General features: G+C 42.1%; 1 long non-coding RNA gene across 4 annotated transcripts; it reads right to left on the reverse strand.

Moving 5' to 3' along the window:
- Positions 1–5,179: 5,179 nt before the first annotated feature.
- On the reverse strand, positions 5,180–50,527 carry LOC106017789 (uncharacterized). 4 transcript variants are annotated; one of them, XR_011809365.1, is made up of 5 exons: positions 49,513–50,525; positions 41,880–41,958; positions 33,172–33,276; positions 24,661–24,806; positions 21,642–23,834 (listed from the first exon to the last, which is right to left on the reverse strand). It is a non-coding gene; the product is annotated as an uncharacterized lncRNA (long non-coding RNA). The 4 variants fall into 4 exon arrangements; XR_011809366.1 differs by lacking the exons at positions 21,642–23,834; positions 24,661–24,806 and adding an exon at positions 27,818–28,504 and having other exon boundaries at positions 33,106–33,276; positions 49,513–50,527; XR_003497752.3 differs by lacking the exons at positions 21,642–23,834; positions 24,661–24,806 and adding an exon at positions 27,818–28,504 and having other exon boundaries at positions 49,513–50,521.
- Between the last annotated feature and the right edge of the window lie 21,562 nt (positions 50,528–72,089).

The raw sequence follows: 72,089 nt of genomic DNA on the forward strand, positions 1-72,089 counted from the left end.
GCACACCGTTCGAGTGCTATGCGAGCAGTTGCTCGCAAGCAGCTCAACTCTCCCCCCTCCAGTCTGCCAAACACCACAGAGAGGACTGTGCCAGCTGCCCTTCAGTACGTGCCCAGAGGCAGACTGGATATCTTTACCAAAACAGTCCAGACAATGTATTAGTACACCCATGCACTGCCACGTTACCTGTCATCACTAACTGCCAGGCAGGACAGCTCCAGACCAAACACGTACACACACACAGGCACGCCACAAACACTACAAACAAAACACACAACACAAGGCACAAGAAAAAGTGGCCCCCAAAAAGAAAGCCCTACAGCAACAGCACGTCAGAACAGGTGCTCTGCACCAGACCCCAGGAGAGACTCAAATGTCACAACATGCAACTGGAAGCAACTGCCAGAACTGGGATGACGGAGGCCTAAAAAGCCTGCCTTCAAGACAAGAGACCAGAAGGATGGGGACTGAAAACCCCCTAAGAAGACACTTAGGAAATCAATTCCCAAGCAAGAGCTCCTGATGCGGCCCAGATGACTTCTGCAAGAGTGAGGATGGAAACAGACGCGATCTCAAACCGAATATGATGCACAAGACCTGAAACAGATCTGCACCCGTGCTTTTGCCACATTTTTTTTTTTTAACATTAAAAGGACAATACTTGCTGGGTCGTAACTGGAACATTCCTAACTGGAATTGGCTCAAACTTTTATTTACAATGAATGAAAGATCTAGGAGCAAAACAGACTATACACCAAAACAATCAATTCCATTCCACCCCCAGGAAAAAATCACATACTCTCATCCCCTCCTGTACCTCAGCCGATTGCCTGCCCCACGTGGCACATGCTTCCATCTCTTCTCTTTACCCACTTATAGCACCTCTAAAAGGCAAACTGGAATTTTACTCTATTGGATGTAGGAAAATAACTGCAGTGACAACCACACCCCCAAAATTAACAGCTACCTCTGCTCATCACGCACCAGAGTCACTGCAGAGGCAGCTGGTTGACACATCCTGCACTGCACACTGCATTTCAGCCTAATGAAAGGCAAAACACAGGCAGAAGATAAACATTCAGCGGCCAGCAGTAGCACCCATCCCTCAACAACATAAGCGACCCCAGCTTTACTTTTATCCTTTCAAAACAGCACTCCACTTGCCTCTGGACCTGCAAATTAGGTCCAAGCTTGAAAGGAGCGGCCAGCATCATCCACACCACCGGGGAACACAAAAGGACTAAACAACCACTGTGCTTGCAAGCACCCACCTGCCACGCTGCTCCTCTATCCCAAACAGACTCACCTCGGACCCTCTGAGGGAAACACCTGAGTGTCTTCCCTTCGCTTCAGATAAGGGATGACCAGGCTGACAACACTCACCTTCTCTCACTGCTCCGCGACACGAGGATTTCCCTTTCCTGTCCACGACCGCACAAAGCACCTGCAAAAAAACAACAAAACAAAACAAAAAAAGAGACAGAAAAGCACACCCTGAGGCACCTCACAGCCACAGCGTACCTGCTGCAAGACCTCTCTCTTCCCAGCTCTGGTACTTCAGCTGCTCACCAGCTCTAACTGAGATTCTTCGCCCACTGCACCACAGCAAACTCTGCCCGGGCCACACAACACACACTACACAAGCTACATTGCTTAAGACACACAAAAGCTGGAACGTTCCAGCCCAACAATTAGTCACGTCGCACAGGAAGGATGCCGCATACTCCTAGAAACCAAACCTTCCAGTCCTGAGCAGCTCCCCACCTCCTCATTCTAACCACGCTCAGCAAACACACTGTTTGACCCTCAAAAAAAAAAAAAAAAAAAAAAAAAAAGAACATGCACACACACAAAGAAAAACAACTGAGCTCCACAAATGCCAAAAAGACACGCACACACGCAAGCCTCGGCAGGGGTAATCAAACTTACCCTTTGCAGATGAAAGAGGTGACTCTGATACAACTCTGCTCAGTCTCTTGGTAATGCTGCATCTACGCTGCCAAGCCACATGTAGCATTCAATCAAGCTGGTTTTAGTCCTCTGGAGAGTTACACAAGTGGGTTTATACATCTAGAGACTAAAATATAGCTCAAAAACAGAAGAGTATCCCACCATCCCCCAAAAAAACAGTGAGCCAGCAGCCCCTACTAAACATCCCGCTACTGAGTGAATTCCAAGCACTTAAAATCCAGAAATCCATAGGCTCCAGTCTGCCTAGAGAACCCTGCAACTGACTGAAGGAAAAACAAAGCACTTACCCCAAAGAGCAGCCCAAGCAGAAGGAGCTCTCTGATAGCATGCCTGGGGCTCATATAGCATTCGGCCCCGCCCAGCACCCAAACCCAATCACCTGGGAAAGGGGAGGGGCAAAGCACAAGAAAGTAGGAAGAGAGCAAAAGAAGCAGCTGTGTTTCTTTTTTTCCTTTGTTTTTTAAAATCTGGTTTATCTCAAAAACATTCCGAGAGCAGACAAGAGACCTGTGGTGTTTCTAGAAGCAAAACTCCCCTTTTGCTTTTGCTGCAGCTTTTAATGTTGAACTGATAATGTCACCAAGCAAGTAACTGAAACTTCTTCAACTGGAATTAGTTTACACACGCTCACCGTCATCTGCAAACACAGAGAACCAGCATTCACTAGCCCTAACCCTAACCTCAACCCTCACCCTAAACTCTAACCCTAGCCCCAGCCCTAGTCCCTAACCCCAACCCTAGTCCCCGAGAACTGCATTTCCCGGTATGCTCTGGGTGCTCTGCATGGCCTCCCGGAAGTTCGGAGTCCCAGAACTACATTTCCCGGTATGCTCTGGGCACCCAACATGGCCTCCCGGAAGTCCGGAGTCCCAGAACTACAGTTCCCGGCATGCTCTGGGCACGCAACGCGGCCTACCGCAAGCCTTGTGCCGGAAAACTACACCTACCAGCATTCCCTGCACAGCCGGCACGGCCAATCAGAGGCCGAGTTGTCGAGAACTCCATTTAACAGCACTCCCTCGAACCCTAGCCCTTACCGCCCTTACACAAAAAAGCCGCAAGCCCTAACCCCAAAAATCCTCCAAACCCCTACAGACCTAACCCAAACTATCCACCACACTAAACCCCTGAAGTCCTATGCCTAAAAGCCCTAACCCAAACACTTAAGACGCTCACAGCGCCCAAGCCCACAAAATTAAGATGCTCAAATCCCAAACCCAAAAAAATAGGACGCCCAAACCCCCTTCCGAAAAAGAAAATAAGAAAAATAAATCAAACAAAACAAAAACAACTAAAGGGGTAGACCTGGTGGCATCTGCCCTATAACCCTGCAAAAATCATGAGGGACATAGAACAACAAAGCAAACACACAAAATAACATTGACATCCAATCCATAAAAGTGCTATAACAATTAATCACCTCCAAAGAGCTTCATGCAATAAATGCACGTAAGACTAGATTGGTTTCCTCTAAAATATCGTACAAGACTCTGACCCACGAAAAGAACCCTGCATGTAGCTAACAGAAGAATAAACAAAGCACCGACCCCAAAGAGCAGCCCACGCAGAAGGAGCTCTCTGATAGCATGCCTGGGACTCATATACCATTTGGCCCCGCCCAGCAGCCAAACCCCATCACCTGGGAAAGAGAAGGGGGCAAAAAACAAGAAAGAGAGCAGGAGCAGCAGCTGTGTTCTTTTATTTTTTTATTTTTTTTCACCTATCCCTAGTTTACAGCATGCGGAGTGCAGACAAAAGAACTGCGGTGTTTCTAGAAGCAAAATTTACCGTATTTTTGCCTCAGCTTTGAACATAGAAAGGACAATACAACCAAGAAAGTAAATGAAATATTTTCAACGGGAATTAGCACGAACCTTTCATTTACATATGAAGAAAAATCTAGGAGCGTAGGAAATTACACATCAAAAAAAAAACAAAACGTAATAAGCAATGCACATGCGCGGCCGCCGGCCGCCTGCAGTACTCGCTTTCCACCAGCAGGTGGCGGCAGAGGTCGCATGCGGGGAAAGCACAAAAAGGCAAAAAGAGGAGGAGCAGCAGCTCTGGTTTATTTACTTATTTATAAGGCTTAGCTCAACAGCATGCAGAGTGCAGACAGGAGACCTGGGGTGTTTCTGGAAGCAAAACTCCCCTTTTGCTTTTGCTGCAGCTTTTAATGTTGAACTGATAATGTCACCAAGCAAGTAACTGAAACTTCTTCAACTGGAATTAGTTTACACACGCTCACCGTCATCTGCAAACACAGAGAACCAGCATTCACTAGCCCTAACCCCAACCCCAACCCTCACCCTAAACTCTAACCCTAGCCCCAGCCCTAGTCCCTAACCCCAACCCTAGTCCCCGAGAACTGCATTTCCCGGTATGCTCTGGGCACCCAACATGGCCTCCCGGAAGTTCGGAGTCCCAGAACTACATTTCCCGGTATGCTCTGGGCACCCAACATGGCCTCCCGGAAGTCCGGAGTCCCAGAACTACATTTCCCGGCATGCTCTGGGCGCGCAACGCGGCCTACCGCAAGCCTTGTGCCGGAAAACTACACCTACCAGCATTCCCTGCACAGCCGGCACGGCCAATCAGAGGCCGAGTTGTCGAGAACTCCATTTAACAGCACTCCCTCGAACCCTAGCCCTTACCGCCCTTACACAAAAAAGCCGCAAGCCCTAACCCCAAAAATCCTCCAAACCCCTACAGACCTAACCCAAACTATCCACCACACTAAACCCCTGAAGACCTATGCCTAAAAGCCCTAACCCAAACACTTAAGACGCTCACAGCGCCCAAGCCCACAAAATTAAGACGCTCAAATCCCAAACCCAACCCAAAATATTAAGACGCTCAAAACCCTAACCCAGGAGAACCTAACCTGAAAAAAAAATAAGATCTTAAAACCCTAACCGTAAATAACTGACCAAAAATAAAACCCAAAGAACCTAACCCTAAAAAAACTATCAACACTACAACCCAAAAAACTCTAAAACCCTGACACGCTAACCCTGAAACCCTTAAAACCCTAACCCTCAAATCCCTAAAATCCTAACCGTTAAAACGCCAACCCTAAAACTAAAAACCTTGAAATCCTAAACATAAACCCCGAGAACGCTTACCCTGAAACCCAACCCTAGGGCCCTATCCCTGAAACCTTAAAACCGTGAATCAATCATTGGTGATTCAAAGATCGAAGCCGAAATTCCTTTAAGTGGTATATTCTTTATTGCAGCGCTGGATGCACGGGGGATCTCTCCACCTATCGTGCATACCCAAAGCGGAAAGCAGTCTTGAATTTATACAATCAATCTATCAATATTCTACAAGCGCCTATACATATGCATTACCTATCCCCGCCTTCCCTCGCTTCTCATGCTAATTAGCCTTTTGGCACCTTGCGCCTGCGTAGAGCCTCCCAAGAATTGTGGGCAGGGGTCTTTGGGACGTGGGCAGGGGTCTTTGGGAGGAAGACCCCGAGTCTTCCTCACAGTGTACTTTTCACCTTTGGTCAGGAATCTGCTGAATTGGCACGTTTCTTAATTGCGAGAGCTGGTTGTTGCCAATTCTTCCGTTTGTTGTATCTTTATTATGAATTCCAATGTCCAATTTTGAGATTTATAGTCCTTCCATTTGTTTCTCTGTCCGTCTGCCGCTTCCTTATCATGAGTTCCAGTGTCTTGTTTCGAGATATACAGTCCATGTCTGGGGATTGTCCTTGCCTCCCCAATGCCTCCCCAATACCTCCTTAATCAATCCCCCCTTTTCTTTTCCCATGCAAATTCTTTTGCATCAGATACTTTCATTATTTACAGTAACAAAACAAAGCAGGCATCTAAACAGCATGCACACAAATATTCCTAACACTACTAATGTGATTAGAGCAATGAACACTTGTTCCCACCATTGGAAGTTGGGCAACCAGGCGGTTAACTTATTCCATATTTCACTAAAACTCCATGAAAGATCATCTTTACTGATCTCATGTAGGACCCTTGTCTGCTTCCATATTTCTTCCAGGTCGGTAGAGATCCTTCCACTCTGATCTACATACATACAACAACTTGTATTTATTACTGTACAGACTCCCCCTTGAGCGGCCAGTAACAAGTCTAGGGCCATCCGATTTTGTAATACTACCTGTGATAAACTAGATATCTCTTCTTGTTGATCCTTTATAGCATCCAGAGTTTTGTTTTCTAACTTCTCTATAATTGCAGAAATATTAACTATCGCCTTTTCCAATTCATTCACTCCTAACCATGGGATAAACCATCTAACAAAACTATGAAAAGCGGTGTGTCTCTCTATCAATGGATTGTTAATTTTTCGTCTAATTCTCCAGATATGATTTCTCAAGTAACCTCGAGGCACTACATCATGTACTGTCATACTGGGGACTACTGCTCCAAGAGTGCAAGTTCCCTTCCAGTTCTCGGGCAAGACCTTACGGGCTGTATCATTGCATAGCCAATACCACCCTTTTCCTTCTGGAACTGGCCAGCTGGTTGAATTTGCCCAACTGCTAGTTGCACTAATATCAATTGTTTGATTACAAGATGTCTGATTTCCCACATAAGTAGTACCCGTATTTATACAATCCTGTTTTCCCATACCCTTAGGCGGGTTACACCTTTGTACATATACATAGTAAGATTCCAATGGCACGAAGCTACTAACTTCTAGTTCCAAAACTTCTTCATATTTTTGACCCCAAGATGTGTTTTCCCACAAATTAGTCCAAGGTAAGTTTGCAGGCAAGGGAATCCTGATTAACGATACACCCTTATTCCCATGCTGTGGCAGATGGGTGCATACCCAACAGTTCGTCTTATTAATTACTTGAGAAATTGTTTGTATCAGGGACAGGTTCTCATCCCAAACTGCCCACCCCGAATATGAGAACCACACCCCTGCAATCATTAGGATCTGGAAAACCATAATTTTGTTGGTCCAATTGGAGTGGTGGTCCATATCCTTGCCAGGGCCTTCTTCACCCTCGAATCGTGGATCCAAGCTGCTTGCTCCTTAATCTTAATGGCGGTGTGTGTTGTCAGTAATACCTGGTATGGTCCCGTCCACTTTCCTTCCGTTTTTCCTCTAGGGGTTGTCCTGAAAAAGTCTTTATATATATAATCCCTGAGCTTAAAAGGGTGGATTGGTTGATCCAACCGTCTAGCCCAGGTCCTGAGAACAAATTTATGTACTTTATTTAATTATTTCTGAAGTTCAGTTATATATGCATATAAATATTCTAATCCTAACTGCGTTCGATCCTCTCCACTAAATAGAAATGGATACGGCCTTCCATATAAGATTTCAAAGGGACTCAAATTCCCTTTTATTCTAGGTTTAACTCAAATTCTAAGTAATGCTAAAGGGAGGGATTGAGGTCATGACAAATTAGATTCTTGTCCGATTTTAGCTATTTGTTGTTTAATTAAATGTTTCATTTTTTCTACCTGTCCACTTGCCTGCGGTCTATAAAGAGTATGCAGTTGTCTTTAGAATATCTTTAGAATCTTACTTATCTGTTGTACCACTTGCACACAAAAATGTGAAACTCTATCAGAAGACATTGCTACTAGAATCCCAAAGCATGGTATTATTTCATTTAACAAGACTTTAACCACTTCTTCTTGCTTTGTTTGTTCGACAGTGAAAGGCTTCAGGCCTTCCTGAAATCATGTCAGTCAGAACCAGTAAATAACAATACCCCCCTTTTCTAGGGAGTTCTGAAAAATCAATTTGCCACAGTTGCCCCGAATAATTTCCTTTACTGATTATTCCAAATTTTATTCTATTCTTGGTATTGGGGTTATTGTGTAAGCAAATGCTACATTGTTGAGTTACTTGTTTTATTGTTGTATATAAATTTTGTTCCACTAATGTCTGACTCAGGCTCTTATGCAATGTGTCAGCTCCCCAATGTGTTTTATTGTGTTCTGTAAGAACTATGGGCCATATCAAATTAGAGGGTATTATTACACAGTTATCTTTTAAATATACTCATCTATCTGGTTTCATGTTACCTTTCAAATCTTCAATTCTTTTGTATAATTTGGCTTTTTGGTTCATATATATAGTTTGGATTTTACCGTCTGGTATTAAAGACAATGCCTTCACCTCAGTTATTTCAGCTGCCTGTTTAGCCTCCTGATCTGCCAATCGATTTCCAATTTCAAAATCAGAGTTTCCCTTTTGGTGTCCTTGGCAATGCATCATAGCTACCTTTTCTGATTGTTTTACAGCCTGTAACAATTTTAAAATTTCTTCAGCATGTTTTCTTTTTGTTTTCCCTGAGCAGTCAGCAATCCACGTTCTTTCCATATCGCTCCATGAGCATGTACCACGCCGAATGTATATTTAGAATCTGTCCAAATACTTATTTTCCTTCCTGCTGCTAGTTCCAGTGCTCGTGTAAGAGCAATTATCTCTGCTTTCTGGGCGGATGTCCCAGGGGGTAATGGTTTAGACTCGATTACCTGTTGAGCAGTTGTAACAGCATATCCTGCCTTACGTTGTCCTTGTTTTACAAAGCTGCTCCCATCAGTATACCAAGATTCGTCAGCATCTTCTAAAGGTTCTTCCTTAAGATTGGGTCGACTAGAATACACAGTCTCTATTGTTTCTATACAATCATGAGTTATAGGTTCATCCAGATTTCCGCTAAGGAAAGAAGCTGGATTTACGACGTTAGTGACCACAATTTCCACATCATCTAGTTCTACTAATATTGCTTGATATTTTAAAATCATCAATTCTTGTTTAAAGACTTTTTGTGCTTCTCCAGTCCAGACTAACTTTGACTGGTTAATCTTTATCAATTCACATAGAGGCTTTACCAATCGTCCATAATTATAAATCCAAAGGCGACACCAACCTGTCATTCCTAAAAAGGTTTGTAGCTCCTTTACCGTTTGAGGTTCTGGAGTCCGGCAAATGACTTCCTTATGTTCAGCTCCTAGTTCTCGTTGTCCTCCCGAAATTTCAAATCCCAGATAGGTCACACTTTGTTGAGCCAGCTGGACTTTCTGTCAAGAGACTTGATATCCATTTTAAACCCAGAAAATTAAGAAAACTTATAGTCCATTGAATACAGCTCCCTTTAGTCTCGGTAGCTATTAAGAGATCATCTACATATTGTAACAAAGCACCTTCAGTGTCCGGAGGCATCCATGTTTCGAGTTCCCTTGCTAATTGGTTTCCAAAAATAGTGGGGCTATTCTTGAATCCTTGAGGTAGTAATGTCCACGTAAGCTGCGTCTTTTCTGCCTGAATTGGGATTTTCCCATTCAAAGGCAAATAGGTTTTGGCTTTCTGTGGCTAAGCCTAGGCAGAAGAAGGCGTCTTTTAAATCCAGTACGGTAAACCAGACTTGACTATTCTTTAATTTAGTCGGCAAAGTATAAGGGTTTGCCACTACTGGATGTATATCCTCAGTGATCTTATTTATGGCCCTCAGATCCTGAACTAGCCTATATCTTTTCCCATCTGCCTTTTTAATTGGCAATATGGGTGTATTGTATTCTGATTCGCATTCAATCAATAATCCATACTGTATAAATCTATCAATTATCTCTTTAATTCCTTTCCTATCTTCTATCCTCAAAGGATATTACTTAACCTTAACGGGTTTCTCTCCTGGCTTTAATTTAATAATTATTAAGGTCACATTTTTGCTCTTCCAGGGACTTCGGTAGCCCAAACTCCTGGACATATTGATCTGTGATCTCTAAAGGTATTTCACTTTTAGGGTCAGTTTGTATTAGTGCCAAGCTTAACACATTTATTAGTTGTTCTCCTCCTATTCTTAATTTCATTTTCCCTTTTTCAACGACAATTTCTGCTCCTAATTGCTCTAATAAATCTCTACCTAAGAGTGCCCATGAGGAGTTAGGCGTATATAAAAGTCTGTGTATGCCCCATTGTTTCCCTAACTTGTACTTCAAAGGTTCACAAAAATAAGCCTTTTCGGTTACACCTTGTCCTGGTTTCAGTTAGAATAGAGTTAATTTTCTTCCTAGTAGCTGGTATTATTATTATGTCTTATTAAACTGTCTTTATCTCAACTCACGGGCTTCACTTTCCATTTCTCTCCCCCGTCTCAGAGAGGGAGGGGGAGGGTGAGCGAACGGCTGTGTGGTGTTTAGCTGCCAGCCGGGTTAAACCACAACACACCTTTTACCCTAACATAATAATTCTGTGAAGGCATTAATGCTTGATTTAGAACTGAATACGTTGCCCCATATCAATAAGAAATTTCACTTCCATTCCTCCCCTAGCTTCATTATAATCAGTGGAGGATCCACTAGGGTAGATTCCCCAGGTTCCCGTTATTCCTGTTGAAATCAGGGACCAATGATTACCCTAGAAAAAGGCTAGTCAATTTGTCCTCCGAAGCCAGGTCCAAACCGTTTTGTTTTATTTATTTATTTATTTTCATTACATTTCAGAGTTGGTCCAAAAATTCCATTGGGGTTTCTTTTAGACCTTGTTGGAAGCATATTCTCAATTCCCAATTCATCCAGATTTTAGTATTTACTTAGCCGTTCATAATTTTAGGGATGATTAGGGTCTCAGTGGGGTCGGTCAGGGGAATGCAGTTGTCCACAGTTCCCTGAGCGGTCCCATCGGTAATCTGAGCTCGCACATGAACTCAGGTTGTTTTAAGAGTTAACTGTTTTTCTGTTTCCATAACAACTCTCTCTCGGACCCATCATGATCCATTTGCCCCAAAGGGCTAACACCCATGATTTTAAGATCTCTGCCTAGAGCAGAGGCAGAACTATTAACATTCCTACATCCTCTTTCCCTGCTCATTCAACTTCAAACACCTTTAACACTTTCAACAACCCTTTTAACACTTCCTTTATCTTTCTCCAGCCTGTACTTCTCTAATGCCAACATCAAAGGCTCAGTCAGGGGCCAACTTAATTCCGTACCTTTTCCCACCAAGATGCTGAAACAACATCAGTATACAACATTTCATCCTATTCTCCTTCTCAAAACCAACATTAACTGTAGCAAAACATTAGAGTTTAAAGTTCCATTTAGGGGCCACTTTTCTCCACATTCCAGCTTATAAAGCGGCCACCATTGATTACAATATTTTATCAATGTTTTCCTGTTCACACTTCCACCGGCAGATCCTCCAATATCCTTCCAGTGACTCAAAACACATCCTAACGCACTTTTCTTAGGAATTTCACTGCTTACTCGCCCCCCCATTTTCCAGTTTACACTTTCAGAATACACGTGTTACTTACAAAAGCGTATCACAAAAACGTATCACTCACAAAATTACAGGCACGCAATATCTTTCAGTAGCGATGTCACAAAGCTACTATTACCAGCAATATTGCTAAAATCACAATAACAATAGTCAGAGTCAAATTCCACATGCGATAAGTCAGAAAACCGAACTGTGTAACACCGTAACGATATCTCTCTTATAACAATGCCACGAACCTACTATTACCACCAGAAAAATAGCCAAAATCACAGTAACAATAACCAAAGTTAACTACCATACTCCATGAGTCAGAAAACCGAAATAGACAACACAATTCCAGATGGACCTTAAAGCGAGCTCTTTCCTTAAGGTCCCCAAATATACTTATGGTGCTTACCACAAAGTATATACCAAACACTGCCTCGCAGAAGATCACCTTCTGACTTACAGGCAGTTCCAGATACAGATGGACCTCAAGGTCCCCAGATATACTTGTGGTACTAACCACAAAGTATATACCAAATACTGTCCTGCAGAAGTCACCTTCCGACTTACTGGACAGTCCCAGATGACCGGTCTACCAGAAAACCAAACCAGAATAAAGAATATACTCACTTACAATGATGGGGTCCTTGTCTGCCTCCGCAGTGATCCGGTGAGTCGAGGAGTCCCTCCGGGAAATCCCGGGGGTACCCTAGGGAGTCCTGTCCCCAGCGGGTCCTGCGGACCGGCAGAGAGGTTGTCCCATCTGGGGTGCCAGATTGATTCAAAGATCGAAGCCGAAATTCCTTTAAGTGGTATATTCTTTATTGCAGCGCTGGATGCACGGGGGATCTCTCCACCTATCGTGCATACCCAAAGCGGAAAGCAGTCTTGAATTTATACAATCAATCTATCAATATTCTACAAGCGCCTATACATATGCATTACCTATCCCCGCCTTCCCTCGCTTCTCATGCTAATTAGCCTTTTGGCACCTTGCGCCTGCGTAGAGCCTCCCAAGAATTGTGGGCAGGGGTCTCTGGGACGTGGGCAGGGGTCTTTGGGAGGAAGACCCCGAGTCTTCCTCACAGTGTACTTTTCACCTTTGGTCAGGAATCTGCTGAATTGGCACGTTTCTTAATTGCGAGAGCTGGTTGTTGCCAATTCTTCCGTTTGTTGTATCTTTATTATGAATTCCAATGTCCAATTTTGAGATTTATAGTCCTTCCATTTGTTTCTCTGTCCGTCTGCCGCTTCCTTATCATGAGTTCCAGTGTCTTGTTTCGAGATATACAGTCCATGTCTGGGGATTGTCCTTGCCTCCCCAATGCCTCCCCAATACCTCCTTAATCATTGGGAAATAACATAGGCTCAGGAGAGGATCTCAGTACAGTAGCATTTTTATTTGAGATTACAATGGCGGGTGTCCCGCGAGCAGGAGGGCACCTACCGATTCCATACACAGTTTATATACTTTTTTTTTTTTTTTCCCCTCCCAAGGACCAGGACCCTCCCGTTTCCCCATTAACTGTGCAATCCAGGTTCATACTCTACCTGGTGCTTCACCGAAAACACACAGCTGCTGGCCTGTTACAAGTCACATTTCTTTTGAGGCTTTTACTCTTTGAGGTGGTAACGTTTCTTACACCGTGATTTCCACTTAATTGTTGTAAGGATTCTGGTTGTCTGCATTTTACAAGGTTGTCTGTTGTAATAAATGACTAAGTCCCAAATAGGATTACAATCAAAGTTTACAATTTTTTAAATGAATAGAGGTAAGCAAACAGCACTGGGTGCGCCGGGAGTCTCTGCTCCACCGAGACGCACACAAGTCACAGCAGGCGGCTGGTTTTTATGCTCCTAGGCTAATACATATTCATTACTACTTCTAGAAAAGGCAGGGTTATTATAACTAGTTCCTGGAATCCGAACCCGCCCACTGGCGCATGTGTTACCAGTCTCTGGTGGTCCCTCTGCGGGTCTCTCGTACTGAAGGCTCATAGTCTTCCTCCCAGGCTTTTCCCTTGTCCTTCTCCTTTGTCCATCTTGGCTGGATGTCAGAGACTTGCATAGTGCCCCATGCAATAGTCATAACAGTTAGCAGTTATTCTGAAACCCCTTTGTTCTCTTGTCCCCTATTAACCCGAATTGTTGGACCATTCCTCTGCAAGATGAGAAGAGGTAAAGAGAGCAGGAGGAACAGCAGCCCTGTTTTTGGTCTGGCTTAGTTCAACAGGGCGCAGCACAAGCAACCAGGCTGTTTCTCTTCAAAGACTTGCCTTAGCATTGGTGAAGGAAACTGACCGGGCTGACAACCCTCTTACCTTTTTGCACCACTCCACACCATGGGGACTTCATCTCTCCAAGGCTGCACGAGGGAAGGGCGGAAACAAGAAAATAAGCACATCCTGAGGCACCTCATAACCACAGCCTACCTACTGCAATACTTGTGTCTCTCTTCCCAGCTGTTTCATCTCTGTGGCTCTCCATCTCCAAACCACATTCTTTTTAACTGCCATGCAGAGTGGCAGTCCTCCTGGCGCCATAGAGCAGCATCATATTTTTATTTTTTTTATTAGTATTTTTTAATTTCAAAACAGCAGTCCGCTTCCCTCTGGAGATGGACAGTAGGTCCAGCCAGTCACCGAGTTGTCAACACAGAGCTTCACAGTTCCAGAAGGCGCTCTTTCCTTTCACCGATTCCTTATAAATGTTATCTACCACTGGCAAAAGCCATAAACAGACTGCAAACACGCACTGCCATCTTTGACAAACTTTATGTTTTCAATTTTATTATTTCAAAGAGAGCAGTCCACTTGCCTCTCCATCTGTGAAGTAGATCAAACCAGTCACTACGTTGCTGAACAAGAACTTGACGGTTCCAGAAAGCGCTGTTACCTTTGACCGGCTCCTCCTAATGTTTACCTACTGCTGGTTTATACATTTAGAGATTAAAATATAGCTCAAAAACAGAGGAGTATCCCACCATCCCAAAAAACAGTGAGCCAGAAACCTCTATTAAACATCCCTCTCCTAAGTGAATTCCAAGCACCTAAAAATTCTAGAAATCTATAAACTCCAGCCTGCCTAGAGAACCCTGCAACTGACTGAAGGAAAAACAAAGCACTTACCCCAAAGAGCAGCCCAAGCAGAAGGAGCTCTCTGATAGCATGCCTGGGGCTCATATAGCATTCGGCCCCGCCCAGCACCCAAACCCAATCACCTGGAGAAGGGGAGGGGCAAAGTTGCTCCCCACATCCACCTGCCTACCAGCCAAACATGGCCTCCCTGAAGTCCGGAGTCCCAGAACTTCATTTCCCGGTATGCTCTGGGCGTCCATTGTCGGTTATTCCGCCCTCAGTGTTCGTAGCCAATCACAGAGTGTTTCGGGTCTCATTGGAGGCACGCATTAACGCCATTCCGCCCTGTGCTCCAGCCAAGCACGGAGTGTTTCCTCCCTGGATGCCGGCACGCCCTGAAGTCTATTTTGCCCTCGGTTCCCAGCCAGTCACGGCTCCGCTTCCGCCCACAGAGCCAGCCCCGTGCGGCTCCCACTGCGGAGAAGGGCGCCGCCATTTTGCCGCGGGCGGGGCTCTTACAGCGCTGCTTGGTCCCTCTCCTTAGGCGAGCCGGCCGGCTCCGCGCATGCGCAGAAGTAGAGTGACAGGCACAGCTTCCCGGAACAGCACTGATACGCGAGCTAAACAAACAAACAAACAAACAAACAACAACAACAAAAAAATACAGCCGGTTTTGCTGGTGACTGCCACACAAGCCGACTGTAGGAAAGTCACTGTTCTTTCTGAAGGCGTTTAATACCTTGGCGTGGCTTTTTCCTCAAAACACAAACACCTCCGCAACTTTAAAGCGTAGTCCTATGCATGGTTTCATTGAAACATTTTCAAAATTAAGAAGGAACAGAAAGTATGGGTGCTTATCAGATAGTTGTGGGGTAGCCACCCCAGATGGCCCTGAGCTCCCAGCAGACCCTTGTTTGTGGGTCCCTTCCAACTTGGGATATTCTATGATTCTGTGATTATTTTCTGACCCTTTTAGGTGGAGCGTGAGTGACTCTAGTCAGACATATCTTGGTAATGATTGGTACAAAACACTGGTATGGTACCAATGTTGTTCTAGCTATCAAGTGCAGAGCAGAGCACTGTATGGGCTGCTGCTGGGAAAGTTAGCTCCATCCCAGGCGGACCCAGTACACTATCCCAACATTTTTATAAACATGTCAAAATAGCTGAAACCTTGCTGTCTTTTGGTACTAGGAGAATTCAAAGTGGTAGGTTACACACCAAAGTCTACAAGATCTGCTATTTTGTAACCCACTTCATTTGGAGAGGGTCAACTCCTTCCTCTGATGGTTTTTGTATTTCCATAAGCCTACACCAGTAGGATAATATTGCCTTTTTCACTGGTATTTCTAATAAGGTTTAAACTGGTTTGGTTGGGTTCAGCAATGCCCCAGGAGAAATTGAAATTTTCCTTGTCGTATAATTTCAGAATTATTGTTTGTAGCTTTCCCCCCCCCCCCCCCCCCCTTAAAAATATTCTTTTGAAAGAACGCTGCTCTTTCTCCATCTGCCCCTGCTGTCTTTAATTCAGGACCACAGTCGGCTTTGCTAAAAGCCCAGAAATTTCTGAAAGAGCTAGTATATTCATTATACTGGTCCAAAGAACAGACTCCAGTGAAGCCTACACAATATACTCCAGCAGAACAGTGGAGGAACTGGGGATACTGCTTCTTAAAATAGCTTCACTCATCTGCTCTCCCTCACTCTTTGTTGGTTACTTATCAACACCTGTTACTCCTCAGCTGGTTGCTCCTCAGCTGGTTGAAGCAAAGATAGCCATGCTCCATTTCATAGAATCATTAAGGTGGAAAAGACCTCCAAGATCATCTGGTCCAACCATCCCCCTACCACCAATGTCATCACTAAACCATGTCCCTAAGCACCACGTCCAACCTTTCCTTGAACAACCCCAAGGATGGGGACTCCCTGGACAACCCGCTCCAATGCCTGACCGCTCTTTCTGAGAAGAAATGTCTACTCATTTCCAAACTAAACATCCCCATGCCCCCTAGTAGTATTGCTAGTTATCTGTGAGAAGAGGCTGACCCCCAGCTCCCCACACCTTCCTTTCAGGCAGTTGTAGAGAGCAGTGAGGTCTGCCCTGAGCCTCCTCTTCTCCAGACTGAACAACCCCAGCTCCTTCAGCCACTCCTCACAGGACTTGTGTCCCAGGCCCCTCACCAGCTTCGTAGCCCTGCTCTGGACATGCTCCAGGGCCTTGATGTCCTTCTGGTACTGAGGGGCCCAAAGCTGAACCCAGCAGTCGAGGTGCGGCTTCACCAGAGCAGAGTACGGGGGACAATCACCTCCCTGTTCCTGCTGGCTGCACTATTCCTGATACAAGGCAGGATGCTGTTGGTTTTGTTTTACCCCCTGTCTTCTTTCTAAATGTGACTAGGCTGAGTTTTATGAATTACAGGTAATTAATATTGCAGACAATAGCACATACCAGAGCATCCAGTGAAGGGAAACACAACTTCAGTTCTTTCAATGGTTTGCACTTAAGTTCATAGAATCACAGAATCATAGAGAAGAAGAATTTCTTTACTCTGTGGGTGGTGAAGCACTGGCACAGGCTGCCCAGAGAAGCTGTGGATGCCTCATCCTTCAAAGTGTTTAAGGCCAAGCTGGATGGGGCTTTAAGCAACCTGGACTAGTGGGAAGTGTCCCTGCCTATGGCAGGGGGGCTGGAACCAGATGATTTTTAAGGTCCCTTCCAACCCAAACCATTCTATGATTCCATGATTAAAATATACTAAGTTCTTTGTCATTGATACTGTGGTGATAGATTATCAATTTACATTTTTTGTTTGTTTTGTTTATTTTGTTTTGTTTGATTTCTGTTTGAGTTTTTGCAAAAGCATCTGCTCACGGAAAACAAAAGCGGCTTGAGGGAAAGTACCAGACTTTATGATTTTTCTGCCAAATATTTCTGAGGAATTTTAAAGTATTTAGAAAAAATGTTTAAAACTGTCAAAGGGAAGAGTTGGAAGAAGAAGAGGCATCATTGTCACTTTTTATAACCTTGCAAAGAAATGAAGATTACAATTAAAATGAAGATTCAATTCACTCAAACTCATTTTCCCCTCAGTATCATTGTGATAGCTGAATTTCATTACAAACTGGGTGAAGAAAACTTTCCAGAAACAGAAAACACAATGAAACAATTTAAAAACTACACAGGTTTTCTCAGAAGGTAGAAGGACCCTTCCTGTTTAGGTCTAACTCATATCTTTAAGACATTTAAGAAGAGATATTTGAAACCCTTCTGCCCAGGGACAGATCTTAGATGGGAGGCAGCAGGATCCCATCCCACCTGAGCTTTCCTTTGTAAAGTCTTTCTGAGTTTTTTCCTTTGTACTGAGCAGAGTTGTGTCAGATGTGCTGGCATTGAGCCCAGGACTGCAGCTGCAGAGGGAGGGTGCACACTGAATATGGTAGCACCCCATACCTGTACAGCAGCGTTAGAGAAACAGATATCAGCATCACCCTAAAAACCCTGCTGGCACCAGAGCCTCTGCCTGTGTGACCCCTTCTCTCACCTACCTGTACTATTTGCAATGTTGCATGTGCTCAATAGCTCAGATGTTCCCAATGAGAGGTACTCTGTAGACAGTGAGCAGAGGCAGTCCATACAATTCATATGGCTAAAAGTAGATGGAGAATGCTGTCCCGGGTGTCATGTTGTCTTGAATCAATTAATCTAATTACCTTTCATGAGGAGAACAAAACTGCAGATACACGATCAGAGGTTGCATCCATATGCCACTGACCCCAGCCTCCAAGGTGCTAGGCTCCCATGCTTATACCCTGTCCCATGCCAGGATGAATGTCAAGTCGCATGGCGTGCCCTTGTGCCAGAGGTTTCCAGTGGGGAGCTAAGGTGGGCCACTGAGGACTGCAGAGTCAGAGCCTTGCCTATTTGCCCATGCTTGGCAGTGTTCATGGATTTTGAACAATCAGGGCTTGCTGCCCTAATGGATATTGATTCTGTCAGGCGCAGGGGAAGCCAAGTTTCTTTTTAGAAATGAAAGATTTCCCTCTGAGAGAAGGCACAGCTGCTCTGTAGCAGGGCAACAGTACACTAATCTCTTTCATCATCCTGTTGTCTAGGAGAGGCATCCCAAAATTGTCATCTTTGCCTGTAGGGTGCGGAGCTGCTCAATCACATTTCTGAAGATTCCAGCAGTGCATGTGGGGCTAGAGGATTGTAAGGGATGCACTCCTCCATCTGAGGAGCCTTTCTTTTGAACACCAGCCTTGCTGCACCTTTGGGCCAAAGGTTGTGTGGTCAAAAAAGTACATTTACTTGGAATAAATAGCCTTCTTCATATTGGTCAAAAAGTTGAAGATTACCTGAGCTTGCTGTGTCAGTTCTACAACATCCTTTCACAACACTGGGGGAAACTGTCAGACAATGTTAATAACTTTATAGGGAGTACTACAAGTTACAAGGTAAATTTATATTGAACAAAGATCCTGCTGAGATAAGGCAAAATAAGAGGAGCCTGCTCCTCAAGCCAATATCCATTGTTAGGAAGGTGGAGTGTAAAAATACAGGCCTTGCCTAAACCATGGGTGCCAGCTCCCAGATTCCTGTGTGAGATACATAGGTAATTATTTGAGCTAGAGAATCTGGCAGCAGCAGAAATTGTCTTGAAGCCAAAAGTGAAATATAAATAAAAGACACATGATTATTATTTTTTTTCTCTGCACTTGTCTTCAAATAGTATACAGTTATGCTTGGAATTTTGATAGAATAAACTTCTCATATTTCTATTGTAAGGTCTGTTTGGTCTGGAGTGATTTCAGAGAGAATGGGAAACATGGGGATCTTATTCCCCACAGGATAGTTTTACAACAGAGCTCTCCAAGCAGAAGAGCTTCTACTTAGAAGCAGCTCCCAAGGAAATGAGGACAGCTCTCATTTCTTGCTGAGGACAGTTCTCATTTCTTTCTTTCTCATTTCTTGCTTCTGTTGTGCAAGAGATGCACAACATCTCTTGTCATTGAACAAGCCAAACTTGGACCCAGCCAGCTAAACCCTTAGAAGGGGAGAATGCTTGGGGCTGGCAGCTCCAGAAGGTTTCAAATGCTTGCTCCAATGGTCAGGGTATGAATGAGAGGTAGGATGTGATTTCATCTGGAGTCAGTTCATCTTCAGGAGACTGCGTGTTTGATGTTCTTGCTAAAGTCTAATCTTTTTCCTAATGTGAATAAGGAAAGAGGAAAATCGGGAAGCTGTGGTGGCTGTGCCACAGCAAATATGTTTTCAAAGTGACACAAACTGAGATGCTGTTGAGGACTGTTCTGCTGTTCCTGTATGTTAGAAGATATCAGACTGATCATTTCAATGACATTGCAGAGAATTTCATCAAATGACTTTTAAAATCACTGGAAAACCTACACATTTTTTTTCATTATACTCTAATTAATACAAATGCTGAACCACCACAGAACATCTGTGGTATGTCTAGGGAGAGGTTAATCTATCAGAAAAGTGTTAATTCTCATTACTTTTGTAAGATTCTTAGATTTGAGGTTGGTTAGGGATAAAGTAGTTGCAGCATTTTCTGACACAAAAGCAGTAACATTAAGTGAAGCTAGTAGGAGCTGTGTATTGGAACAAATTATTGCAGAAAACATCCAGTTATCCCAGTTCAGCTCTGCATGCCAGGATATTATGAAATCTGGCATTTAATCTGGGCAAATCAGGTACATTCTCCCTTTATGGGGAGAAAACTGTATGTTGCAGTTCCTCACAGACACCTGACCAGTTTTGCTGGGCTTCTGCAGTATGGATGATCTGTACCCGTGGTGGCTCGAAGTGCCTGTCTCTGGAAATGTCTGTACAGACAAAGATCATGATGCCTTGCCCATCATGAGTGCTTACTTCAGCTTCTGGCTTCCTGGGTCAGGAGTCACTGGGAGAAAAGTATGTGCTGGCAGTTAGCTTCTTGTGTAATTCATACACAACTCAGCTTCATGCACCTGTAATATTTTGTCACTGCCATTCTGCAAGTTGCAAGATCCTTTAAGAAACTCCATCTAAGCTGCAGCAGTACATAACTGGACCAAAGGGCATTTTATCTCCATACTGACCCTCTGAGTTTGCAGTTTTACTTGAGATAGTCTTCTGCAGATTTGACTTTGAAGTATTTTTGATGCCCACTGGGGTTTTCCTGTGTAAAGATCACTGTCTGCTTCCTTCTTTATACATACCTTCCCATTCCTTCTGTTGCAGAGTTTTATTATTATTATTTTTAATCAAATGGCTTTTCTTAAAAACAACAACAACAACAAAACCACAGCTCTCATTCTGTATGATAGAGAAACATCTGCTTTCATTTGCTGAGTCCTGACTACTTGGATTTGCTTCCATACATATTTAAATTGTACTATACAGTTATGCAATTATTTTTCAGTGTCCTTGACAGATAGAATGTGACTATTTAAATTGCATCCTCTGTATACACTTGTTCATCGTCCTTTATTCTGTTTTAACAATCTGAAAGGTTATGGGAACTTCTTCGACTTTGTGCTTATCTACCTAATTTCTGAGCATGGTGATTGTGATGGGAACTCCTGGTGACTGCATGCTACACCCTGATGAAAATGTGAGACAGGAGCTAATGGAGGTATGTCCTTTTACAGTGCTTTCATTATTTTCCTTCTTTTTCTAACTGTTTTTGAATCTTTAGAAATGCTCAGAAGACCAACAATGCCAAGTTTTAATGAATTTTAATAGTGTTTGAGACGTGAGTCTATATAATAGAAAATCAAGTATATGTTCAAGTGAATTTTGAGTGTGCAATTTCTCAGAAAAGTCTCAAAACCCTCAATCTTTCTCTTATTTCATACCTCAGGTAGTCATTTTGTAATTGGATATTGATAGTCTTCTCATTTTCTAAGCCTGTAGAAAATTATAACAGTGTTTCTTATTTCTGCTAACCTTCCATGAGTTGTTTCCATGCATGTGGAGAAAAAACAACTAAAGAACAGTCATTCATTCCTATTCTGTAAATTGTCATGTCATATAAAGGGAAATCCTCTTGAAGGAAAGCCACAGGAGCTCAGTGTTTGTCTCTTTTGCACCACTCAACCAGCTAGTAATGTTACGTGTAGGAAGCAAACAGATAATGGCTCAGTTGAATCCCAATGCACTGGTCAGTGGACTCTTAATTAAGAACAAGAGGCATTCAGTATGTCTTCAAGCATAGCAAAATTTCTTGTTTGTATTCAGTTGTATAATGTTTTACAAGATATTGTATTATGTGTTCATAGGAAGTCTTATAAAGAGCTTTTACATTTTACACTTAAATAAAAAGCACACATAAAATCACTGAATACACGGGGCTTTGTATAACAGAATGAACACTGGTAAAAATATAAGAAAATAATGTTTCTTCTTTTCATGTACTTGTTCACAGAAATAATTATTGAAGGCATATCGGATCTGAGCTTGTGAGGATGTCAGCTTAGTGTGTGTGTTAATCACTGCTGCAGGAGAAGATGGCAGCATTTCATGATTACTTACATTTCATTATGACCAGCAGCATCCAAAGGATCTTCTGCCCATTCCTGTGTACTCTTGATTTACACAGAGGCAGTGCCCAACCTGCCACATCACTTTTGAAATTTGTGACCTACCTTCCATGTGAATTTTCCGTTTGTGTTATGAATCACCTTCCTAGGTGACTGCCTAGCTTTGTGAGAAATGTTTGTCTAGCATCTCCAAGGGATGAATAATGATTTTGAAAAACTGGTTCTTCTTCCAACAACTGAGAATTCTCTTTGTCATAGTGTACTGCTTTCATTCAAAAACCAGATAATTTTTTCCTATTTGTGGTCACTTGTATTATAACATTTTCAAGACATAAACAGTGTCTTACTTGGAAATACTGTTGCTCAAGCTGTTACAAAATGAAATAGAAATATTTCATGTACTTCTATGTCTGAGCATCCTTCAGTGCCAAAACATGTCTACACTATGTCCCACAAACACATGATTTAAACTGGGTATGTTTGTTTAATTTAAAGGAGGCGAACAGTAGCATCTGATCACAAAGCACCTGCTTTCCTTGCACCAGAAATTTAAACAAGATTCACAGAACAAATGAAATATTAAAAGTGTACTAATTGCTATCGTGGCTGCAGGGCAGAGGCATATCTTGGTCTCCCTACAATGCTTGCAGCCTCCTCCTGACTGGTCAACTTTGTTTTTCACTCAGTGAACTTTAGGAAGACAAAAGTTTGTTGTTTGCTTTGTTATTTGTTTGTTTGCTCATTTATTTATTTATTTATTCTAACTGCAGGAGCACTTCAGGTTTGGACTGTTCGTGTGAAACAACAAATTCATTAACTTCTGTCTGCTGCCCTGATTTATTTCTGCTTTGTCTTAGTCTTCTCTTACAAAATCATTTTTCCTGATCTCACTCAAATACACAAAATCAAAGGGCAGATTTGCTATGACTCATCTGGATTGTTATATATGGTTATCATAAAGTAGAAGCCAAACTTCAAGAACATTCTAGCTGTTCCAAAAGTTACACTGTCTAAAACTTCTACTTAGAAGGAAGTGGTATTACTGCTGTTTCCTTTTCTCTGGATAGTGGATAGAAGCCCTTCATTCACTCCATTAAAGAAGCAAAAGCAAAATTACGATATCGGAGAAATACATTCATTAGCACATTTGTCGGTGCTAAGTGTGCAAGAAAGGCTAGATGTCTTTAATGGTTTACCTTCTACCAGCAATAGCAGTAGAAAGGGTTATGAAATACTCAATTATGGAAAAGAATCACAATGTCAAGAAGCCATGGTCCTTAGACTCTTTATGTTCATTTTCAGCTTTAAGTCTCCAGAAGGTTCATCATCATTTTTCTAGCAAAACAGACTAACTTTTCATCCAATGCAAATATTTTTTTTTCATATTTTAATTCTCAAAGTTTGAAAAAAAAACCAAAAAAACAAAAAACCAAGCATTTTGTACTTTAAAACAACAGAATTTATATTTATCTGAATTTGAGTGATTAGCTGCAGTGCAGGCAAGACCCCAATCTTGTGCTATACATCCCTATGCTTTGAGTCATTTGTTAAAAAGTAACAGTCATGAAATAGGAAGTGAACCAAAATAATTCTTTTCTGATGGTTCTGGTGTTACTTGGCAGGCAGCTAAGCACCACACAGCTCACTCCCCCTGTCACAATGGGATAGGGGAAAGAATCAGGAAAAAAAAAAAAAGTTAAAACTCATGGATTGAGATAAAGACAGTTTAATAGGATGGAAAAGAAAGGGAAAATAATAACAATTATTTTTATTATTATAAAGGAGTGTACAAAGCAAGCAATGTACAATGCATTTTCTCACCGTCTGCTGACACCATCCAGCGAGACCCTGAGCAATGGCAGTCCTGCTTCAGCCAAATCCCTCATTCTTATTGCTCAGCATGACACCACATGGTGAGGAATATCCCTCTGGCCAGTTTGGGTCACCTGTCCTGGCTGTGTCCCCTCCCAGTTTCTTGTGCACTCCCAGCCTCCTTGCTGGCGAGACAGTATAAGAAGCTGCAAAATCCTTGACTTAGTACAAGTACAGCTCTGCAACAACTAAACAGTCAGTTTGTTATCAGTATTATTCTCATCCTAAATCAGAAACACAGCACCATACTAGCTACTTGGAAGAAAATTAACTCCATGTCAGCTGAAACCAGGACACTGATACATATTTTGTAGGACTGCAGCTTCTGGATACTAGTTACTACTGTCCAAAGAAAAGAATCTAGAGTTTGTTTTTGTTTCTATAAGAAAAAGAAAGGGCATGCATCCAAAGTGTGAAAATTCATTAAAGTTCTGTTCCACTGCACCTTGTGTTAGCACAGGTTGGTATATCTGTGCGTACAATCAAAAAGCTAAATATTTTAAGAGATTAATTAAAAATTCACCTTCAAGTGTTATTTGGCTAGGAATAAAAAGCTTAACTACCTAAGCTTCTGTTTACTACATATGTCTCTGAAGAGGCAGGAAATGTCAAAAGAAGCTGTGCAAATAACCATTAGATAGTTTATGACATTAACCTGTTCAGTACACTTCTAGCCTAAAAGTCACCAATACAAAACAAGACAAAACGACATAAAACGACAAAAACGACAAAACGACAAAACGACATCTTTCTGCCCATATATAATAAGGAGATGCTCCCAGATATACAGTTAGGGATGACAGAGGCTGAAGTTCAGAACAGAGCTCATGTTCTCCTGTCAGGCCAGAGGAAGGAGGAACATAGCAGTGTGCCCTAGACTGGCCAGAAACACCTGTCCTTGCAGCTGAACATAATTTATACAAACTGTCTAGAAAAGGTATCATCCATCATATATTAGTGTGCTATCCTTACCTTGCCACATGTGCTGTCCTGACTGGGACTTTGGATGAACCCAGGTCACTGCCACAAATGTCTTCACATGAAACCAGTGCATTGCCACATACACAGACAGAGGAGATGTGGAGTGGCAACATGCAGCCGCCAGAACAGGCTTCTCCCTGTTAATTACAGGAACGGTTTGATTTGCTGGTCATTGTCGCCACCTGTACAACTATTCCTGCTCTACCCGTGGAGACACAGCCTGGGCAGTCCTGAGTGGTCATATGATAAAGACAGGAGGTGTGTCTCATTGCAAAGAGGAAAAAATGGACAGAGTTAATAGTTCATTAGCTCTCATAATACAAGTATGAAGGGAAAAAAAAAAAACAAACAGATTAAATTTACATAGAGTGGATAGAATTTCAAACAAATGCACAATATGTAAATTACAGTTGCAATAACTTTATTTTTTATATATATATATTTCATAATTTAGATATTTAAGTACTCAAAATATAATTAATTATATCTGTATTTTAAGCCCTGCTTTGGTGAATGACAATAAAAATCACTGGGAGGTCCCACTTCCTAATGAATACTGCACTATATAAATAAATACCTGCATTGTCAGATTAAGCACTGTCAATATGAAATTTCAAGACTAATATCACAGTTATAAACACCTTAGAATTTAAGAATTAAACTCTGTCATTAACGTTTATGGACTGACATGCATTATTCTGCACTATATCATCATCACTAACATGAAATAAATAAAAGAGCTGAAACAGTTCAACAGAAATCCAGCCTTACAGATGTCCTGACCCTGTCACAGCAGCTCCGAAACAAGAACTATTACTGTCAGCTGCAGATAGACGGGTCAGGTTTCCCATTGTGTCTCACATGCAGTGAATAGCCCCACTGTAATTATTGCAAATCCACGTAAACTTAACATATGCACAGAAGAAATACTGAAGGAGGAGGCCTACAGCAAACAGGAGGAGGATGGGTTGTGGCGACAGCATGTGCTGAAGAAGAGGTTGTGATGTGAAGTGCTGTTTTACTCACTGGGTGCTACTTAGTACTCAGGTAACATGTAAAGAGATGGAGGAACCAGGCTGCTCAACCACAAATGCAGATTGCTTCCACAGAAGTTTTCATATGCAGGTTGGCAGTGACTACACGGGCAGTCAGTCTTCTTCCTAATATCTAACATAAACCTATCTTCTTTTGGCTTAAAATCATTACCCCTTTTCCTACCACTACATTCTCTAATAAAGAATCCCACTTGCCCATCCTCCCCTCTTTCCTCTAGAGCCCTTTTAAACACTGGAAGGCTTCAAAGCCTTCTCTTCTCGAGGATAAATAACCCCAACTCCCTCACCCTGTCTTTACAAGAGAAGTTCTCCAGCCCTTTAACATTCCTAGTGGCCTGGCTGGGTTGTATCTGTTACGGATAGGGCTGAGCTTACACCAGTCTTTCCTGCTTATCAAAGTAAAATGTTTGAAAGGGAATTGGGAGGAAGGTGTTGTCAGGACCCCTCAGCAAACTCTTCATTTTTCATCAGGAAAAGGTGTCCTTTTCTAAGGAGTTATCCTGAAGTCTCTAAGCATTGAACTGCAAGAATTATACTCTATCCTTTGGCTAAAGTGTTTGCTTTGCAAAGAACTCATGCTATAAGCAGCACTAATTTTGGAGCTCAGAAGCTCCTTCTGTTGTCTTTGAGCTCATGGAAGGGGCTATTATACCTGAAGGAGGAGCAGAGGTCCTAGCAGAGTATTTTAAGGGCCCAAGTGAAAAGGAGCCATGATATGGAAATAAACATGAAAGGGTAAATGCCTGCTAACTACGAAAGATGGGATTACTTGGGAGTTCAGCCAAAGAAAAAGCCAGGCATCTGAGGCTGACGGCTGACGCTTTTTTTTTTTTTTTTTTTTTGTTTTGCTTTGTTTTGTTTTTCTTTGAAAGATTGCAGTAATTTCCTTTGTACTAGTAAAGAGAGCTCTGATGAAGAGCTTGTGTGCACTGAGCACATAAATGAGAATGGTGCTTTGCAAGTTGTCTGAACAAGGTTTGGCCACAAACTCACTCTGATGCTGTGCCTGTGTGCTGCAAGGCTAAACAGGCTTAGGCTACACAGATTTCATGCTCAGATCTTTCAAAAAATAGAGGTGAGGAAAAAAAAAAAAAGAAAAAGAAAACACAAACAAACAAGTAATACATTTTCATAGCTGTCTGGGGCAGTTTGCCTTTGCTCTGACATGATCTGACAAAAAATGAATGGGTCTGGCACCTCACTGTAGTACACTGCTTTGGGCTTTCCTGTTTATGGCGTTCTGCCTGTCCAACTTGCTTTATCTTTGGAGTGATTAATAACTGTCTTGAAGAACTGTGCTGAGTTGTCTTGTATCTTAGCCTACTTCAGTTGCCTCTTTTGAAGAATGTCTCCTGTTTTGTGGGATTCCCTAGATATTCAGCAGATGAATAGCATGACAACTGGCCGCTGCTCACCCACACTAGCAGTGGGCAGTTCCTGACTGTTACGCTCCACAAGATCTTCAGACTTGAGCCTGCCATCTCTGTCCATGTATTCACGCAGGGTTCCACCACATGGACTGCTCACAGAAGGCTATCTCACATGGAAAAAATGTGGAGACAAAGGTGGTGAAAAAGTGATAAGGCTGAAGTAAGAAAGTAGTGGCCCTTTGGGAGGTAGAGGGAGTGCTGATTTCACCATCATGGGAAAAAATAGCACCCTGGCTGATATGGGCAGGATGCAGGACAGCTATTGTGTCTTCTGATCACAGTACTGTATAAAGCTGAGCTTTCTACATGTAACTGACTAATGAGCAGTATAGATCAGTCATATGTCTAGCACCTTAGTATTAGCAAATCCAGAATAAAATGGGGATGTTCACATAACTGAAACAGAAATACATGTGCTGGTCAGTGCAAAGTAAAATCACTACTAGTCCTTGTTCCTCCAAGTTTTTAATGGTTGTGTTTTCTCTAAGTAATATGTTCTTGAATTTAGTATAGTTATTTCTGTGTTTGTATTTTTTGTGTTGGTTTGACTTTTCTTTTTGTGGAATGCTGATTTCTGTATAAAGACAGCACACTATATCTGTGTTCATTTTCTGTCACGACTATAGTGCAACTTTTGGAATGATTCAAAGATCGAAGCCGAAATTCCTTTAAGTGGTATATTCTTTATTGCAGCGCTGGATGCACGGGGGATCTCTCCACCTATCGTGCATACCCAAAGCGGAAAGCAGTCTTGAATTTATACAATCAATCTATCAATATTCTACAAGCGCCTATACATATGCATTACCTATCCCCGCCTTCCCTCGCTTCTCATGCTAATTAGCCTTTTGGCACCTTGCGCCTGCGTAGAGCCTCCCAAGAATTGTGGGCAGGGGTCTTTGGGACGTGGGCAGGGGTCTTTGGGAGGAAGACCCCGAGTCTTCCTCACAGTGTACTTTTCACCTTTGGTCAGGAATCTGCTGAATTGGCACGTTTCTTAATTGCGAGAGCTGGTTGTTGCCAATTCTTCCGTTTGTTGTATCTTTATAATGAATTCCAATGTCCAATTTTGAGATTTATAGTCCTTACATTTGTTTCTCTGTCCGTCTGCCGCTTCCTTATCATGAGTTCCAGTGTCTTGTTTCGAGATATACAGTCCATGTCTGGGGATTGTCCTTGCCTCCCCAATGCCTCCCCAATACCTCCTTAATCAGGAACAAAATAGTTTCATTCGTGTCCTTCATTTCAGCACTTCTTACTCTTCTCTTTATTTCTTCATGGAATGTTTTCTACTTTCCATCTTCTCTTTGCATCATTCCAAAATTCCTCCTGTTCCCATTTCTCTCATATCTTTTCGCATTGCAGATTAAAAGAAAATATTAGAGAAACTTAGAAACCCAATGATGTAACATTCATTATCTTGCCATTTTTGTCAGAGAGGAATTGGAACTTCACTGTGAAGGTTTGTGTTGCCTAGCAACAAGTTTCTCACCAGTGTGGGCCTGTGATGTTGTGCTTACTAATGCAAGTGCCTTTAATGACAAGGCCCAAGTAGTAAAAATCACAGAATCACTGAATTGCTGAGGTTAGGCTACTCAGACTTCCTCTAGCAGCATCGTGCAAGGAGGGCAAAGTGCCAGACAGAAAGGTGCTTATGTCTCTTCCACTGCAAACCTTCATTCGCAGAGGGAGGCTGCAGCACCCATTGGGAGCTCAGCCTTACTGGAGACACCGTCCTCCAGCATACCAAGAAGCATGCTGGTCTCTTGGTAATGTTCAGTGTATAAAGCCCAAACATATATTTGCACCTTGGGAATAGCAGACATAATCTCTGCAAGTGGAATACTGGCTGTTCACACATAGTTTGAAAGAAATTGTTTTGGTTGAGGAAGAGTTTTTGAGGAGACCTGCACTGATGGAGATGCACCAACACTGTGCTTACACTACTGGGAAAGATCATAGCATCAAAGGGTAATTCACGTGGGTCTTCCAAGCTGAAAATGCCTTATTTCACAGAATCACAGACTCACAGAATTGGAGATCGAGTCCAACCCCCCTGCTACAAGCAGTTTCCTCACTTGAAAGGTTGAGCAGGAAAGTTTCCAGGTGGGCCTTTAATATCTCCAGAGAAGGAGACTCCACAACCTACCTGGGCAGCCTGTTCCAATGCTCTGTGAACCTCACTGTAAAGTTCTTACATGTATTTGTGTGGAACTTCCTGTGTTCCAGTTTTTAGTCATTGTCCTTTGTCCTATTGCTGCACACCACTGAAAAGAGCCTGGCCCTGTTGATTTGCCTCACACACTTTACATATTTATAAATGTTGATCAGATCACCTCTCAGTCTTCTCCAGGCTGGACAGATCCAGGTCTCTTTGTAAACACTCTGCTGAACTAGTTTAAAACTGCTTAGGCTGTGTCAGGGACCAAAGGCAGGGCTCCCAATAACCTTGCCCAGATTTCTAATGAACTGTTGGATGAAGGTTATTCCTCCCAGAGCACTGGGGTGCAGGGAAGCATGCAAGAGTAAGCTCTGACAATCATGCACTACAGATGGCATCTTCCCTAGGTGAGCATGGAGTAACATGCTTCTCAACAGCATCAAGGCATCAAAACGAGCCCATCAAAAAGAGTCCAGTGGAGGGCAACAAAGATAGTACAGGGCCTGGAGCACCTTCCCTATGAGGAAAGACTGAGACACCTGGTTCTGTTCAGCCTGGAGAAGAGAAGACCGAGAGGGGATCTTATCAATGTTTACAAATATCTTAATTGTGGGAGACAGAAGGATTTGGCCAACCTCTTTTCAGTGGTTTGTGGGGATAGGACAAGGGGCAATGGCCAAAAAAATGGACCATAAGAAGTTCCGCACCAACATGTGAAAGAATTTCTTCATGGTGAGGGTGACAGAGCACTGGGACAGGCTGCCCATAGAGGTTGTGGAGTCTCCTCTGGAGATAATCAAGGCCTGTCTGGACACCTACCTGGGCAAGATGCTCTAGGGAACCTGCTTTGGCAGGGGGGTTGGACCTGATGATCTCTTGAGGTTCCTTCCCACCTTTACAATTCTGTGATTCTGTGATTCCATGAAACATCACTCATTAAGTCCAACTGTCATAGCAAAGAAGAAAAGACTACACAAGACCTGCTAAATATGATTCTGGAAATTGCATTACAATTTTCTGAGCGAGCTGCTTTGTTTTTTTGTAAATTCAAGCAACTATTGAATGACATTCAGTTTCTTCACCAGTAAAAACTATGATCTTGAACAAAAATGCCAAGCAAAGACTTTTTCTGGCCACTGTGAAACTGTTATTGTGGTGTTTTTTAGGTTGGATTTTTGAAATTTTTAACAAAGATTCTTGGATCTTTTTGTTTTGGTACAAATATCAGTGATTAATTGGGATAGGGTACAAGACTTCAGCTATTACATTATCTAGAATTTTATGTATTTCTCAGAACTTTACTGAACATCCTTCTCATCCTCTTTTCCACTATAATTATGTTTCATGAAAGAGCTTTTCAATTCTAAGGAGGGAAAAGACATTTTCCCTAATATTCATCTTCAGTCTTTGATGTGTCAACCATTAAAGCCCAGTGGACAAATGCAAAGCATTCAGGATAAGACAAAAACTAGAAACAGTCACTGTCCCTCAGAACTTGACTGTGTGGAAAATACAAAGCTTCTCTGATGAAGTAGGGTCACTGACATTTTTTGTTTGTCTTTCAAGCAGTTATCAGCATGTCACACTTTCTTCCACTGCAAAGGCCTTTCAGTGTCTAGGGAAGAGTTTTACATACATCTTTTGTCTATAATCTTCTTTACGTCTTCCGGTACACTATGCAGTTGGACACATTGTTTTGAAGTGGCTTGACAGATCTCTTTTTACATCATGATCCCTGTTGCTTGTTGGGCACTAAAACCTCCATATGAGAATAACCTAGAGACTGTAGTTTCACATGGAAGATACATAAGGAATAGAACAAAGCTGCTGTGAGATTGGTAAGCTTTCCTATTCTTCCTACTAATGCTGTTGTCCCTGTTCCTTGCTGCAGCCCAGCTCCCTTGACCTGCTAGCTGCAATTCTTTTGCTGCAGCCCAGGATATGGTTGGCTTTCTGGGCTGCAAGCACACATTGCCAGCTCATGTCGAGCTTTTCATCTGCCTGTACCCCAAGTCCTTCTCCATAGCGTTGCTCTCTATCTACTCATTGCCCAATCTATATTCATGTTTGGGATTGCGCCAACACGTGCACCTTGGACTTGGTCTTGTTGAACCACAGTTTGTTTGCATGGGCCCACCTCTCAAGCCTGTTAAGGTGTCATCTGCAAACTTGCTGAGGGTGTACTCAATCCCATTATTTGTGTTGCTGACAAAGATGTTAAATGGTACTGGTCCCAATACTGACCCTTGAGGGACACCACTTAACATTGGTCTCCATCTGTGTTCTAGCATGGTTTCCCATACCTCCCCTATGCACCAGCAAGGTTGGCCTTTTTCAACACCCGGAAAAAACAGATAAGAAGGTACCTTTGTGGTCTCCCACTCTGTGTCCTCTCTGACTAGAGCTCGTCTGGAAAGCAAGCAGCAATTTCCCAGTAGCCTCCAGAAAAAATGTGTGCTACTTGGAGCTGTGTTAGCTGTTCACCCATAGAAGTTATTTTTAAACCTATGGTCCCCTTCATCACTTCATATTTGCAGCTCTGTGTTTTTCTCCTTAATTACCCTCTTGGGCTGGAGAAGGCTTTTGCTCACTAAAAGTTCAGGACTACACAAGCCAAGAATAAATAACAGGCACTGATGAATGCAGAGGCAAGAAATAAAAGTGACGTACAGATTTTTCTGCTGCCTGCAATCCCAGTCTCACAAATTTCACAGCTTTTTTTTTTTCCTAGAAATTATGTCTGGAACACTACTTACAGTCCTGGGGGCTTATCCTCTATGTGTCTATCTCATATTAACTCATATTAAATAAATGTTAACTTCTGGCTTCTATCTCACCTCTGGAAACATAATTCACATTTTAATAATATCTTTGTGAAAATATGCATCTGTTTGCATGTTTTGGAGCTGCTTCCTGGTTATTTCAATCTTCAACAATGAAAAACCCAGGTAATTGTGATTTTATGGATTTATCTACATTATCTGCATCCTAATACATTTTATAATCCATTCCTGGGCTTTTTTTTTTTTTTTTTTTTTTTTTTTGCATGTTTAAATGCATTTCCAGATGAAACAAGTCTGTGCACTCAAGTAATAGTAACAGAAGCCTTAAAAATTAAAATCCCATTTTAAGTGCTAGAAATGCTAATAATGTCATGTATATCTAAGGTTACATGCTCTGTGGCTGCTTCTACACATGGCCCAAAACGTACCTGAGTAGTCCCACAAATGATCAGTAGGTGTTGCTGACTATGGATACTTGTGTGTTGTACACAATCCTGTAACATGTACAAATCTGTACTGCACAGACATACAATGTCATGCTGTGCTGTACCTGATTCTTTACCTTTAAGAGCTCCTATCTGCCGACTATGACGGATAGTCCTGGAAGTATGAAATGACCCTTGAAATACTTTGTGCAGGAAAATGCTGCTGTCAATGGTGGTGTGGATATATGACTTTAAGGGTGTTGTGGCTTAACTCTGGCAGGTAGCTAAGTACCACGCAGACACTCGCTTGTTCTCTCCAGGTGGGATGGGGGATGGAAATGGAAATGCTAAAGTGTGAGAACTCATTGGTTGAGATTAAGGCAGTTTACTAGGTACGGCAAAAGCTGTGCATGCAAGCCAAGAAAAACAAGGAATGCATTGGAATTCAAGGAATGATGCTTCCCATCAGCAGGCAGGTGTCAGCCACTTCCAGGAAAGCAGAGCTCATCACATGCAATACTTTCTCGGGAAGACCAATGCCATCACTCTGAATGTGCCCCATTTCCTCTTTACCTTCTTTACCTCAGCTTTTATTGCTGATTGTGAACATCAAATGTATGGAATATCCCTTTGCCCAGTTTGTGTCACCTGTCCTGGCTGTGTCCCCTCCTGGCTTCTGGTGCATCCCCAGTCTCCTTTCTGGCAGGGCAGCATGAGAAGCTGAAAAGTCCTTGGCTTTGTGTGAGCACTGCTCTGCAACAAATAAAAACATCAGTGTGCTATCACTACTATTTTCATCAAAAGTCCAAAATACAGTGCTGTATGAACATCTATGAAACAAAACAAGACAAAAAAAAAAAAGCAAAAAACACTCTATCCCAACCAAAGACATGCCAATGCTGTATTAATAGCAAGTTTCATGGCAACATACACAGAACTACATAGCTCCTCCCTTTACTGGCAGCTGTGGAAGAACTATAGAAATGTAGGAAGACCTTCAGGATCCAAAATTCTAGGAAATCAAGGGCCAGAATTACAGCTCAAGTATAGCTAATGTGATGCCAAACTCTCACTTGAACAACTTTCCTGTACGTAGTTCATTTCCCACTGTGAAGAGCAGACTGTGAGGAAAAGGCTTTGCTCACTTCTGGTGATGCAAGGAGTGGTGGTGTGTGTCACGTTTCATTACAGTGTGGTACGAGTGCAATGCTACTAGATGAAGGAGAATTTTGTGATAATGTGCTTCTCAGCACTATGTATCATTTCACACATAGGAGTTTGCAAATGGTCTTGCCCATTTCTATAACAGTTCTTATGTACTGACAGCTTCAGGATAGCTGAGATTATTTCACATCGTGTTATTGCAAATATCAGTGAGAAAGTGCTGTGTAGATTGAGAGCAGCAAAAGGCTGTAATCTTCTTATCATGGGGTAGTGAGGCATTAACTCTTCAGCCATTGTACAGTCACTGATCTCAACTGGGGTTATTCTGATGGTAAACTTAAGGGGATTTTCCTTCACAACAATAACAACAATAATAATAATAAATAATTTATTATATGTTCTCTTTTCCAATTAAGTTATTTGAGGTTGGTCTTGGCTGGATATTGAAATATTTGTGTTTGTAAGGTTAGGGCCACGTAACGAGGTGGAACTAGTCATGTAAGTAAACAAGGATGATCATTTTATAGAAACATTAGGGGAAGGAGCACTGCACCAAATCCATTTAATTCATTTTGGTGAAAATAACACATTAAATTTCCACAGTGAAATGCAAAATTAGTTGAACAGTTAACAGAATGGAAAATAGCTATGATATGTAAACATCTGTAAAAAACAGTATTTAAATTATTTTTTAGCATGGTGATTTGAAGGCTAAATCTTCAATCTCTGCTATGCTAGATGAGACCCCAGGTTTTGTGGGTGAGCGGTGGTAGGCAACACCCCAATGCAGTGTGGTGTGTCAGTGAGCATCCCAAACCAGGGACCTTGTGTTTATTGCAGTATTGCATTGGTGTCCCAAAGAAGCCATGAAGACTGGTATTACTTTGGGAAGGGCTGTGGTTGGCAATAGGCAGCCCACCCAGCCCTGGAGCACAGAGTGACCTATGATTTGAGCCAGACACAAAACTTCAATCTGCCACTAGGCAGACAAGGGCCAGCTAGCAAAGCTGTTATGAAATGCTACTCCTGACTTGCAGGAGACCTAGTGGTGTTCCCCAGGGTTCAGTACTGGGGCCAGTTCTCTTCAATAGCTTTATCAACGAACTGGACAAGGGGATTGAGTGCACCCTCAGTAAATTTGAAGATGACAACAAGTTAGATGTGAGTGTTGATCTGCTTGAGGGTAGGAAGGCTCTGCAGAGGGATCTGGATAGGCTGGACTGATGGGCCAAGGCCAACTGTATGATGTTCAGCAAGGCTGGGTCCTGCACTTGGGGCACAACAACCCCATGCTATACTACAGGATGGGAGCAGAGTGGCTGGAAAGCTACCCATTGGAAAGGGACCTGGGGGTATGGATCAACAGCCAGCTGAATATGAGCCAGCAGTGTGCTCAGGTGGCCAAGAAGGCCAACAGCATCCCGTCTTGTATCAGAAATAGTGTGGCCAGCAGCGCGAGGGAAGTGCTCATCCCTCTGTACTTGGCTCTGGTGAGGCCACACCTCGAATCCTGTGTTCAGTTTTGACCCCTCACTACAAGAAGGACATCGAGGTGCTGGAGTGTGTCCAAAGAAGAGCAACAAAGCTGCTGAAGGGTCTAGAAAACAAATCTTATGAGGAGCAGGTGAGGGAGGTGGGACTGTGTAGCTTGGAGGAAAGAAGGCTTAGGGCAGACCTTACTGTACAATTACCTAAAGGAGGATTTTAGCGAGGTGGGGATCAGGCTCTTCTCCCAAGCACCAAGTGATAAGACAAGGGGAAATAGCCTTGACTTGTACCAGGGGAGGTTTTGGTTGGATATTAGGAGAAATTTATTTACTGAAAGGGTTGTGTGGCATTGGAATAGGCTGCCCAGAGAAGTGCTTGAGTTACCATCCCTGGAGGTCTTCAAGAATCTTCTGCGATGTAGAACTTAGTTGCATGGTTTAGTGGTGGACTTCTTAGTACTAGGTTGAAGGTTGGACTAGATAATCTTACAGGTCTTTTCCAACCTGAATGATTCTATGAAACACTGCTTCATCTCTGTCATTTGTGCTGACCACCAGAATGTGTGACAAGATCAGCACCACGTGGAGACCCCAGACCACTCAGAGCTTGTGTCCTATGCACTGGGGAGACAGAAAAACACCTCAGCTTCACTCTCCTCCTGCTCTGTGCAGTCTGCTGTGGCTCTCTCCCAACTTGCTTCCTACTTGAAGGTAATGGGAAGCTGCTTTCATGTGTAACAGCCATGTGTCACTATCCTGACCCTGTATAAATGATCAGACACTCCTTAGTTTACATAAGATTAAACGAAAAGCACTCCGGAACATACTGCTTATGTAACCAGGGCAAAGTTGTGAAAAAGGTTATACACTTCTCATCTCAATGTATTAGTCAGGACATATTTCTCATAGCTACTTAGCCACAAATACCACTGCTATATTCCTCTTCAGCTCCAGAGCAGCTGGACACCACAAGCATTTCAGCATGGACTGTACAGATGCAGGGACTGTATAGATGACTGTACAGACTGGGAATACTTAGGTATCTAAATGCCCACACATGGCAAGAGCAAAGGTGAAATTGAACAGTTGTTCTGGTGTTGCAGATGGAGAACAGAATGCTACTCACACAAAGTAAAACTTGGACTGTGGAGGGGACAGAAAAAGACTGATGAAACCCTGCCCAGTGCCCAGAGACCAGACCAACTCTAACTGTTTTGTGCCTGCACTACAGCAGACATTCGTTACCAGTGCATGGTTTGATGCACAGGTATCTCCCCACTTGGCCTATCTGCAAAGAAAACAACTGTGTGCTTTCTACTACTAAAGTGACTTCAGCATAGAACTTGTCAAGGAGATGGGGGGGGGTGGGGAGGGGGGGGAGGGAGGGAGTTGAACCCTAAAACTAAAAGGAGAGCTTAACTGTCCTGCTGATAATGTCCAGGGCTGATTCATCTCCCTTCTGTGTGTCCAGAAATGTGCATAAACTGTGCAAGGTACCGAAGGGGGAAGAACTGTATTTAGGAAATGGGTAATAGTAATTCCTATGTCAAGCTGGCTCCAAGTTCTGTGAGTACGTAGAGCTACATGCCATTGTACACTGCAGGTGCAGTTAGGATGCATGCATTTTTCAGAACCTCTCTCTCTCCTGGCAATGACGGCGTAGTCATACTCAAAAACAGTTTATACATGGGGCCTGGACCCTGCCAGCCTCCAGGGGAACCTGGTCCAGGCTGCCCTGCAGATGGCAGTCCTGCACTGTGACCGCCTGTCAGAGTCGTGTTCCAAAACTGGCTTAATCGTACAGGGGATACTTGGCTTTTACCTTAATATTGCTGTGAAGCAGACTGTGTCCCAGAATTTTATGGATTCGTTAAAACATGCTCCAGAGAAGGAAATTCATAGCTTCTATTTAGTTTTGTAAAACAAATGCACAGATTTACTATGCTGCAGGGTCGTTTGTTTCAAAGGTGTTTTGAGTAGATCGTGAAGTATTCTCTGCTGCAGTGGCCTAGGTCACATTTCAGCCCTTGCTGACTAAAAGCTTTGCCTGTGGGTATTACACTCACACTTTTGTTTTGGTCTACGCAGTAAAGAGTAAAAAAAAAAAAAAAAAAAATCTATTTTACAAAAAACGGATAGAGCTTTCCCTCCATAATATTTGCCAAAATATTTTTCCATCAAATTCTCCTCAAAAATACCCCGTGGGGGAGAGGGACTGGGCTGAGAATGGTGGAGATAGATGGGAAGGAAAAAAGGCACCTTTGCAACACCAGTCTCCTTATCACACTGTCACTGTGCAGCACTTCCACTACTGCTCACACTCCATGGGCCCTGTGCTGAGCTCAACAGGCCCCCCACACTGTGGCTCATCACACCAGTGCTGCCTGCACCTGCCTGCAGCAGCCTCTGGCCTTTTGGAGCTGGGACAGTGATGTCTGCATCGATGAGATGGCTGTTTATGGTCTGCTTTTAGTCTTTATGTGGCACCACATTTTTACATAGATCTGTGACTCTTCGTGTACAGGAAGTTGAAAAGCAAACACCTCCTGGACTGCTTTAGCAAGAGTAGAAACAGTAGGTATAGGGCAATAACTGCTCCTTTCTACTCAGTACTGCACACATCTGGTGTGTTGTCAACAGTTCTGTGGCCCACAGTATAAGAAAGCTTTTAAGAAACTGGGAAGAGTGTAATAACGGAGCTGTAAGGTGGTAGGGGCTTGAGCATATGATATAAGAGAGGCAGAGGGAGCTGGGCTTGACTAGTTCGGTGATGAGAATATTATTAGGTAACCTAATAGTTGCCCTCAGATACTTGCAAGGGCCATTAAGATTGTATGATCCAGATGCCTGTCAGCACAATATAAATAAAAAGTAAACGTCCCCTTTCCTTGCCTCACTGTTTCCTTGTTTTCTGCTATCTTTCTGTACATTCAATTTGTCTAATTCTCATATTCACCTGTCATGGTTTTGGCTGGAGTAGAGCTAATTTTCTTCATAGAGGTTCATACAGTGCTGTGTTTTGGACTTTTGATGAAAATAGTGGTGATAACACACTGATGTTTTTATTTGCTGCAGAGCAGTGCTCACACAAAGCCAAGGACTTTTCAGCTTCTCATGCTGCCCTGCCAGAAAGGAGACTGGGGATGCACCAGAAACCAGGAGGGGACACAGCCAGGACAGGTGACAAAACTGGGCAAAGGGATATTCCCAGCAGGGGGTTTGTACTAGGTGATCTTCAGAGGTCCCTTCCAACCTCAGACATTCTGTGATTCTGTGTCTTTCTCTGACATCTAGGTACTACAGAATAGGCAGCCATGAAATAGCTTGGGCCCTGACTCCAGATACTGTCAAATATACATGCATACTGCTAGAATATGATATAATAAAATGAAGGGATGTGTTATTTTCTTTCCTTCAGATTAATTAAAGAAAAAAATAGGACCCTTTTTCTCACCAGTATCTTATTCCAAGTCTCAGAAAGAACCATCAAACATGGTCTTAATATTTCATGAGCTGGCACATGCTAACTCTAGGCAATGCAAAATGTTTCCAAAACAACACTTGCGAAAAAATACAATTACAATTTAAAATGTGTTTGTTGACTATTCTGCTAGCCTGAAAAAGCAGGAAAGTGGATAAACTTCCTCAGATAAATGTGATTTTGTGCTAGGCTATACTTACAGAGTTTGGACTATGACAGTAACAAGTGTAGATTTCCATGTCAGCCACATGTAAATGTGTTAATAGCTCATAGTGAGAGATTTTTATTTCTACACTTTGAATATGAATATTTAACAAAGGATTTTACTGATTAGTTACACTCTAGTCTCAGGCATAGTCCTTCACTTATGGCCTCTGGGAATGTAAAGAAAAAAAAAAAAGGAGTTTGCATGATATTCTATAGTGCTCTAATTAATCATTTATTCACCATAGATTTTTCATTCTTTTTCTTATGATGAAACTGTTGTCAGGCAATGTAAACTTAGCCAGTATAATAATTCTTTGTTATTTCTGTGTATCTTCAATACTTTTGCTTCCTTGTGAACAACTTCTTGGAGGTACTCAAACTTCAGAATTTATGCTGTTAGAGCAGTGCTGTCAGGAATATGCTGTTGTTTTTATGCCTTGTCTGAATCTGAAGGGCATTCACAACATACATAGATATCAATGCATATAAACGGAATTCTAGGAATGTAGGCCTGAAATTCCACAAAAAGCTGTGCATGACCAATAGCAAGGAAATTGCTTCCCCCTCTCCCCATGACAACCAGCTGGGATAAGCAATACTGAGAGTATGAGGTACTACTGAGGTTGACAAGCAAACAGAAGGTGGCCTTTAACTCCCTTAACCTAAGGTGTGCTTTCACATAGATAGTCACACACAAAAGGTGGTTTAGCAGGCAGTCACTCTAAAAAGGTGCACATGCCAAAAGTGCAATCACAATTGCCATATGCTTCAAATATGTACACACCCAGTGGACAGTTAGCAAACACTTTGTATTCTCTAGAGGAGCTTGTGGTGAATACAAAGAAACTGGAGTTAATAACATTGGATTCCATTTATAAGTAAATCTGAGATTCCAGCATGGGTTATACTTTGTCCTGCAATATATCGATGATATGCTACCTGACAAAACTGCCCAATTAAAGGGAATGAGTTTAATGCAGGTGTGGTGTCAAGTGTATGGCTAAGATCAAGAGATTTTTGCTGCAAAGGCAGATCATTAAGAAAAGTTATTTGCAGGAGTATACTTTTTAGGCACTTTATTAAAGATACCAAAACCCAAAATTCAGAGTGGATGACTTAGTCATACTGTTTATGTTTTAGTATAGGACCTGGAAACTGCCTTGGAAATTGGAGTCATGTACTAGAGTTCTCAAGATAGAGAACGAGTTATTTGTGTTGTATGATTCTTTGTTGTCTCTTATCTTCACTAAAGGAGAGTCAAGAAGTCTCCAAATAACTTGTAAACTGCTCACTGGCACATTCTGTAAGTTTGATGATTGGTAACATATGCAGAGAATTGATTTTTATGAAAGGTAACCATTAGAACTTTTGAGTGGAGGTCATCATAGTCTTCCGTAACATCATCTCTCATCCAGAATTTTTTTTTCTTCTTTTTCTTTTACAATCCTTTCAGTTAATAAGCTCCTGATACTATATGACAACAAGAATTGTTCTCCTCCCTGTACAAGAGTATGAGTCTTACAAACATTCCCTGCTGGATGGGAAGGGAAAATATCTGGGAATATTAGGTTTGTAGGGTACATTCCCTGGTATAAAATAAGTGATAGAAACACAGAAATCAGTAGAAGAGAACAAGGAATGAGCAAGGCAACCAATTGGCAGGATAGACAGCTGTTTCAGCAGAACAGTTGAACAAACTTTGTCTTGTTCTCTGTAAGCATTGCAGAAAATCAATTTTGGAGCAACTGTAAGATAACTGCTGAAGGGTTGACCTATACAAAGGCAAAAGCAAAACTGGAAGTTTTTTTTGAACAAGTGTCATAGAAGTATAGTTGAATGCGCGTTATTTTTATCTATGTTTTTATTAATTTTACACTGAAGAATGGATGACCCATGATTCTTCAAAATATTTAAAGACCACAGGTAATTTTGGGAAGACAAAAATCCATCAAATAGTAAACATGTCATCTTGTACTGTTCCATAGCTACTAGCTGTAGTGATATTTTTTCTTTACACTAGCATAGCAAAGACCAAGAAATTAAGAGGTTTCTCCTTGGAAGGTGACATTTATGAATAGCTTGGGGAAAAAAAAATGAACAAAGAAAAGTACACATTTTTGTTAGGACTGAAATAGTGGTCAATTGCATTGTTGTTGTAGCAAAGTAAACATTGAAAAAATGTGTAATAAACTAAATTAGATAGTATTAATGAAACAGACAGAGCAGTACTGTCAGCAGCAGCCCTTTTGCTAGCATAACTGCAAAGAAAACCTAAGTTTTGACTCTAAGTAAAGGCAAATGATAATTATTTTCTTAATTAATATAAGCAATTAAGCTCTTCCTTGTAGAACAATCTTTGATTGAAAATTGAATCTTAAAAAATATTGAATTCCCAGTAGTGTACCCTTACAAAGTTGATCCACCTGCATTTGAATTAACTTTCTGAAAGTAACTTCATACTCTCCAGGTATCAGAGATTTAGTGAAATGCTAAATAAACCCCAAACTCTCTCGGCCTCCTTGGGGTAAAATAATCTAAACAAACTAAACTTTGAGCAGCTAAATGCTGATGCACAGGTATATACTGTAACAAAACTACTGCACTGACAAAAGTATTAATTTACAAAGAAGAATTAACAGAGACTACATCGACTTACATATTACCACATTCAAAATAAAATTTAAACACTCTGTTAGGAATTTGGGAAGTTTTAAAACATGAAAAATGTTGCTGCATTTCTCAGGGATATATATGTATTTCTAACAGACAGAAAATCCATTAGAATAGCCTAAGGCAATCAGTAACTGAATGAACTCTACAGGAGATGGGAGCAATAGCAAATGGCATTTCAATAGTTAGTTAACTTTTTTTTATATGATCTTTGCCAAATTTGAAGGGTCAGTATAGCACTGTAGAGGGCAAACAGAGGTACAAGAGGTGGGGGACAACTGTGGACAAGGGCAGGTAACAGTCCGGTTATGGTCCTAAATGCTGCAGTTCTCAGTCAGTGGACTTACCTTCTCAGCTTCTTCTCTGTGTTGCAAGTTGCACAAAATTCTGGGTAACTTTAGAACAACAGATGGATAGGTGAAGACTCTGTGGAAGGAACAGTTTAATTCTCAAACCTTGTAATGCATACCCATCATACTCACCATTTCTAGATTCTTTATGCTTTCTATAAATTTGTACATTGCCTCATATAAGCCATAATCTGCAGATGAATATAAATATATATTTAACATATATCCGGAGTTTAACGTTCAATTAGCATTATATTAAGGCTCCTTTTTTTTTTTTTTAAATTACACATGAATTATCTTTGAAATTTTCTAGTATATTAAAATGCCTTTGACCAGTGCTGTTATTTTGCCATGTGTTTACATTTAACTAGTGAGCTGAAATTTTCAGGATGAGCTTTGATGAGCCAGAAATATACCTTGGAGGAACAGACTAGGTTAGTAAAGTGAGGTAGATCGTGGCAAGACAGTGTTGCACAAATGCACTGTCAAACCCAGTGGATGAGCTAGCTCTCTGTTTTTCTTAATTGCAAACATGTTGTAATGAACTGCTGTGAGGAGGGGAGGTGGACACTGTATGCAGTTAAATCCTCAGTAGAAAAAATACACAAGTATAAAAATGGCTTCTATGCAAGTAGAAGAATGTTTCTGCTGCTGAAAGGAGCTCGTTTTTGTGATACGGGCAGTAAGCAGTTGCAGGGCTGCATAGTGATCCATAGCCAACAAAACTGAGATATGAGCACTTAATATAAACTATGACCCTGACTGATGAACTCACAATGATGTGAGTTTATTTATTTATTAATTTTGTGGGATACCTTTTCCAGCATTTCAGTCCTCACAGAAATGCTGTTTATCTGTAATGTCACCAAAATCCACCAGGAGATGAAGCCTGGATATTGACACATATTGGTGCAGTCTTTGTGACCTTCATGTTTTTTACAGGATAAAAGCAAAAAGAGCTATTTTAAATAAAACTACTTTTTTTTTTTTTAATGGAAAAAAAAAAACAAACACTTTGTTTTGACAAAATGGGCACTTTCCACTGGAATCCTGATAGGTGAAAAATGCCTGTCTTGTCATGATATAATCATCATATAGCTTGGGTTGGAAGGAACCTTAGACTATCTAGTCCTAACCCCCCTGCCATTGGTAGGGACACCTCTCACTAGACCAGGTTGCTCAAAGCCCCATCCAGCCTGGCCTTGAACACTTCCAGGGATGGGGCATCCAGAGCTTCTCTGGGCAAACCTGTATCTGTAGCATTAGAATTATTATATAATTCATACGCTTTATAACATTTAATGTGAACTATTGAAAAAAAAAAAAAAAGAGGAAAGGATGTTTTTCAATGTACAATTCTTTCTGAGAAAGGAGATGCTGAAACTACTCTGTGGGAAGGAGCATCTGAATGCTTCTGGGAGCCCAGAACTGGACACAGTACTCCAGGTGAGGCCTGACCAAGGCAGAGTAGAGGGGGAGGATCACCTCCCTTGACCTGCTGGCCACACTCATTTTCATGCACGCCAGGATCCCATTGGCCCTCTTGGCCACGAGGGCACACTGCTGGCTCATGATCAACCTGTCATACACCAGGACCCCCAGGTCCTTCTCCTCAGGGCACTTGTCCAGCAGGTCATCCCCCAGCTTGTACTGATGGAATGATAAGGTTGAGTCCCTATGGGTTAGGTTTGGTGGGAAGGCCAACAAGGCAAGCATCATGGTGGGGGTCTGTTACAGACTGCCGAATCAGGATGAGGAGACAGATGAGGAGCTCTACAGGCAGTTGGCAAAAGCTGCAAAATCGTCAGCTCTTGTCCTTGTGGGGGACTTCCCAGACATATCCTGGAAATGCAATACAGCTCAGAGGAAGCAGTCTAGGAGGTTTCTGGAGAATGTGAAAGATAGTTTCCTAATGCAGCTGGTTAGTGACCCTACCAGGGGAGGTGCCCCACTGGACCTTCTGTTCACAAACAGAGAAGAACTGGTGGGAGACGTAGAGGTCGAAAGCTGTCTTGGACAGAAGTGACCATGAAATGGTAGAGTTTCCTATTCTTGGTGGAGTCAGGAGAGGGACCAGTAAAACTGCTGTCTTTGACTTCTGGAGGGCAGACTTTGAGCTGTTCAGGGCATTGGGTGGCAGAGTCCCTTGGGAGGCAGTTCTGAAGGGCAGAGGAGTCCAGGAAGCCTAGGCACTCCTCAAGAAGGAAATCTTAATGGCTCAGGAGTGGTCTGTCCCCACGTGCCCAAAGATGAGCCGGCATGGAAGAAGACCAACCTGGCTGAACAGAGAGTTGTAGCTAGAGCTTAGGAAAAAAAAAAGAGGGTTTATGATCTTTGGAAAAGAGGGCAGGCCACTCAGAAGGATTATAAGGATGTTGTAAGGATGTATAGTGACAAAATTAGAAAGGCCAAAGTTCAACTGGAGCTCAATTTGGCTACTGCTGTTAAAGACAACAGAAAATGTTTTTATAAATACATTAACACTAAAAGGAGGACTAAGGAGAATCTCCATCCTTTACTGGATGCGGGGAGAAACTTAGTAACGAGAGATGAGGAAAAGGCTGAGGTGCTTAATGCCTTCTTTGCCTCAGTCTTTAGTGGCAAAAGCAGTTGCTCTCTAGATAGCCAGTACACTGAGCTGGTGGAAGGGGATGGGGAGCAGAATGTGGCCCTCACAATCCATGAGGAAATGGTTGGCGACCTGCTACAGCACTTAGATGTACGCAAGTCGATGGGGCCGGATGGGATCCACCCAAGGGTGCTGAGAGAACTGGCAGAAGAACTGGCCAAGCCGCTTTCCATCATTTATCAGCAGTCCTGGCTATCATGGGAGGTCCCAGTAGATTGTCAGCTAGTAAATGTGATGCCCATCTACAAGAAGGGCCAGAAGGTCGACCTGGGAAACTATAGGCCTGTTAGTTTGACCTCAGTGCCAGAGAAGCTCATGGAGCAAATTATCTTGAGTGTCATCATATGGCACTTACAGGGCGATCAGGCAATCAGGCCCAGTCAGCATGGGTTTATGAAAGGCAGGTCCTGCTTGATGAACCTGATCTCCTTCTATGACAAAGCAACATGCTTGGTGGATGAGGGAAAGGCTGTGGATGCGGTCTACCTTGACATCAGGAAGGCTTTTGACACTGTTTCCCACACCATTCTCCTCGAGAAACTGGCTGCTCTTGGCTTGAACTGGTGTACACTTCGTTGGGTTAGAAACTGGCTGTGTAGCCGGGCCCAAAGAATGGAGTCAAATCCAGTTGGAGGCCGGACACTAGTGGCGTTCCCCAGGGCTCGGTACTGGGGCCAGTTCTCTTTAATATCTTTATCGATGATCTGGATGAGGGGATCAAGTGCACCCTCAGTATATTTGCAGACGACACCAAGTTATGTGCATGTGTCCATCTGCTCGAGGGTAGGAAGGCTCTGCAGGAGGATCTGGATAGGCCAGACCGATGGACTGAGGCCGACTGTATGAGGTTCCACAAGGCCAAGTGCCGGGTCCTGCACCTGGGGTGCAACAACCCCAAGCAGAACTTCTTCCATGAAAGCATTGTTAGGCATTGGAATAGGCTGCCCAGGGAAGTGGCTGGGCAGTCACCATCCCTGGAGGTCTTTAAAAGACATTTAGATGTAGAGCTTAGTGATACGGTTTAGTGGAGGACTTGTTAGTGTTAGGTCAGAGGTTGGACTAGATGATCTTGGAGGTCTCTTCCAACCTAGATGATTCTGTGATTCTGTTTGGTGGGTCAAGCACATCACAGCCTATTTACAGTGACAAAATATCTGATAGACAATTCTTCAGAGTGATCTCCAGTACCAGTCATTTCCAGTACCAGTTATTTCTGAGCTATGTAAAAGAACCTGAGAGAACAGCAGGATCACAGGATCTGAAATACACAACACTTTGCTGTTTGTATATCATGTATTTTTACTTCATTTTTCAGTGATCCTTCATTTATATATATATATATTAAGGTATCAGAGTTTAAATGTGTTCTGAAACATTAAGTATGGAAACACTGCCCCAAGAAGAAGATTTTTGTGGATTATCATGAAGATGTCTTCTTGTTTTGAAAGGAGGGAAAAAAATGACTGGAGTCCCACAGAATAATTCCATCATAGCAGTAACAGGAGAGGACAATTAAAAGCATTTTAAAGCCCTCATGAAGTTCCCTCATGAACTTTGCTTAGAATTTGAAATGGGACACATTCTGACATACAGTTTTGACGGTATTGCTGTTTTCAGGGGGAGAAAGGCACTTTTCCTGGTTTTGTTGTTGTTGCTGTTCATTTATTTATTTATTTATTTATTTATTTATTTTCCTGGAAAAAATACTTTCTCTCTGTTTTCTGACTACTGCATTTTCCTCTGTGCTGACTTAAAAAGTTTAGGGAATTAATCTTGTCATTGATTTTAAAGCTTCATTAGCACTATCATCGTTAAGTGAATGAAAATGCCCTTGCTGTTTCTACTCCTTTATATTTTCATCAGATAATTGAGTCTGGACCTCATTAAGGGATGAATGCACTTCTCAAGTGACAGCCCAGCTGTGTAACATGAAGCCTGCAATGAATAGTCACTAAGCTATGTACACAGGATAACAGAATATACAGAGCCTCCTTGAACATTTGAATACTTTTTTAATATCCTTAAAGGTACTACCTAAAGTAGAAAGGGTGAGAAATGTTCAGCTAAGATGGACCTGGGAGGAACTGGGAATATTTGCCACCTATCTGTAATGTAATGTGCTCAGCAGTGTAAAGGCAAACACAAGTGGCAGGGCACTGCAAGGCACAAGAAACTGCAGCTCCTGAGATGAGTAATAATATACAAGATAGATCCTGACCTGATATTACTTGAATGTTTCAACATTTGCAAACAGTGATTAAAAATCTTAACAACAGCAACAAAAATATCTCTATAAAGGCAAATGACTGTTTTATGCAAGAGAAGACTTTTGCTGCCTTTTATTTACTTGCACATCTTTTATTGCCAGGTGGAAGAGCATGATAATCAGTACAGTGTTTTAGGACGAACACTTCCCACGTTCCTCCACATTTTCCAGACAGTCTTTTTTATCTCTTTTTTATATCCCCATTGTGTGCCATAACTGTACTGAAGCAATATTTTAAAACAAGTAAGATTTTTGCATGTGCATTTTGTGGGGAAGTGCTCACAGATGCCCATCTTTACTCAGATGTAATATTACTATACTTAGAAATACCTTACACAAAATCTGTATTGTTGTGCTTGGAAAAAAAGACACTAAATTTGCTCTGTCTCTGTGAGGGTATTTACCCTCAGCTAGTGAATGTGTACAGAGCTAAATGAAGCTTGAGGGGCCGAGATGTAAAGTTGTGCTGTGGGACAGGCCCATGTCAGCTTTATATTCTGAAGGACAGTTTCTTTAGAGGGGGATGCCCAAGTGCAGAGTAAGGTCCATGCCTGAGAACAAAAGCCTGCAGGAGCCTTGCTCTGCCTGTGGCTGTCTGAGAAAGAAGAGCAAAGGCAGCCACCTGCTATCCTGGAAGCATGGCAGCTCTTGGGGCCAACTGGTGGGATGCTCTGTGCCCATGGGGAAACCCAGCAAAGTGCTCTGGGCTGGCTTGGCAGCCCAAGTTAAGTCTGCAGGTGCCTCCACTATCCCCTGGATAATTGTACAGCACGGCTGAAGAATGAATTGCTGATGTTGCCTTCCAGTTTTGACCCTTGCTTTAGCAGTCATACAATGAGCATACTTTGTATGCACTGTCCCAGTGTATATATGCAGCGCTGTGCTGCAGGCACAGCTTGGCAGTTGCAGGCACATCCTCTGATAGCCCATGGGAGCTCAAAGCAAGAGGTATGTGACAAAGTCCATCTCCAGGATGCCACATGCCATTTCAGCGCAGCTCCAAACAAATACTGCTGCCCTGCCTACATTTCGTTAGTAAATACATCTTGCAGGCTCCAAATCATTGCAAGGAATATAGATTCACAGTCACCACCACTGCTGAAAGCAATTTCCTTACTCCACACTCTACCCTTCACTGCTCCTCACACTGCTGCTGTGCAGAGCCTTGCAAACGTCTGCCACAAGGCCTTGACATCTGAAGCAATCTTGAATGAAAACACAAACTATATTTTGGAGGGTGTCAGATTAGGTATTTTTTAATTCTGTTCACAATGAAGTCCCTCCATGGCACATTAAGTGCTAGGTAATAAACTGTTATCTTGTTTATGTGTTTAAATTGGACCACAAAAAATCAGTGACTGGACAAATATTTTCCCCCGAAAGTCTAGCCTTACTAGCCTCACTTGGAATTTTATTTGTACTGTATAAAAACTGATGGTTCTATTTAACTACAGTCTACACAGAAACTGAAACTGCATTTAAAAATGTATTTCAGAAGGTCAGAAATTTTAGGAGAAAAAAAATAACTTTGAAGCAATAAATGAGACAGCGAAACAGGATGATCCCCCTTCCACCACCCCCTACCCCCCCCCCCCAAAAAAAAAAGGCAAAACAAAAAAGGGAAAACTTCCTGACAAAATCTGCTAAATTCTCTAAAGCCATCTCTTTGCCTGACTTCAGTTCTATGTAGGTCTGTTTGTTGTCATTGGCCACAGCACCAGCTCAGCAGCCATTATTTTATAGTTGTTTTTTTTTGCCTCTGGTACCTCTTTGTTCCCTCTTGGATCATAGTCTCCATTGCAGAGGTCACACTAATGATGAAGTCACAGTAGTTCTCACCAGGGAAGAAATGATCAAGATTTGTCTCATATGCTCAGACCACAGCTTGGATTCTGCAATCAGTTAATCATCTCACTCCCTAGAATTTGGCCAAGCATTCAGGGATATCTGTCCATCTCCTTTATTATATTTTGTTGTGGCTTAACACCCATGGGCAGCTAAGCTCCACAAGGGCACTGTTTTGCTCCTCCTCCTAAGAAGGACAGGGGAAAAAAATGATGAAACAAGGCTCATGGTTTGAGGGCTTATGGGTTGAGTTAAGTGCAAAACTCTCACCAGTTATTGTCATGGGCAAAACAGACCCAGCATAAGGGAGATTAATGTAATTTATTGCCTATTACTAACAGACTAGAGCAGTGAGAACTAAAAGCAAACTAAAAACCTCTCCACCCTCCATCCATACTCTTTCACCTCCTCCCCCCTAGTGGCACACTGGAACTGGGGAATTAGGGATTCAGTCAGTCCCTAATTTGTGATAAAAAATAATAAAAAATATTATCTAATTTAGATAATAAACAAAGTATAGCCCACAGAAAGCTTAGGTTTTTCTCCCTAGTTCAACAAAGAAACAAACCAAGAGAACTTGCTTAGCAAGGATGAAAAATCTGACCTATGCTTGTGTGACAGGGCACAGTCAGTAACTGCATCTGCTGCACTATGCCCGCATCTGATAGAAAACCACTTACAGAAGGTACTCGTTAAGCACGTTGCTTTTTTATCCAATGTCTCAGACCATAAACACACATCCTGCCCTAGTTCAAGGCGATAAGCTGCCACAGCTTAGGCCTTAAGTTCAGAGCCCCTAAACCAGTCCCTCCGACAAGCGAGGAACCCCCCGCGCCTGCTGATTCCTGACCTCCGGCCACTGCGCACGCACGGCTCGAGGCCGCACTTACCTCACTTCCGCCTCCGCAGCGTGCTGCTCGCGCCCCGCGGCAGCGCCAGGCCGGGGGGCGGGCACGGCGGCTCGGGGGGCGGCGCGGCGCGGAGCTCGCAGCCCGGTGCTGCTCGGCGGCGGGGCTCGGGCCGCGCCCCTCGCGGGCGCCCGCCGACGGGGGGGGGGGGCAGCTGCCCCCGCCCTGTGCCCGACAGACGGGCGTGCGGCGGCCGGCTCTCTTGGAGACGCTTTTTCCGCAGTCCGTGCTGGGGAAAGAAAATGGAGCTGCTCACGTCCCGTGGAGCTCACTTGGAATTTCAGAATCCTGTTGCTTGTCTGCATATTGCTGTAGCACGATGTTTCAGGCTCTCAGATAAAGGGATGCTTGCAGCTTTTTGTCCGTGCTTGTGTCTAGCATCAGATTTCTAGATTGTGTGTTTATTTATTGCGTACACTGTTACCGTAACTGCTGGCTTTTTGCGTGGATATAAAGTGTAACCTTAAACAAGACTTGAAAACAGAGTAGTGACAGATTTATAGTTCCACAAATACACTGGCTCAATGGACTGATACTACTGCTGCTCACGGGCAAAACCCGAGTGCAACACATAGGGCCGCCTAAATGGCAAAAGCCTTCCTCAGTGCCACATACAAAAGCTCTGCTAAATCCTGCAATGCCTGCAGACACAATGAAAGTTCAGAAAGTGGCAGGAAATTTCATAGACCAGAAACAGTAGCAACCAAGTGCTGAATTAAAGGACTTCTTCTAGTGAGAGACATAAAATGAACCAATTTCTTGAGCACACTTGAGTTTAGGGGAGTCTGCAGTTCCACTCTAGCAAATTTCACAGAAACATAGAATGCCTTGGATTGGAAGGGACCCTAAAGATACCTAGTTTCCATCCGCGCTGCATAGACAGGGATGCCACCCACTAGATCAGCTTGCCCAGGGCCTCATCTAACCTGTTCCTGAACACCTCCAGGGTTGGGGCATTCACAACCTCTCTGGCAAATTTAACGCAGAGGAAACTGGAAAGACTCAGAATTTTAAAGGGAATAAGGATATCCTAACAATAACACTAAAACAATTTTCAAAAGGAAACAAACAAGCAAAAAAATAAAAAGAAAACACAAAACAGAGTTTATGTTGAATATATTCTGGATCATAGCTATGCTAAGATACACAGAGAACAGAGAGGTGACTGGTGACAACCAACCAACATGGCTTCACTAAAGACAAAGGTGCTTGAAAAATTTGGTGTCCTTCTATGACAGGGTTACAGCATTCATGGATAAGGGAAAAGCAACTAATGTCATCTATCTGGAATTGTGCAAAACGTTTGACACTGTCCCACATAACATCCTGGTCTCCAAACTGGAACGTCTTAGATTTGATAGATGGACAACTCAGTGGATAAGGAATTGGCTGGATGGTTGTGGTCAAAGAGTTGCAGTCAATGTCTTGATGTTCAAGTGCAAATCAATGATAGTGTCCCTCAGGGGTCGGTAGTGGGACCAGTACTATTTAACATCTTTGTCAGTGACATAGACAGTGGGATCGAGTGCACACTCAGCGAGTTTGCAGATGAGGCCAAGCTGAGTGGCACAGTTGACAGGCTGATGGAAAGGGATGGCATCCAGAGGCACCTTGACAGGTTTGAGAGGTGGGCCTGCGTGAACAACACAGTTCAACAAGGCCAAGTATAAGGTCCTGCTTCTGGGTCAGGGCAATCCCAAACATTAATAGAGGCTGGACAATAAGTGAATAGAGAGCAGCTCCGCAGGGAAGGACTTGGGGGTACGGGTGCATGAAAAGCTCAGTGTGGACAGCATGCTGAGGGAGGTGATTGTCCCCCTCCCCTCTACTCTTGTGAGACCCTGCCGGGAGCCTTGTGTTCAGTTTTGGGGAATGCAGCATAAGAAAGGCACCAGTTAGAGTGGGTTCAGAGTAGGGCCACAAAGATGATCAAAGGGCTGGAGCACTTCTCCTATGAAGAAAGGTTGAGAAAATTTGAGTTGCTTAGCCTAGAGAAGAGAAGACTCTCGGGAGACCTAATAGTGAACTTCCAGTACTTAAAGGGGACCTACAGGACAAATGGGGAGGGACTCATTCAGGGATTGCAGTGACAGGACAAGGGGTAATGGTCTTAAACTGAGTGAGGGTAGATTTAAATTAGATACAAGGAAGAAATGCTTCACTCTGAGGGTGGTGAGACACTAGCACAGGTTGCCTGGAGAAGTTGTGGCTACCCCAGCCCTGAAAGTGTTCAAGGCCAAGTTGGGTGGGGCTTTGGGCAATGTGGTCTAGTGGGAGGTGTTACTACCCATAGCAGGGTGTGTGTATGTTGAAATTAGATGATCTTTAAGCTCCTTTCCAAGCCAAACTGTTCTATGATGCTATGATACTCTGTTTCTGTGATATGACTTGAATCCTGTCTGTTGCAGACAGGATTGAATTGAAGAATTGAAGAATTAAAAGAAATAAAAAGAATTGAAGAATTCTTTTATTTCAGCAAATACACCAGGGATGTTCTTAATGAATGAGAACAAGCATTTTCAGTTCTGGTCTAAACTTCAGTTCTTACTGAAACTTTATCTGTTTTCTGTCCCAGTGATTTGTTCTTTCGAGAGTTGAAAGAAGAATGACGTCAAATACACTTTACCCCTAATAAAAAGAATCATTCTGAATTTATTTTGAAAAACTATCAAGTGGCTGGAAAATTATGAATGCAGTCAGACTTCAGCATGTCATAGTCTTCCACTTTGTTCCAGCGAAAGGTGACTTTTGTCTTACTGAACCAGAGGTCCTCTACTGAATAAATCATCTTTCATTCTCACAAGAATGGCAGTCTGATAAGGAAGCATCTTATCTCTGTTTACATAGCTATTGCTGGTGAGTAGTAGCAAAAATCTGGCATTGAGTCTTCAAAAGGCACAGTCCCTCTGATACCTTTAACAAAGACTGTACTATTACATTATTCTTTGAAGGATGTTGGTAGAACACAATCTCATCCTCCATTTTAGAAATACTATCTCTCAGCTAGCATTATATATAACCTTCCTTACATCTAAGCTGTGGATCTTTAGAGTTCTGATTCATGGCCATATTGCAAATAAGAACAATAATTAAAAAAAAAAGGAAAAAAAAAAGTATTCCATGATAGTATTAGTAATAATAATATCAGAAAGATGAAAGTGTAAGCATCAGAATAAAAAGAAGATCCTATGACTCAGTTCAGACAAATAGTCCCAGTGAGGTCAGCTAAGAAAACTATCCTGAATCAGTATGGCTTCTCAAATGACTAATTACTCAAACAAATTAACTTTATTCTCTTTGGCCTTTAATATATAGAAAAAAAATATGGAAAGCAGTACTTGCCCTGATAAATTTCCATACAATACCTGACTGAGACTGGTTTTCTGCCTCATTATACATTTTAAGCTTTCACTTTTGAATAAGTTAAAATGATTTTTTGAGTTAAATAAGAGGAGAAAGTCTGTTAAAAAACAGCTCTTTGCTTCTATTAAGTAGGAAAATTATAATCTATGATAAAAGTATTGCATATTTTCTTCTTACAGCGTAAACAGGACAATGAAACTAGGTGTAAGTCAAAAGGAATATATTCAAGCATTATGGGTTCCTTATTCTTTTTTTCTGTTCCTTCAAGGGTGTACACAATGTCAATGTAGTGAACACTTAGTTACTTGGAGGTAGATCTTAGGAATCTAAGTAACAAGTTATTTTACCAAGAACTGTTTATAAAGTTACAGCCTTAAACAATTGTTTGGCTGAAAAATCTCTACAGTTCTGATGTTTGTGTGCAAGTACACTCTAGTTAGTCTCTTAAGAGCTTGGTGAAATAAGTTTTTGGAAAAATAGGAGACACAGGTAAATAAACTAAGTGTCGATTATAGAAGAGTTCATTCTCACCTTGATGCTCTTGACTAAAGTGCCAGAAAGTTTGCAATTCAACTCTCAAGCCTCATAAAGAAGCTATTTATTGGAGTACAAAGCTGGAACTTGCAGTGGGCATGAAACACAGTGTGTACACTTAAGGTACACCCCAAAACGTTCAGTCTAAACTATCTACAGCCATTCTCTGAGTTTTGATTCTGTTTTTAATGTTTGTCTTGTTCTGTGTCTCAAAGCAGGTGACAGTGCTTGGATTATGCAGCCTGACTTGCCAGGCTGAACGGGAAGGTGGGACAGAATTTGTTGCTCCGTGGTTGCCCCTAGGAGCATGAAGTGTCTGACACCCAGCTATGACACCCATCCAGTACAGACATCCCCCAGAATAACTTCCTTCCTGCCAGAGGTCCTCATCACCTGGCTACAGGAGGCACCAGCCAAGCAGAGACCTGTTACTCCAGAGTAAATGAGCTGTATCATTGCTTTGGTGGTTTTGGTTATAAGACTTCAGGGTTTCCATTGTTTTGCAGAAATAATCTTATTGTTCAGTGAAACCTCAGGTTTTCATTGAAAAAGAGAATGTGTGAGTTCATCAAATTCATATATTTAACAAAAAAGATTTTAGGAAAAAAAAATAGGCCAGGCCATTTGGATTCAATGCCTTTCCATATTTCTCTATACAACCTCCTTTCACTGAACAAACCTACTTTTTTATTTTAATATCCAGTAACTTTAGGGAATAGAAATTCATAGCAGCACCAAATAAATGCATCTAAACAAATGAAACAGGATTCTCAAACCAAAGGCAGCTTATTGAAGCTGGGAAATTTATCATTTGATATAGGCTGAAATAGTGAATACTGTGTAAAGAAACTTGGTATGCCAAAATGTAACTAGACAAAATGTAAAGGCATTCCCCAGCCACTGGGGAAGAAACAAGTGTGAGTGCAAGTGAGGAAGGAAAGAGTGCCTGGAAAGAATGCTTCTCTGAAGCTCTGTGATAGCTAAAGAGAGTACCGATGAAAATATTTTGAATGTGTATGTCCTTGTTCTGGTCTCCACTAAATTCAGTGATACTTATCTCCTCATTTTTTTAAATAAGGACAAAATAATTACAAATAATTTCAATAATTACAAAATAATTATTACCCTTGAGTAGTTGCACATGGATTCTTTGACTGACATGATGGAAATTAAAAGGTCTGTAAGAATTTAGCAGTGACCATCCATATTGTCCAATTGTTTCTCATTGAATTACCGTCACATGTGGATTCTTTAATTATGCAATGTCATGTTCCAACCAAAAGTGGCATGGAAAAAAATATATTCCTCTATTACAAGATTTTTTGTAATAGGAGTTAATTGATTTTTTTTGTTGTTTGTTGTTTTTTTTTTTGTTGTTGTTTTTTTTTGTAGTAATGCCCTTTACATAGAGTATTTCTTAAGCACCTTTGATATGCCAGTATTATTTAATTGTCACCAGCAGAAGAATGGACTGCATATCATGAACAGAGCTACCTAGCTTTACAAATATTCATTGCTACTTTGTGGGTTGTTGTTTGCTTGTTTGCTTATTCATTTATTTCTGCAACTTTTCATTTTGCTTTTGCTCCTAAATCTCATTTATAAGCAGAACTCTTCCAGCTGAAGTAATCAGCAGACAGGCATGCTTTTCCTTTGGTAACAGCCAGCTGGGTCAGGCTCTGTCTATCTATCCCATGAGAGTACCAGAGACAGCAGATGTACAGCTCTCCTTCCACTGTGAAACTCAATGGGAGAAGGCACAACTGTATGGAAGTATTTGAAAGCCATCGGTGCAGACAGTGTGCTTCTTCCTATTTGATTTGGGACTTGCTCTGCTCCTTGTAACAGGAGCCAGCACCAGATACACTTTTATCTTCTGCTCCTGATGTTCTGAGCATCAAGAAGTTCCGTCATGTGTTACATATCATCTGGCTCTTGGCCAATAGTGTCCCATGCCAGCAGATCCAGTGGGTGTCTCAGCTATGAGGAGTGGTAGCCGCTCCAGAGCTGTGCTTCAGGATGTATTGAAGAGGCTCTTGCTGTAGCCCTGCTCAGCACAGCAAGGGCTAAGGATTTGATGCAGAAAGGTGACAGAGATATCTGAAGTGGGACTTAAACATAGCTTCCATAGCAAAGATCAGTCAGGAAATTCCTTTCTCTGTTGATAAAACCTGGGGTCTTAAAACACACAGAAGTTTTTTTTCTTGCAGTAGGGCATTCCTTGGCACTTAAGCCTCTAGGGAAGGAACAACAGTGTTGCTGACAGCCCCAGAACACCACTACAGGGAGGCTGACTGGTCTGTGCCAGCTCATTGAATCACCTCTAGGATGTCTAATGCTGTGGCATTTTGCCCCAGAGACTTCATACTTGTAAACTCTGGAGTCACTGAAAAGTACACTTCTGCAGATATGATATTGGGCAGCTCAAGCAGGAGCCGTGCTGGTTCCCACCTCTGCTACTGTGAGGCCTCTCAGTCATACTGTGGCAGTCCCTTTTCTCCTGACAGACATAATTATGCTGTTTTATCATAGCAATTGCATGCTAATTATGCTGGGTTAGTGTACAATTATGGGATTCCTTTTAATGTTGGAGGCACAAATAATTCTACAAGTATTTTAAAACAGGTACTGAAAGAACTGGCTGATGTCATTGTGAGATCTCTCAATTTTTTTTCAGTGGTCTTGGGAATCTGGAGTTGTCTGGAAGCTGGCAAATGTCCCAGTTTTCAAGAAGAGTAAGAAAAAAGACCCTTTTAATTACAGGCCTGTTGGTCTCACTTCAGAGCCTGGTAAAATTGTGGAGTAGTTTGTTCTTGGAGTTGTTGAAAAACACATGAAAGACAACACAGTCATTAGTCACAGCTGACACAGGTTCATGAAGGGAAAGTCCTGTTATGAGCTAAATTTCCTTTTGTGACAAGATTGCCCAGCTAGTTGACCAAGGGAAGCCAGTTGGTGTAATATTCCTCGATTTCAGCAAAGTTTTCGATGCCGATTCCCATAGTATCCTTCTGAACAAAAATGACCAGCTGGGTAGATTTAGATTAGATATAAGGAAGAAATTCTTCATGATGAGGATGGTAAGTCACTGGAACAGGTTGCACAGAGAAGTTGTGGATCCCCTATCGTTGGAAGTGTTCAAGGACAAGTTTGGATGGGGCTTTAGGCAACCTGATCTAGTGGGAGGTGTTCCTGCCCATGGCAGGGGGGCTGGACTAGATGACTTTTAAAGTTCCCTTCCAACCCAAACCATTCTATGAGTCTGTGATTCTATGAAAACAGAGGCTTTTGTAGTTCAGCTATCAAATGTATCTAAAATGATTATTTTCATGTTAAACAAATATAGTATTTGAAAATTGGAGAGCACGATACGTGTGATGTTCATTACATAATTTTCTAATGTATACTTCAGAGATACTTCAGTCAATAAGACACCTATACCTAAGGAGCTTTTTGTTGCAAAGTCTCTCTGTGGGAGCCCTCTGGCTGGGCACGCCTGTGCTGTGTGCATCCCCTCCATCCTATCCAGAGAAGCTGTGCATGCACAGCCCTTGCTTATCTGCCATGCTGGTGGAGCTGGGCCAGCCCACCGGGGGGAAGGCTGTCCATGCCACTGCCACCCACAGGGCCCCTTCCTCTCCTGTACACAGTACCCTTGTCTGTGCTCACACCTGGTAGCCAACACTATCCATCTGGCTGTTTAAAGCAATCCCCATTAGTGCTAAATAGAGGTAATTTGGTATAGAAGTCTTCTGCCCTCAAAGAGTCATGCTGTGCTACCAAGGACTAGGTGAAGGCACACCAGCTGATGTCACAATGGCTCCACATCCTGCCACAACAGTGTTGCAACCTGCTGTCTTTTGCATCTCTGATTTAGAATGCAAGTCAGCAATAAATTCATTCCTTTCTTCCCCATGGAGCACCTCTACCTCTTGCCTGGGTGATGCAGTTTTTCTGCCACTGCTCATCGTCTGGTATGTCTACTTGCAGGATGGATCTAGCCCAGCAGAGCCACTGAACCCTAAGGACATTCCTTTGAACACCAGCATAAACTATTTGAGGTGCTATAGTGTCCAGTTTGCAGAAGTCTGGGGATGAGGAGACCAGTGCTGCTGTGCCTCTGAAGCACTGTTTGGTCCCAGATAAGCAGAGCCTGTGCTACTGTGTGCAGGTGCTGCTGCTCCTGTTCGGCTGAGAGGCTGGCAGGGGCCATGCACATGGCTGTACAGGGCTGTTTGTCACCCACAGCATGTCTGCCGTCCTGGAGTGTCCTTCTTGAGAGCAAGGGGTGGCCTCCCCAGCAGCATTTTCTCATAAAAGCAGCTTGAATGATCTCACTGTCTGCAGACCAACCTGGGTCTCAGCCTGGGCTAGAGAGTGGTGACCAGGTGTACCTCTTCTGAAGCACTGGAAAATCCTGGACTCAGGACCGCAGGCAATGTGATGCCATGGAAGAGTGTGGGAGGGAGCAGGGAAGGGACACCAATGTCCTTTCAGTGTGCAGGCAGCAGCAGGAAAGCTCCCGGTGCAGAAGCTGACACTGAAGCTATCTTTATGGCCAGCCTCAGCAGGCTTTGAACCACGCCACAGCAGCACAAGCGTGTACATGTATAATCTCAGTGTAGGAAGCCAGAGCTATGAAGGATCCTCACACAAAGTGTACATCTCCTCTTGCATTTTCATAATTATAATCATTCACAAATGCAACAGCTGGTAGGTGGATCCCACTTTTGGGTTAAATATAGGAATATATATATATATATATATATCTGCCTAATAGAATAGTTATCAAAGACTTTGATTTTGAATCAAAAATAAATTTAACTTTTAATAAGCCATATGATGCTTCCAAAGCTAAAGAAAAAAGTATTTAAAATATTGTTCATTGTCATGTTTAATCTTAATTTTTAAAAAAAGTGATATCTTGACTCATACCTGCTTGTAACATCTAGAATCAGTCCCAGAAAGACTAATCAACAGATTTGATGTAAAAGATTAATTACCAGTCCCTCAGGAGACAGTTTGTTTACTAAACAATCAATCCTATGCAAATTACTGAGTCAACACGCCAGTGTAATGGCTTCTTGTGGGAATGTTTGTTTATGTTTGCATACAGTCACCTCAGGGTGGTGGCAGCAGCACAGTGCTTATGTGGCCTGGGCCGTGCCTTCAGCTTACAGCTGGCTGGCAGGCAGCTCTGTCCAGGGACTCCAGGAGCTGCACATGCATTGCACTGTAAACAATCCCATTGCAAAGGCTCAAGCTTACACAACACCAACTGGCCAAACAATGTCTCCTTGCAGCAGAGAGAAGCAAAGGCATCACTGGTCCTTTCAAGCCTCTAGACGTGCTTCAGCACTGCCGGCATGCTTGCCTTTTCAAAGTGGTACTGAGGGAAAGGAAGGAGCATTCCACCCCATTTCAGGCATGGCACCTGCTTTAGGATGTTTTACTCATGCAGTGTTGACTGCATAGAATTGCCAGTATTCATTAACTAAGTACCAAGATGCCCCCCAAAGGTGGGTCACATTAGGAGAATAAACGTATTTGAAATATTAATAACTACCAGCTAGAAAGCAACCAAATATTAATTACAGAAGACTATCAAAACTGTCAATTTTAAATAATAATTACTGTCATGAAAAGCAGTGAAAGAGGTGATTCTGCATTGGTACAATTGCAGGCTGTTTTTCAAAGCTCATATATTCTATCAGTTAAAATGGGTAAAGACATACTGTGCAAGGAAACCGAGTTTTTTTAAAAACATATTCCAGTCATGTTTCCTAAACCAGGCAGCTGTAACAAAGTTAACAACCCAAATTAATTATCTGAAATGAACATCACCATTTAGGACAAATATTTTCTCATCAGCATTCAGTGTCACATCTCAAGACTAAAAGGGGAAATTAAGTAGAGAACTATTAGCCGATTAGCTAAAAAATGAGCTAAGGAAATATATGCATTGATATGCATTGTTCTATCTTTAGTTTCTTTTCTCCCTTGAAGTGAAATCCATTTCTCTACAGGTCATCAGTACAAATCCCACATAAGTGGCACTGAATTTCACACGGCACCTTAACAGTATGGGCAGAAAAGCAGACAGCAAGTGGATAGTTCAACAGACATTATGAGTTTGTTACATGAAGGACTAATAATTTTGCACTGCTGATTATAGACTTTGCAGGTGGATCACATGAAATATTTCTGCTTCACATACTTCCATTTGGCACCCTAACTGGCCCTTAAAGGAAAGCTGTTCCAGGGAAGGAACCGTCATCCTGTGACATCCTCTACTAAAACCTTTGAGCTCAGCTCAAATCACAGATGCACACTTGTGCCCAGCATGCAAATACAGCCCAAGCTCTTGTAGGCCTTGGGTCTTGTCGTCTAGCCTGCTCCTCCCTGTTACTTCCCCAGACACTGTGCCCTTTCACACCTTTTATCTTGTGGGACATGCTACATCCTAGCACTGCTCTGAGCTCACAGTGCTCAAACACAGGGGGCACAGGGACTACATCCTCACCAGGGAACCCTGCAGGGTGCGTTAGCTCACTGGCTATACCTGTGCTGCATTACCTAACCAAGAACCTGATTCTTTGCATCCTGTGTCCAGCAAGAGCTTTTATCAGCATTGCCACACAGACACTCACAATTAATTTTTGATGAAGTGAAATATAAAATTTTTCACAGGAGAAAAAACTGGCATTACCATGCAAACGTTTTTTTTTTTTTTTTTTTTTTTTCCAGTTGGATGCAAAGTACAATCAAATATTCGTGTAATGACCTAAAACAGAACGATAAAATGATTTGTAACATAATAACATACAGATAAAAACAAGTGAATAATGTATCAAATTATGTATCTGTTATTTTTAAATGAACTGTTATTCTGCTATATAGTCCCACACTGCTACAGGGAATTAGTTCTTGGCCATCTTTCTCTCATGAACTGTCCTTTCATATGAAATTAAATTTTAAATTAATTGTCCAGAAGGCTAAAGTTGGGAGACTAATTAAAACATAAATAAATAAATCTCTGGGCACTTTATAACTCTCTTCCATATGTGGTTGTCTACTGACAGGATGAATTTTCCAGAATTTGTTCCTATTTTCTGTACTTTGATAAAAATCCTGGAATGCCCTATCCCTGGAAGTGTTCAAGGCCAGGTTGGATGGGACTTTGGGCAACGTAGTCTAGTGGAAGGTATTCCTGCCCATGGCACCGGGTTGGAACCAGATGGTCTTTAAGGTCCCTTTCAGCCCAAATCATTCTATGATTCTATGATTTCTTGCAAAACTATAACAGAACATGTTGCCCTCAAAGATGGTTTCTGTGTTTAATCTTTGTGTTGTAAGACAATTGCAATTTCAGTGTATGATTAGTCACTCTAAGACATACAGCACTGTTTTTCTTTCACCCTTGTAAGCTTTATGTAATGTTCCTTATGAGTTGTGGTTTAGCATCAAAAGCACTTGGCCTTTGCATGTGAAAACAACTTCCCACAAATGCCTTCTTGAAAAGCTTTGGTGACAGGGATGCCTATACTGATTTCTCTAGAGTTATTGAAGTTCATTGAGGTGACTGGCTCCAGGTTATTTCTATGAGCTTCTGCAGGGCAAAGATACTGAGGCTTGGGAGTTGCTCCCACTATGTTGTGGGCTCCCTGCACACAGGGCAGAGGAGGAATTCACTCTGCACTTAACTGCATTCATCTGGCAAGGAAGAGACAAGCAAGAGTGGGGACAGCCAGAAGAAAGGCAACAAAACTGAAACAAGAGGCCACCTGTGGTAGAGGGCTGCAAAAAAAAAAAAAAAAAAATTAGTTCACAAAGGCAGCCAGCATGAAGGAAAACTTCAGGCATTCATTAAAGTCAGTGGTCCAGCTTCAGCTCAGAAAAGCTCCTCCCAGGTGTAGGAGTCATGGCAAAGCCCAGGGAAATCTCCTGTGTGACTGCATTGGATACCACTGGATGCTCAGACCCAGCACAGCCCTGCCATTTGATGGCATCCTCCCATGTTCTCCCAGGCTGTTCCTCTGCAGTCCCCTTGCTCAGGAGGGCATCACGCAGCTCCACGTGCCAGCAGCAAGCATGCAACACTGTGCTTGCCTGCACACAGCACACCTGCAGGGCCACAGCTTAGATCTAACTGTCCTCTAACTGGAATAGGTGTTCAAGAAAAAAAATCCTCTGCCCACGCACAGCACTTCATACTCAATTAGTTTTATTGGCTCACACATGTTTGGTTTGTACAGGAAAGCACATGCCCTAGGATCTTTCCCACTGATGTACACCTTGTACAAACTGGTGCTGCTTGCCACAGCTCAGATTTCAATGCAATGGCTGCACAGCAAAATGATCATTGCAAATAGGGTATAAAATGTATGCTGTGGCTTTTTATCTTAAAAGTCAAGATGTGCTGTCTACCTTTGCCTTCAAAGAAAGTTACTTCCTACAGTGCACTGGACAAAACAGAAGGTTCAACCACAGAGTCTAACCTCTACCTTTTCCCAGAAAGCAGACTGCTCAGCTGACCCTGCAGAATGGATTAATGACAGCATAAGGCATGAAAGAATCTGTAAGTTATTCCTGATTGCACAATTTAAGGCATATTATCAACTGATTAGGTATTGGTATCTATTCAAAAATAAAAATTACAATTTTTTTTTTTTTTTTTGTGTGTGTGTCCAATCCACATAGCCCTCTACACTGATCAGGCCTGAGACCGCATTTGCATAGTGCCATGGCTCCAGTGTCATGCTGCCTGTATGTCAAGGCACTGCTCAGTACTCCGCTTTCCACCCATGCAGCACTCAGAGATTTACAGCTTGCAGATTCAAGTTCCTGTCTTCAAAGAGCTGTTCCTCTGGGGCACTACCACACAGGCACAAGACTCCAGGTTATGAGTGGAGCACTTGTCACTGGTTGATATGCTGCACTTTCTCAGGAAACATTTGCACAAAGAACCACAGAGAGGAATGTCCAACCTGAGAGAGACTGGGTTGAGGAAAGCTGAGCATCTCTGGCCAGCTGCACAGGGGCCTCTTGTCCTTCTCCACACTAATTTTCAGTGATGAACTGCCCTTATTACATTGTGTGGAGACCACCACCAGACACTTACTAGACAACTCACTTTTCAATGGAGACTAATGCTGTAGCCCTGCCCTGGCCACCCTGGCTCCCTGCAATGGTAGCCCAAGTCAGAAACTGCTTGTCAGAAATATGGGGCTAGTTTCTCAGGAGCTTCTTTATAGTTTGGCCTCATCAGTGGAAAAGAATTCACTTTATCATCTACTGTCATACTAGCAAACACAACTCAAAGTCATTAAATCAAGTGCATTGGGTAAGGAAATATGTCAATTAATTTCTGAACTCACTTGCATGAATAGGTTGTGTCCCTCAAAAATCAGGTACTGAATTATGACGACAAAGCCAGATAAGCTGCCGCCAGGACACGTTCAGTCATATCCTGACTGCTTACAGACCTCTGGGCAGTACAACACAAAAAAATATCCTACCACATGGATCAAAATACTGTCCCGTCAAACAGCCAGTGAAGTGTCTTACCACATTGGGCATTAAAAGCTGATTCCTGGAATCACTGTAGGAAATTAATTTGGGACGGACCAGGTGGTTGTTTCAGTCATGTAAAATTCCAGTCAACCGTTGTCCTCATGTCCTTACTCACATAGGACACATTAGCACAGTATTCATTTCATCAAAATATAAGTTTAGTCTTCAAAAAATAGGAACCTTGTAAAAGTAACCGAATAAATTAAGCTGGGCATTTACTCATTGGAAAAAAAAAATATTAGGAGAAATCAAATTATAGAAAACCCTGTGACAAAAAGTCTATAGCTTCAAATTTAAAAATTTTCACCTTCTCTGTGCTCACACCATGTTTATTCTGCTCCAGTGGGCAAGTTCATTGTTATACTGCAGAAATTTAGAACCATTTTTTCTTTAGTAGTTTATGATGCTTTCAGGTATGCATCAGGTATGAATGGTATGAATTGACAAAGCAGAAGGACTGGTAAGCATGGAATTTTCATATTCTTTCTGGTCTATAACATATAATGTATTTATGTTCTATTAAGAAAAATATCAGGAATCTTGCTCACACTTCCTTCTACCTCCCTCTGTTTAATTTTTTATATAATATATGTAATTTAAAATGAGAAAGTTAGAGGTAGAGATAGCTATAGATAGAGAAAGATACTGGGAGAAACAAGATAGCATGAGGAAGTTTCCTTATATTTTCTTAACTATATACAAAAAGCAAAATGTTCATTATATATTTGTATATATAAAAAACATATATAGCACATATGTGATATTATTCTGTATATCTTTACACATACATATATATAATCTGTGTACAATATATAGGTGTCTGCTTTTGGAATAAGAAACATCCATAAAAAGCTTGTACAATCAGAAATATTTTAACTGTAAAGGAAAGATATAGGCAATCCCTCTGCATAATCTAGTTAGCAATAGCTTAGGAAAAGGGCTTTGAGCATGGGGAGTCCTCTTTCTGCTCATGCCTGGAAAACAAATTTTAGTTAACATTTACAAGGCAGGACATTTATGACAAATGGCAGCAGGTCAAGGGAGGTGATCCTCCCCCTCTACTCTGCCCTGGTCAGGCCTCACCTGGAGTACTGTGTCCAGTTCTGGGCTCCGCAGTACAAAAAAAAAGACAGGGATCTCCTGGAGAGAGTCCTGCGGAAGGCCACAAAGATGATACAGGGCCTGGAGCATCTTCCCTATGAGCAAAGGCTGAGAGACCTGGGCCTGTTCAGCCTTAAGAAGAGAAAACTGAGAGGGGATCTTATCAATGTTTATAAATACCTGAAGTGTGGGAGAGAGAGGGATTTGGCCAACCTCTTTTCAGTGGCTTGTGGGTACAGGACAAGGGGCAATGGCCAAAAAATGGAGCACAGGAAGTTCCACACCAACATGTGAAAGAACTTCTTCATGGTGAGGGTGACGGAGCACTGGGACAGGCTGCCCAGGGAGGTTGTGGAGTTTCCTTCTCTGGACATATTCAAGGCCAGTCTGGACACCTACCTGGGCAAGATGCTCTAGGGAACCTGCTTTGGCAGGGGGGTTGGACCCAACGATCTCTTGAGTTCCCTTCCAACCCCTACAACTCTGTAATTCTGTGATAAACTCTGATTTCTTTATGAATAGGAATATCCATCTTTCAGTATCATTACTCAAGAGCCTGGTAAAAGCATGTTCAGAGCATCATTTTCCTTGAGATATATTTAAAGAGTCCCTTTTCTTCCTTGTTTTCTCATGTCTGATGGCCTCAGTATTATTTTTTTCAAGTGATGAACTTATTCTAAGAAGTTCCTCGTATCTCCACAGTTCCTTCCCATTTCTGTGATGCAGTGCAGAGCCTCCTTCCCCAGACCAGTGCGCTGGGTCATGCTCTGATGTGTGTCTATGGAGATGTCATGAGCCAGTCTTTTCAGGAAGAGCTGCTGCTTTGTTTTTGTAGGTTTTTTTATTGTTTTTGTTTCTCAGTCTGGACCAATTAAATGCTGTAGTGCACATGCACAACCACACATGCATTTGTCAGGAACACTGCAGAGTATAAAGAAGCAATGGAATAAATTGTTAAGGAATGAATAAAAGATGAAGGCATAAAAGCCTTTGTCTTATTCTATTAGGACATGGAAATCACTGTATCTGAAGATCAGGATTCAGATGTGCAATATGAAATGTACCTAAAAGGTGTTGAAATGGAGAGCTTTCAATTCTTCAGCCAGTGACCTCAGCAGACTCAACTAGTAATAGCACAACTCAACTAGTAATAGCAGCACTGGTTTATTTCCTATTCCTGCTCAAATGTCATGTGCCCAGCAGCATCTCAAGAGGGCCTTTGAATGGAGGGTGAGAAGAAAAGTAATGCAGTAAAGAGTGAGGACATACAGCCACCCCATCCCTGCCCACAGTGCCCCGTGTCTGCTGAGCAGGGGAGTTTCCCAGCTGTGCTGTTACAGGGGTCTACGTCCTGATAGTTCTGGATGAGTACTTTGTGAGACTAATATTTCCTCATTAATAGCTCCATAGGTCTTTATTCTGCCCCTTCTCTTCCTATTGTTTGTCACTTAATCTGCCAATAGGAACATTGTGCAATAAACATGTGCTCTTTCCATAAGGGGAGGCACAGTTGTAAGGCATGCACTGCTAGCCCTGCTGCAACCTTCTAGGGAGGGTCTGGTTTGCAGCATTTGCTAGGCAGTGTACCTAGTGATGTTTATGAGCTGCCCTGTGGCAAGAGCTGTCTTAGGAAGAGACTGAAATAGCAGCAATGCCTGGCAATTGCCTGTCCTTAAAACAACAAATCTTTTAGAGTTCAATGAGTGAGTAAACACTAACCCAGTCTGTTACCCACCAGTGCTACTCAGATCTGTAGACCACAGCATCCCTGTTATAAACCTGCACATTTTTAAGAGTGAAAGGTGTTACTAGATTCATTGAAACGGTTATATTGGCTCCTTCATGCAAAAATGTCAGTAAGTGTGGCTTTTACTTTCAGCTGATGATCACAGGAGAAGGTGTGTGAGGAAATGGGCTAGAACTCACAAAGCACCTCAAAGTGTTGAAGGCGCTATTCTTCAGAGGTGTTTGAAACAAACAATAAATTTCATCTCCACTGATTTTATTCAGAGCCTATGGTTTTCACTGAAATCACTATAAAATGCCTGAAAAGCTACTGATTATACTTCAGGTGAGAGCAAGTGCCTTCCCTGCTGCTTTGTCCAGATAATTCCTGAGTGGCAGCACCTTCATGAGGACACAGCAGGTGCAACACCCTCAGTACAATTTCTTCCTGGAACAGCTGACAGTGTTAATAACGTCATTTTTGACTGTCGAATTTTGTTATCCCTGCACTCATCCTGGTGGCAAACCTGCAGACTTTTCACTATAAGTAAATAACTCCATCTCCTGCTCTTTTTCTGCTGTGTGCTTTAGATCTCTGTTTGATAATTTACTCCAGAGGATTTGCCTGAATTTACAGCCTCTGTAGCTGGCACTGGGTCCTCCTCTTTTAATAAAATATAAAAGAGGGTGAACATTTTTAAAAAGCTAAATATGTTATTTGACTAATCAGAATTGTTCTATTGATACTGCTACATAAAAGTTTTACTGTCACCTCAAGAAGTGTCACTTGAAATATAATTGCTACTCAAGTAATATGTTACAGTTGCAGATATGCATTTTGGAATCACAGAAAAAAAAAAAAAAAAAAAAAAAAATTAATAAAAAGGCTTTATCCAGCCTTTTGAGAGATTTCTTTTTCAGGCATTGCAGGCTCACCAGAGCTAAGCTAATTAAATGTCAACTTTAATAAAGAAAATATTTTTAATCAGTTGCTTTGATACCAGTAAATTCTATGATTTTTATTATTTATATATATTTTTAAACCTGAATAAAAATTGGTTAGCAAACCAATTAGCTAGTCAGAAAGCTCTTGTACCAGTATGTGTGTTTTGGTTAACTTTTTATGAATCTGGATGTATACAGATAGCTTCTAGAGCCTGTATTTGATATATTTTTCATCCTTCCTGTCACCTTCCAAGGAAAAGCACATTGCTATGACAACAGAAGATGGTATTGGAATAAGGAAAACAACTGAGTTAATTAATATTGGAGTAGTTATTTTTAGTATATAACTTGTTACACCTTCTTCACAAAGTACAGAAACAAAACCAGCATGAGACTGACAGCTCACAGTTAAACTTTGGGGGTTACTGATCACATTTTCCAAAAATGACAGGTGAAACATTTTGAAATTCAGCATCTGCTTGTTCTTATCTTCCTTGTTTGTCCCCAGTATCCCACTATAGAGTGTATGTCAAAATATGTCCATCAGAAAAGCTGTGTACAGGCCATGCTATCATTGACTGTGATCTCTTCAGTCAACTTAAACCTTCACGTAAGTATCACCACATTCATATTTGGGAAACACCTTTAATTAATCATTAGCATCATGTAGGCGGTAAGATTTCACTGATTCACAGAAACAGGAAAAATAGATTGTTATCATTTTGTGTATGTACATGTATATATGCATGCATATACACACACAATTCATCTGCAACAACAGTCTAACAAAGCACCTAGCTTTAACAGGACACCTTCCACCTGCAAAAAACAGAAAAGAAATCAGGTATCATAATACTCTGGTCTTGTACAGAGAATATTTGAAGAGTGTGGAGTAAGCATGTGCAATGCACAAACAGCATATACAGATATATGCCAGACCTTGACGTCTGATGCACTGAGCCTGCCTCAGCAGTGTAGGAGCACTCATAGTGCATTGCAGCTGTCAAATAATTTTCACTCAAGTTCTTTTTAAAAGGATATATTTTCCATCTGAGAGATCTCCTCCCCATTTGCTTTAATGTCCACAAACACTGTGACCACTTATTTTAAGTTTCTATTTCCAAATATCCAATTGAGAATGCTGCAAGGAGCTTTATTTTCAGGATATTCTTTCTGTCACTCCCTGAGCTTTGATTTTACAAAAGCTGAGCACCTTAGAAAACTCAGGCAATCTTGACAGTTCTGTAGTTCATATTGTACTAAAACGCTATCTCCCTGTGGTGAGGATTGCTCGTGAGAAAAATGATGGAGACATCCCTATTCAAGCCATGGATTGCAGTAGCCTCATTGCCTGATGTGGACCCAGAGCAGAACCTGCTGCCTCAATTACAGCTGACACGTCCACTAGCTGGTGTGCCTGCAGCCTCAATGAAAACTCATTGCCCAGCAAGAATGGAAATGTATCGCCACTGTCAGACTACTGGTCTGACCCCACCATTGGATTGTCAGAGTTTCTAGTAGTCTTGGTCAGGCAAAATGTTTTGGCTCGTGGCTTTTACTTAAAACAAAGCAGTCTTACATTAGTCAAAAAGGGCCAGAGTCACCTCAGCCTGCTATCACAAAGTGCTTCTAGGTGGCTTTAGTGACCTGTGAGACTGTCCCACCACTGAATTATTGCAGACATATATATTCTCAGCACCAATTAATATTGTTAGAAAAATGCTAGGAAAAAAATGCTTGACTTTGGAGGCTTATCTTATTTCCCCTGCAGGCATATACCCTTCCACTTGATGTCCCTTTGGATGCTAAGAGGGCTGTATTTAGATACTACAAATTAGTGGAATAGTGCATATTTTCACCTGGGGATAAGAATACAATGCTTTCCTTTTTGCAGTGCCTAATTTTGAAAATTTTATCAGTGTAAAAATCCAACACATTCACAGCCATCCTGGCAGCCTAACACAGTCGGATGTCACATATGAAATGCAGAAATACTTCATGTCAGAGGTTCAGCATACACAGAAAAAGCTCCCTAACAGCCATTTCTGAATGGGTTATGGGAAAAGTAAAGGGAATTGGTCTTAAAGCTGGAAACTGAGACTGGGTGATAACCTGCATGCAATACTCATATCCTGCATCCTATGTGAACAAAGATCATATCCCCTGTTTCATGGGGAATAATTTTTGCCATCAACAGAACTGCTTTGTCAAGCTGGGAGTTTCAGCTTTTCTGTAATGAAGTTAGTGCAATCACAGCTGTTCCCAAAGAGTCTTGGGCCCAAGAGAACCCCTGGGAATATATCTTGCTCCATAGTCTCTGTGCACGGAGCCATGCTGTGGGGTGCTGTCCTCAGAGAGACAGGGTCAAAGCCACAGCTCTTCTGTCTTGAAGTCTGCTGTGCAGGCTTTGAGGCAGCATGACGGCAAGATGGTCACAAAGCCAGTAAGCATGCACCTGCAGGATCCGCCTGTGCTTTCCTGGGAAACTTTTGCCACCTCAGCAGGAATTGGAGAAGATGATCCTTTTCTGGGCCACTGAGCTGTCCTCTTTAACCTGCTTTATTAACAAATCCCAACTGCATCACTATCCCACTTAACCTGAGACCAACTAAGGTGAAACCGTAGGTGCCACCTGGGTGAAACCAAGTGTTTTGATAAGGTGAGTATGTTTATATGTAGCTATGAGTGCTGGGAGTGTATCAATAAATCTCATTCTGAAAAAGATGGGAAGCATGTAGTCCAGGTAGCAGAGAACAATATTACTGAGTGAAAGATAATAGCTTGGGTGAGGTTTGGGAAGAGTGAAAGATAATAGCTTGGGTGAGGTTTGGGAACTAGCAAACTAATTACTTCTGCAAAGTTCACAATTTTTGTCAGCTTTATTCTACTCCTTCAGCACCTCACATAAATCTCATTGAAATGTGATAGACAGCTGGGGGATCAGATGGCATTACATGAAAAAGATGCAAACCACAGAGAGAGTAAATGTTTTTCTATCTTTCTATCATTGTCCTTGGGAATGATCAAGTGCAGATAAATGACATTCAGCTCAGCCAGGCAGCTGACTGAATCATTTCTAGCAGAGGAATATGAATTCCAGGAGATAATGTGGCTTGGGGTAGCCTTGTTCAATGTGCTGTGATATTGTCAATATATTATTAAGAAGCAGGCTCCACTCTGTTTCCTCTGCCATCTACCATGTTCTGTTCTACATGTTGTGGAATTGCTGTTGGCCATTGTACTTTTGAGGTTGTCAGTTGGAGAAAAGTGTTCTGCTGCTGAGCCTGGGGTTGTCTGTAATTACTGATTAATCACTCCTGGATAGGGACTGGGGTCCTACCAGTTCAGAAACAGCTCCAGGTTTCTATCTATTGTCTCACAGGTTGGCCCTTCCTAATGTTGCAACTTGGGATTGTGGTGTTCAGAGTTGTTGCACTGTAAACTGGCCAGCATTCCAGATAAACATCAGTATTGTTGATATTATTTGTATGTCAGTAAGTTTTATAGTGCACAAGATGCAGAGCTAAAAATCTTTGCTCCACGAGGAGTTAAGGATTAAGTCAATTTGTTTCCAGGAGGTAGGCCATTTCACTTGTCTGCTCTCTCCATCACGGTCTCCTCAGTGAAAGAAGCTGTACTAGTCTAGAGTCTGTCTTCAGTCACTTGCACATCTCCTAATGAAGCTCTCTTGGCTTCATGTGGCTGGTTGTCTGCAGCTAGCTTTCCTGGGCTTCAACACAGCTTACCCCAACAGACCCAAAGGGGGACCTACTCTTGGAGAAAGGAACCGGTGCTTCAGTTGGTTTCAGGGTGTGAGAGTGTGAGAGCAAGGCATTTCTGCTGATAACAATAGGATGTTTTAAATGGTCTCTGTTGATAAGAAACAAGAAGGAATCCCCTTAGCCATGAAGTCAAGAGGAGAAAACCTTCATATGAACTTGTTCATAACCTAACAGACTCCAATTTATAAGCTCTGTGGGAGCAGTTCTACTCCCATGAGTCAAGGAGAGTAAAATCCTTCACTTTCTCTAGTATAGAGGTTCTCATAGTGAGGTTGTCTTTCTTGCACACAGGAGGAAAAGCACAGTTTTTCAAACAGCAGTTGTCCTTCTTCATGTAAAGCAGTCTCCAATAGTTCATAAACTTAAAAAATAGTTGCATTGCTATGGGTGTGCAATTCATAGCAGGCACCAATCCAAGCAGTTCAAACAGAGGCCTGGAAATAGAGGAGAAGAAAGTGCTTTTCCTGAATGTTTCTTACTGTGATGGTGATCCCTCCTGTTTCTAAGGTAGTCTCTAGAACTTTCTGTATTGTTGCCAAAACAAGGAAAGTGATTAATCTTCTCTTCCACTTACCCCTCCTTCAAAGCCACTTTACGTTGTTAAATCAGGAGCTGTGCTGGAATATTTGCTGGAGTCCTGGGAGAGTATAGCTAACCACTGATTGATTCTTCTGTAAACTTAGGTGAAATTATTTGCAAAAAGTCAATGGCAGAGATCAAATCATTAGTTTGTTTCTTTTTCACATGCTACAGAGCTCTGCAGTTACTTTGCATGAGTGAAGTTGCTCCTGTTCCTTTCTTAGACTCTCATGCTAGTCATTGACTGCTTGTCAAGAGAGTGATTTCTGGTCCTCCTTTTCTCCTTAGGCCTTTCCCCCAGTGGCTCTGATTTATTTATTATTTATTATTTATTTATTTATTTATTTATTTATTTTTCTGTATTAAATCTCTTGGCCAGAAAATTTGAAGAAAAGTAAGGTTTAACCTTTTTATACATTCGATTCCATTGTACATTCAGTTTGCTATTTTTAAAAGATGCTAAGTCATTGGGTCTCTTTCTGAGATAGTCTAATAGTTGTCAGCTGGAGGCCTTCAAAAGCAACCAGGTAGAAAGCCTTTGGGAACCAGGAACTCCTTTCTTTATTCTGTAAAATTAGTTTACATATTGCTGATATGTTCAGTTGATGAAATCATTCTCTTTACTATCATCCTTTAGGGAAATTTTTGTGGTGTTCTTTCGCAACTGAACATGAATAGTCAAAATAGGTATATCAACAACCAAGGTAGACGGATGTCCATCACTAAGATGGAGCGTGGGTAGAAATAGAAAACTATAAAATAATGAAATTTCCTGAGAACAAAGATTAGAAGCTTCTCCCCCTGTATCACAGCAGGATAAGCAAGCTAAAGACTATGAAAGCCAGTTGGAGAAGAGTCAGCACTTAGTCACCCTCCTCCTTGGGGTTAAGAAAGCAGAGTGGGCACAAGCACTGCCAAGAAGTGTCCTGACCATGCAGGGGCACATTGTGGAGGTTT

The sequence above is a fragment of the Anas platyrhynchos genome, chromosome 5 (genome assembly GCF_047663525.1).
Source record: "Anas platyrhynchos isolate ZD024472 breed Pekin duck chromosome 5, IASCAAS_PekinDuck_T2T, whole genome shotgun sequence".
NCBI lineage: Eukaryota > Metazoa > Chordata > Aves > Anseriformes > Anatidae > Anas > Anas platyrhynchos.